Source organism: Pelobates fuscus, chromosome 7 (genome assembly GCF_036172605.1).
Source record: "Pelobates fuscus isolate aPelFus1 chromosome 7, aPelFus1.pri, whole genome shotgun sequence".
In the NCBI taxonomy this organism is placed as follows: Eukaryota; Metazoa; Chordata; class Amphibia; order Anura; family Pelobatidae; genus Pelobates; species Pelobates fuscus.
Window position 1 is genome coordinate 26,159,763 of NC_086323.1, and position 72,089 is coordinate 26,231,851.

At 44.5% G+C, this 72,089-nt stretch overlaps 2 protein-coding genes across 2 annotated transcripts; both read right to left on the bottom strand.

The window, feature by feature from the left end:
* Positions 1-15,009: 15,009 nt before the first annotated feature.
* Positions 15,010-18,239, bottom strand: LOC134569111 (serine/threonine-protein kinase N2-like). Its single transcript, XM_063428014.1, has 4 exons — positions 18,100-18,239; positions 16,828-16,935; positions 16,110-16,190; positions 15,010-15,213 (listed from the first exon to the last, which is right to left on the bottom strand). Exons 1-4 carry the CDS (start codon positions 18,190-18,192, stop codon positions 15,010-15,012), a joined length of 486 nt encoding a protein of 161 aa, XP_063284084.1. The 5' UTR covers positions 18,193-18,239.
* Positions 18,240-20,905: 2,666 nt separating this feature from the next.
* Positions 20,906-35,886, bottom strand: LOC134569112 (serine/threonine-protein kinase N2-like). Its single transcript, XM_063428015.1, has 14 exons — positions 35,836-35,886; positions 35,301-35,355; positions 30,906-31,247; positions 30,365-30,510; positions 30,006-30,108; positions 29,171-29,261; positions 28,221-28,368; positions 27,426-27,635; positions 24,253-24,462; positions 22,769-22,990; positions 22,589-22,680; positions 22,279-22,461; positions 21,194-21,256; positions 20,906-20,990 (listed from the first exon to the last, which is right to left on the bottom strand). The coding sequence occupies exons 1-14, from the start codon at positions 35,884-35,886 to the stop codon at positions 20,906-20,908; spliced, it is 2,001 nt and encodes a 666-aa protein (XP_063284085.1).
* Between the last annotated feature and the right edge of the window lie 36,203 nt (positions 35,887-72,089).

The window sequence follows — 72,089 nt, forward strand, 5'->3', positions numbered from 1 at the left end:
ATGTCACCAAGTCACCCCCTTGCCCAGCGTCTGACAGCTGGCTTGTCCGAACTATTAGCCCGCCAGCTTTTACCATACAATCTGGTTGAGTCTGAGGCGTTCAAAAAATTTGTAGCTATTGGGACACCGCAGTGGAAGGTACCCGGACGGAATTTCTTTTCACAAAAGGCAATCCCCAACTTGTACTCGATTGTGCAAAAGGAAGTCATGGCATGTCTGGCACACAGTGTTGGGGCAAGGGTCCATCTGACCACTGATACCTGGTCTGCAAAGCATGGTCAGGGCAGGTATATCACCTACACTGCGCATTGGGTAAACCTGCTGACGGCTGACAAGCAAGGAATGCGTGGCATTGCAGAGGAGTTGGTGACACCGCCACGAATTGCAGGCAGTCCTGCTGCCACCTCCTCTACTCCTCCTACTCCATCCTCTTCCATAACCTCCTTGGCTGAGTCCTCTTGTGCCGCTGCTTCTTGCTCCACATCAACGGCACCCCCCCAGCTCCCCAGGTACTATTCCACATCCCGGATACGGCAGTGTCACGCCGTCTTGGGTTTGACTTGCTTGAAAGCAGAGAGTCACACCGGACAAGCACTCCTGTCCGCCCTGAACGCACAGGTGGAAAAGTGGTTGACTCCGCAGCAACTGGATATCGGCAAAGTGGTGTGTGACAACGGAAAAAATTTGATAGCGGCATTGAAGTTGGGCAAGTTGACACATGTGCCGTGCATGGCACATGTGTGTAATCTGATCATACAACGCTTTGTGCATAAGTACACAGGCTTACAGGACGTCCTGAAGCAGGCCAGGAAGGTGTGTGGCCATTTCAGGCGTTCCTACACGGCCATGGCTCACTTTGCCGATATCCAGCAGCGAAACAACATGCCAGTGAGGCGCTTGATTTGCGACAGCCCTACACGTTGGAATTCAACACTCCTAATGTTCGACCGCCTGCTCCAACAAGAAAAAGCTGTTGATGATAATGAATATTTGTATGACCGGGGTGCTAGGACAGCCTCTGGGGAGCTGGGATTTTTTTTGCCACGTTACTGGACGCTCATGCGCAATGCCTGTAGGCTCATGCGTCCTTTTGAGGAGGTGACAAACCTAGTCAGTCGCAGTTGTGTGTGTGCGTGTGTATGGCTGTCTGCCTGTGTGTGTGTGACAGGGTGAAGATTTTTTGCACATGGGTGTGACAGGGTGAAGATTTCTTGCACAGGGCGCCCAAAGGCCTAAGGCTGGCCCTGCGCATGGGTCAGTGGCTCTGCACCAGACTTCCCTCCAATTGATCAAAGTTAAAGGATTTCAAGTGGACTGATTACAATTACAGGGCCTCTAAAGATTCCTGTATTGTTATTTGTCGTCACTACCTTCCCGCGTCGGGAAGATTTCTTGCACAGGGCGCCCAAAGGCCTAAGGCTGGCCCTGCGCATGGGTCAGTGGCTCTGCACCAGACTTCCCTCCAATTGATCAAAGTTAAAGGATTTCAAGTGGACTGATTACAATTACAGGGCCTCTAAAGAGTCCTGTATTGTTATTTGTCATCACTACCTTCCCGCGTCGGGAAGATTTCTTGCACAGGGCGCCCAAAGGCCTAAGGCTGGCCCTGCGCATGGGTCAGTGGCTCTGCACCAGACTTCCCTCCAATTGATCAAAGTTAAAGGATTTCAAGTGGACTGATTACAATTACAGGGCCACTAAAGAGTCCTGTATTGTTATTTGTCGTCACTACCTTCCCGCGTCAGGAGTGGGTCATTTGCGCCCCTGCTGCCTTCCTTGCATGTGGTAGCTGTTTGTCAGGGATTTGTCAATCCATATCTGCCAAGTGACCCTATGTAGGGGGAACAGTCTCTATTCTGCTCTGTGTCAGTGTGTATCAGGGATCATTAGGATAGGTGTAAATCCATATCTGCCAAGTGACCCTATGTAGGGGGAACAGTCTCTATTCTGCTCTGTGTCAGTGTGTATCAGGGATCATTAGGATAGGTGTCAATCCATATCTGCCAAGTGACCCTATGTAGGAGGAACAGTCCCTATTCTGCTCTGTGTCACTGTGTATCAGGGATCATTAGGATAGGTGTCAATCCATATCTGCCAAGTGACCCTATGTAGGATGAACAGTCCCTATTCTGCTCTGTGTCACTGTGTATCAGGGATCATTAGGATAGGTGTCAATCCATACCTGCCAAGTGACCCTATGTAGGGGGAACAGTACCTATTCTGCTCTGTGTCACTGTGTATCAGGGATCATTAGGATAGGTGTCAATCCATATCTGCCAAGTGACCCTATGTAGGAGGAACAGTCCCTATTCTGCTCTGTGTCACTGTGTATCAGGGATCATTAGGATAGGTGTCAATCCATATCTGCCAAGTGACCCTATGTAGGAGGAACAGTACCTATTCTGCTCTGTGTCACTGTGTATCAGGGATCATTAGGATAGGTGTCAATCCATATCTGCCAAGTGACCCTATGTAGGGGGAACAGTCCCTATTCTGCTCTGTGTCAGTGTGTATCAGGGGTTTTGAGGACAGGTGTCAATCCATATCTGCCAAGTGACCCTATGTAGGGGGAACAGTCTCTATTCTGCTCTGTGTCAGTGTGTATCAGGGGTTTTGAGGACAGGTGTCAATCCATATCTGCCAAGTGACCCTATGTAGGGGGAACAGTCCCTATTCTGCTCTGTGTCAGTGTGTATCAGGGGTTTTGAGGACAGGTGTCAATCCATATCTGCCAAGTGACCCTATGTAGGGGGAACAGTCTCTATTCTGCTCTGTGTCAGTGTGTATCAGGGCTGGGCTTTGAGGACAGGTGTCAATGTTAGGTGATTTCTGCCCTTTATGGATTAAAAGCAGACTCTGCATCAACTGTGCAATTTTCCATGGGAGTTTTGCCATGGATCCCCCTCTGGCATGCCACAGTCCAGGTGTTAGTCCCCTTGAAACAACGTTTCCATCACTATTGTGGCCAGAAAGAGTCCCTGTTGTTTTTAAAATTCGCCTGCCCATTGAAGTCAATGGCGGTTTGCGCGGTTCGCCGGTTCGCGAACATTTGCGGAAGTTCGCGTTCGCCGTTCGCGAACCGAAAATTCCGGGTTCGCGACAACACTAGTGTGCACACTTCCTTTCAGTCCCGCCGGAAACCGGAACCTGAAATTGAAGTTCCAGTACCGCGGTGCGCGCTGTGAAGCCGGCTTCAAGACAGGTAAGTAATTATGGGACAAGAGGGAAAGTGCACTAGGGGAAACTATGGGAGGGGGGGGACACTATGGGAGGGGGGGGGAGAATACTATGGGAGGGGGGGAAGAATACTATGGGAGGGGGGGGGAGAATACTATGGGAGGGGGGGAAGAATACTATGGAAAGGGGGGAACCCTATGGAAAGGGGGGAACACTATGGAAAGGGGGGGGAACACTATGGGAGGGGGGGAAGAATACTATGGAAAGGGGGGGAACACTATGGGATGAGGGGGGAACACTATGGGAGGGGGGGGGAAGAATACTATGGAAAGGGGGGGAACACTATGGGAGGGGGAAGAATACTATGGAAAGGGTGGAACACTATGGGAGGGGGGGAAGAATACTATGGAAAGGGGGGAACACTATGGGATGAGGGGGGAACACTATGGGGGGGAGAATACTATGGAAAGGGGGGGGACACTATGGGATGAGGGGGGGGAATACTATGGGAGGGGGGGAATTTCCTGGAATTGCCTTCTGAAAATGAGTTGCGTGTTATACGCCGGTGCGTGTTATACGCCGATAAATACGGTACATGTTCCCTGTCGCGGGGAACTGGTGCGACATTTGTGCACCGTGGGGATTGGAAACATTCGTCTCCTGTGGTATGGCCTATGGGCTGAATACTCCCTTAGTGGTAGTAGCTTAAACAGAACTATTATTTATCTTTTTTTTTTTTTTTATGAATGAAATTGAGGATACGGCTAAACCCATCCACATGCTCATAATTGGATTTATTAACGTTTCTAACATTTCTAACGTTACTACATGAGGGCCCATTTAGGTGTCATCTGAAGATGGGTCGCAAGATTGCTGTTGGTTAGTATTTGACCTCTATGGTCTTTTGCGGCACTATCAGGGGCTGAGTGAGCATCAGGACGATATTGCTATGATATATCCCTGCATGCGATGAGTACATGTGATTAGGTATTGAACGCGATCTTTGCATCCCTCTCACCTATTATGCTCCGGATCCAGACCGCGAGGGTACCCCGCGCATCCCCCCCGCCCTCCCCCCAACAGGGGGAACGGCGAGGGGAAGGCCCCCGGGCCCCCCGCCCCCTCCACGGTCCCGTGCAGCACCGCCAGAGGCTGAGTTTCCACTGGGACCCTCCTCCATTTTCAATTTTGTTTGATTGGTCTCTCATTACATGCGTACATCCTAACATTTTCTCCCCCCCTCCTCCCCCCATCCCCCTAGTTTGGGGATTGGGTATACATTCAGTAGGTGCCATTATTGTTCTTGGGTACTGGAATTCTTAATATTCCGAGATCGCCATGTTGGGTCCCCTTGTGTTGTGAATACCTATAATTGGGCACTGTTTGAGATCTCTGCATCCCTCTCATCTACTGTACTCCGATTCTAGACGCAAGGGCACCCCGCGCATCCCCCCGCCCCCTTGCCCACCGACAGGGGGAACGGCGGAGGGAAAGCACCCGGGCCCCCCACTTTCCTCCATAATCTCATGCGGTACTATCATGGGCCAACCTGGCAACTGGGGAGATACTTAGCAGGTACCATTACTTATCTTGGATACTGGTATTCTTAATATTTCAATATGGCCAAGTTAGGTCCCCGTATGCAATGAGTACTTGTGACTGTCACTGAATAAGGTCTCTGCGTCCCTCTCACCCATTTTGCTCCGATTCCCGGTGGCGCGGGCACCCCGCGCATCCACCCCGCCCCCCCACCAATAGGGGGGATGGCGGAGGGAAGGCACCCGGGCCCCCCGCCCCCATCCCGCCAGCTAAGCAACTGTGGCCCACTGAGGCCTCTCATTACCCGGTCTGTAGGCCCCAGGAATCCACCCGCAGTGCACCGGGCCCACACTCCTCCACATACTGCCCCATCTAGAGCCACCCGCTAAATCAGAGAATATACATCAATTGAGTAACCCAGCAGGCTGTCCCGCCATATCCACATGTATGAATTAATCATTATCAGACCCCAATGTCCATTGTCTCTATACACTGTAATAATTAGCCTCCCCATGCAAGTGGCACAAGTACCCACTGTGTCCAAGCCCTGTGTGCATGAGTGAGGTCAGGGAGAGAGAGAGCCTGGAGTCCATCATCCCACCATACCCCTTCAATGGCTGTGTGCCTGATTGTGATCTGTTATAGCTTGCAATACTTGCGGTTTTCCTCATGTAGCTGCCAATTCTTTCTAATGATTGCTCGGAGCTGCCTGCCATTCCAGTCGCATCCTATGCTTTGATGAAACTTGTGCAGGTTCTATTTGAGGGTGGATACCCCACTTTTTCAGCTTTACGGCTCCATCTTCTGGAGTTAATATTGGTGTCATCGCTCCATCTTTCACCACCAACAGTTTCGTTGGATACCCCCATCTATATCGTATGCCTTTATTGCGAAGCGCCGCTGTAATTGGCGAGAATTATTTTCTTTTCCGGAGAGTTGCCGCCGATATGTCAGGGAAAATCTGTACCTTGGCGTAATCTTCTGGCGGTTGAGGCTTATTCCTACTGGCGTGCAGAACATGTTCTTTGACATGAAAGTAGTGGGCACGTAGCAGGATGTCTCTGGGTGTGGAGTCTGGAAGATGGCGCGGGCGAGGCACTCGGTGCACCCTATCCAGTAGCAGCATATCAGTCGGGATTTCTGGAGCGTACGCGTGCAGCATACCTCTCACATACCCCTGCAGATCATCTGGAAGCACTGATTCCGGCACGCCTCGCAGCCTTAGATTGTTTCGCCGCGATCTATCCTCCATGTCCGCTAGCTTGGCCTCGGTGAGTAGTCGTTTTTCTTCCAAGTTTTCAACGTGAGAAGCTAAGTCGTTATGTGCCATCGCGACTTCATCCATTTTGGATTCCATGTGTGAGGTTCTGTTGCCGATGTCTTGAACATCCTTGCGTAGAGCCTCCACAGTAGTCTGCCAGGATCCAATAAGCTTTTGGGAGAGGTTTTCTAGAGCTTTAGCTAAATAGCTTTTTGTTAAGGCCTCTCCGTATTCCGGCCCATTTTGTTGTGTGCTATCGTCTTCAGAGCCGTCGTCGCCATCTTGTGTGGCATTTGGTAGGTCCAAATTCACCTGCTGCATTTTTTGATGAAAAAAAAATCATTTTCTCCGCTTTGGTTGCGTTCTTCTTTCCTTTATTGTGTGACATTTTCATATATGGGTGCTGGATGCTGTTCTGTATAGTTAGATTAAAGTGGATTATCAGCCCATGTGCCGGAGCTAAGGATTATGCATCCATCTTGTCCGGCGGTTAGCCACGCCCCCAGAAAATATGTAATTTTTAAGAGAAAGAAGAAGGGATAAGACGTAATTTTGTTCTTAAACAGTTTTCAGTTATTCAACAACGTTGTTGCTTGGCCACCTAAATATCGTTGACAGCACATATGCAGATATTTCTGATATCAAATATTTAACTAGTTGTACCATAGTTTAACGTGTAGATCTGTAGTGTATGCTCTTCTGGAGAGGAAGATTTTTTAATAATGTACAAAATTTGTCTCAAAGAACAAAATGGCTTTACTCGCCACCTTTGAAGAACTACCAACTGTCAGGTCCCCTGCCCCCGCGCCGCTTGCGGCGACCTTGCTTACCTCATCACAGCGAGCGGCATCATCTGCTCCCTGTCTCCAGACTGGCAGTGTGTCTGACGCTGCCCGCTCCAGAGCAACTTACTTATATGTGTGCTGCCCCTGGTCATGTGACCCGGCACACAGTGATGACCTCAGAGACCACAAGAAACTCCTCCCACGTGTTGTGGTTAACACTAATTGGAGATTAGCCAATCAGACACACCCTGTGTGTAAATAAGCTAACCCCTCCCTTGCCTCAGTGCCCTGTTGTGGTCTTTGATTTATCATTGAGCGTTGCACTTGCTATTTGGATTTCCTGGTTACTGATATTTGGCTTTGTCTCTCGTTATTCCGTCTCTCTGTTTCCCTTGATCTCGGTTCATGTTTTGACTATCCCTTTTTGCATAACCCGACCATTCTAAGGATCGGTATTGCAATTCTCTCTACTCTGTCCTGTCTGCGTGTTAGGGTTCCCTAGTGAACGTTACACCAACATCATTCTTCATTGCTATCAGATGTGATCTTATGGTTTACAATGTGTCCAACACACCAAGCAAAGCTATGGAAAATACTTTAGTTACCATAACTTTTTAAGTAACATAATAATACCATAGTCCCACTATGTTCATGTATTTAATTTGGTAGAAACTGATTAATTCTAGATAATGTTTTCCTAACACACGATTGTAAGGTTATGCCCAGATTGCCGATGTCCCCCATCTGATCAAATTTAAATCAGTAGGATTTAATTTCAATACTTTGAATAAGCATCCAGTTCAGCTCTACTTGGTTCACTAAACTTCAGCCAACGTAGGGGTTTGGATTTTCCACAAAATTAATGGAGCATGAAGATAATGTCACAAGCTTGTGCGCCAACGCTCATCACGGTCATAAGGTCTCTTTCTCTTTGTCAACTTTATTTCCACATAAATATATTCCAGTGGAGTTCAAAAGCTTGGGCCAAGGTCTTTTACTGGAATGTTTTTCAGTAAGTAGTGGTGTCTACTAGCAGGATGAGGACAAAACAAGATAAGACAAAGATTGTTTGTTACCTTTCAACTTAAAACATGAATATCCCTAACACTGTAGAATGATGGGACATAACAGCCACTTGGTCAAACTGGTCAATTTTCTACCTGCCTGTGCTTCAGATTTTGTAAAAAAAAATAAAAAAATGAACTACCTAAAATAGTGAGTGTTAGGTCAATTATGGTTAGACTTGTGACTTAAGTTCTTCTGAAAATAAATGGTCTGAATTGCTAAATTTTGGTCGGGACCTCCAATGTTTTGCTGTGGGCTGCTTTGGTTAGGCCTAAATTCGGTTATGAAACTGAAATTTCTAAGAAAGAGACAGGATTAATTGCGTGACAGTTGGCCAGTTCTTGCTAGCCAAATGCCAAATTAAAGAGTTAAAAAAATAATAATAAGCCCTCACATTAGTAAAGAACAATTCTATACCTCCTCCATGCCCCGAAAGGCAAGGTGAGTCCTACACTGATTGAACCTTACCTCATTCACATTCAATGTCTATTTTTATAACAAAAATTGTACTGTATAGAACTCCAAAGTGTACCTCACTTACACCAATACGATATACAAAAAAACAAGCAAATCTATACAACGTCAAAGAAGTAGGAGTATAGATCAAAAAGGGGGTAGCACACACATATACAGAGATCTTGGAGGAGTCTAGAGAATAAAAAAAAATCACACAATAGTGAAGTATGCAGAGAAAAAGTGACTCAATCCCGGAGGTAGAGAACTTACAAGAGCCACTGATGGTCTGCGCTTATCTCCCCTTTCTTGCGGGGTGTCTGAGGAAGGTGCTTGTCTCTCTTTGAAAGAATCTTGCAAAATAAATAAGGATGCTCTCGATGTGCCAGGCCTTCAAAAAGGGAAGAAAACCATATAGAGCAGTATTGTTAAAAGAAATTACAATTTATTGCACTGATTGCACTTACATTCAAACTGCACTCAGCCAGCATGTCTCCACTAGCAAGTGAAACTGTTTGAAAAAGTCCATAAAAAACGACAAGTGGAATAGTAGTCAGATGGCAGAAGAAAGGAATATGCATAAAATGAAAAACAATTAACAACTGGAAAACAAACATCCAGGTCCTAAATCCAACGCGTTTCATCTTAAGTAGACTTCTTCAGGGATATCAGATGAAACAGAGAATATCTTCCTTATATATTCATAAATGTAGGTGGTCTTCGATTTTGCCGCGAAAATTCTCACTTCCGGGTTTCGTCAATACTTGTTTCCCATTGGGTAGCTGTGGTGACGTCCGCATTCATGACGCGGACATTCAATACTTCCGCGTTCCACCCTGGAACACATATGTTGACGTCTACGCTAGCAATGTAGATTTGTAGAACTTCCGTGTTTCACCCTGGAACGCATATCGGCACTGGCTGAAAGCAACCAAAAAAAAAAACAAGCGTTCCAAACTGGAACGTCTCCAACATCCAAAGACATAAAGAAGAAAGGACTGTCCAGTTCGCATATACTCTTTACACATATAAAGGAAACAATATAAAAATACATAAATACTACACGACTAAAATAATATGAGCATATTCATAGGACCAAAATAAAGGTACCACTAAATGTATATGTATATATCATATGGATAAAAAAAAACATATAAAGTATCTATAAAATAGGGATTAAAAAACAGTACACAAAAATATAAATATAAAATAATATATAAATATAAACCTAAATAAAAATGAGAAAATGCAAAAAGGAAAAAAGGGATAATAATAAAAATGAATCATATAAAAATAAAAGTAAAAATAAAAATAAAAATAAATAAAAGTAATACCAAACAACATCTTAATCCTATGGACCTGCCCATGTACAGATGAACAAAACCTTATACTTATGCCCATTATTCCCAAAAATTCTGTAAAAGAAACAACAATTAGTACAATTTATTCAGTATATAACAATACAAACCTGTATAAAGATGCACAGATATAGTATGAAGTGGTATACATCACAAAAAGAAAAAAAGTAAATTAAAATCAAAATAAATTATAAGCAACCATATGGTCCCCCCAAAAAATGTCCAACACAAGTATTTTGCTTAAATAATGTAAGGTCCAATATTCTCAAAAGGGGACTTAATCCATTAAATAATGAGTTCTAATATTAAAGGAGCCCTGTTAAATCAATATCTTGATTAAGACCTACCCCGAGGGTCTTTAAAGTATAGATCCAATATGCTTCCTTCTTAGCTAAATCATTTATTTTATTTCCTCTCCTCCAATTATTTGTAATTTAGTCTATACCTATAGCAATAAAAGTAGACCAGTTAAACATAGTGCAAGAGTTACAATGCTTAGGTACACCGTGTTCTACTTTATTGGTCCTAATATTATTAAAATGTTCACTTAGTCTAATGTGGAGTTTTCTGATAGTTCGCCCTACATATTGAGCCCCACATCCACATTGTAGTAAATAAATCACATATGTGGATGTGCAATGTATAAACTTTTTTATAGTATATGTCTTATTGGTATAAGATCCTGTAAAGGACTCAGTCCTTCTTTTTTGATGAACACATGTAGAACACGTGCCACATTTATGAAAACCCGGAGTCTTTTGAAATTGTAGAAAACATTTTCTTGGACTTTTTGTCTGTCTAGGTAAGAGACTAGGTGCTAATTGATTTTTTAAATTATCCGCTTTTCTGTATATAACTACAGGTTTTTCAGTTATCACTTTTCCTAAAATTTCGTCTTTTTTTAGGATAGCCCAATATTTATTAAGGATTTTTTCTATCTTTTTGACCTGGGAATTATATTTCGTTATAAAAGCAAATTCAGTATGTGTACTTTTTGCATTATCCTTTTGTCTAGTGTTTTTATTCATTAGAAATTCTGCACAATCTTTGCTTTTTATCTGTGTGATATCTCTTTCTATCTGGTCTGTATTATTACCCTTTTCTAAATATCTATTTTTTATTATTCTGGACTGTTCTTCAAATACCTGAATGTTTGAGCAGTTTCTTCTCATTCGGGTTATTTGTCCCTTAGGGACATTATTAAGCCATGTCTGGTGATGTAAACTGGTCTTTTTTATTGCTGTGTTACAATCCGTTTTCTTGAAAAAAGTCTTAGTATTAAGAATGTCATTCTACACATACAAGGTTAAATCAAAAAAATCTATGGATTCTGTGTGGATATTGGAGGTAAATTTTAAATTATATTGGTTTGAATTTATGGTTTCAATGAAATTTTCAAGGCCCTTAACGTCCCCTTCCCAAATGATGAGTACATCATCTATATAGCGTCGCCAGAGGACGAGGTCCCCCCCAGGGTACGGCCCCAAGTGAATACATGAAGCCTCCCAATGGGACACGTACAGATTTGCAAAACTGGGGGCAAACCTCATCCCCATGGCGACGCCACACAACTGTAAATAAAAAATGGAATCAAACCAAAAAAAATTCTTGGTTAGAACGAAATGAATACAGGTTACTAAAAAATCAATCTGAACAGAACTGAAAGCATGTTGTTGGATTAACACGTCTCTGATAACCTCCAAACCCTTCTCATGGGAAATATTGGAGTACAGGGAGGTGACATCCACGGTAGCTAGTATGTAAGAAGATTTCCAAGTAAAAGACTGTGGGGTCTGAAGGATGTGTTTCGTGTCTTTAATAAAGGATGGACACGAAGGTACAAAAGGTTTTAAAAAGGAATCTACATATTCGGAGAGGTTACAAGACAATGAATTTATCCCACTAATAATTGGGCGACCAGGGGGGGTTAACAGACACTTGTGAATTTTGGGAAGAAAATAAAAAATCGCGATTTTACATGAAGGATTGAAAATGTATTGAAACTCCTGTGTGGAGATAATTTCTCTGTCAAGTCCTGTTTGGAGCAAAAGTCGAAGATCCTCCAGAAAGGACTTTGTCGGATCCTGTTCAAGTACCCTATATGTGGTGTCATCTCTCAAAATTCGGTATGCCTCCTTCATGTAATATTCTCTACTCATAATGACCGTACCCCCTCCTTTATCGTCCTCCTTTATAACCAATTTCGAATTATTTTTAAGTTTATTTAAGGCCTGTCTTTCTTTATTAGTTAGATTATATTTGATTTTATTTTGTTTACATTGAACTTTATCAAGGTCTGTTTGAACCAAATCGTTAAACACTTCTAAATATTTTCCTTTTTCATAAGAGGGGTAGAAATTTGACTTCATTCTTAAGGATGAGTGAACAATGGGAACCTCTTGTGGAAGAGATTCTAAAATATTTTTATTTGTAATATTAGTTTTGCTCCAGAATACTAGCATTTTTTTCCTGGTTTAAATTACGTTTTTCAAAAAAACATTTAACAGTCAATTTCTTAAGGAATTTTTGGTGGTCAATAAAAAGGTCGAAAGGTTTTATTCCTGTAGTGGGGGCGAATTTTAAACCCTTATCCAATAAGGATAATTCATGTGATATACACCTACACCTGATATATTAAAAATGCCAGATGGATCCTTTACTGTTGTTTGTGTGTGGGTGTTGGGGATGATAGAGATAATAGATCGTCTGGCTCTTCTAGTTCTGTGTATGGTCTCTTCTTTTTTGGGGAACTCAGAACCTGGAACCTGTTTGTTATATTTAATGTATTTTCTTTCTTTTGGTTTCGCCCCCTCCCTAAAAAAGCCGGGGACTGATGTGTATGTATGGTATGTGGTCCGTGAGAGGTTTCTGGATCATTACCTTGAAAGGACTTGGTTTGATGTTCTGTATAGTTGCTCCATCTAAAATCTAAAACCCTGTGTCCATGTGGCTCAGGGATAGACTTAGATGAAGGTTTATTGGGGAAACTATTAATGTCCTTTTTAAATTTATTTTTTGACCAATTTCTAATTTTTCCTTCTTTATAATCTATTTGGTCCCTCCTAAATTTGGTCGCTTTTATATTAGATATTTTGTCATCTACTACTTTTCTTTTTTTTTTAAGATCTTGTAATTAATTTCTAAATTTTTAGTATCTCTATGCAAAATTATCTCTTTTTTCATAATGTGGATCTCCTCTTCTATATTTTTTAGTGATCTTTTTTGAAAGTCAACAAGACTTTGAATATATCTTCTTGAACATTCATCACTGGCTTTAAACCACTCTTCCATTAATGTTTTATCTTCTGTACCATAGGCTGGTATTTTTAGAACTCTAAGACCCCTAGGGATGATGTCAGACGCTAGGTATTGTTCTAAAGAAGTTATCTCCCACCATTTTTTGGTTTCTTTCTCTAATAAATATTCACATTTTTCGAATTTTTTAGAAAGAGTATTATCTATTGGAATAGTTTGTTGGTGGAACAATGCGTTAATTCTTTTATTGCGTTCCTGTCGCATTTCATGATAGACATTATTAGATGCCATATGGGTATACAATACAGTAACAAGTGAGGAACAATAAACAAAATATAACAAAACTTGTACTGTATAGAACCCCAGAGAGACCAGAAAATAATGCTAACACCCCAAAGTGTACCTCACTTACACCAATACGATATACAAAAAAACAAACAAATCTATACAGCGTCAAAGAAGTAGGAGTATAGATCAAAAAGGGGGTAGCACACACATATACAGAGAATACAACCTGTATCCAACAGGGAAAGATCTTGGAGGAGTCTATTTTTGTTTGTTTGTTTCCTTGTTTTGTATTTCCCCTAATTGAAAATTCCCCTTAAAGTGGTGGGTTGTCTCTCCCCTCTGAAAGTGCCTGCGATGTGCCAAAAGCTGCTAACGTTTGCTGTCGCAGCTAGTAAATCACAATGGCACTGAAAGTTTGCTTTTTTGAAGTCTTAACACCATAACCACTAGAGCCCACTTTTGTGATTATGGTGCCAGGAGTGCCCTTGCACCCCAAACAATAAGTAGCCGTTAAACAGTTTCACGAGGTACTGAAAGGCACACAGTATTAGTACACTAGGAGAAGGGACCATACCCTTCAGGAGCCCTCCTGGTAAGCATGTATAACGGGACCCCATGCCATGTCGGTGTCAGGGGGGCCCATGCCGTTCGGTGTCAGCGGGGGCCCATTAAGCTGGATATCTTTTTATTTAGAGAGGTTTAGATTGATAATTTTCACTGGTCCTCTCCAAAGATGGCGCACTCTTTAGGACGAGGGTGACTGAAAGACAGACTCCAGCTTTTATAGATCTACAAATGCCATGATGGATATTTCAGGCTAAAAATTGCAATTCCCTTGTCCAGTCTTACTTGTTATAGTGAATAATCCCTATTAGATCTATGCTCTGCACTTTCTTCACAGGTGCTTCCATAATTATTAGACTAGACGCCCATTTATCTGTCAGGCAGTCGTTTTATTTATGTTTCCCTGAATGTAGAATTATCAAGAGCAACATGGGTGTCCCATACTTAGGTCGACAAAGCCATCTTTGTTCTGTTTCAGCTATTGATGCATTGACATTTGCAAGCAACAAGGGCTTTTATTCACCGTATGTAGAATATGTCTCTTTCATGACCTTACTTTTGGTCAGATTAAGTTGTTGCAGTTATAGAGCAGGGATTCGAAAAGTCGCAGGCCGCCATGGTGAATAAAGATTTTGTCCTGGCTCCTGGAATTCATCAGCCCGTTCCCACAGAGTAACATTTTAGTTGGGGCCTTCAACGTTCTGCAGTGGGCTGGCTTGGTAAGGCCTAAATTTTGGTTATGGAACTAAATTCTGGTGAAACCAGACACCAAGGACACCAAGGATTAATCGTGTGGCAGGTGGCCAGTGCTTGCTTGCCAACTGCTAAACTAAATAGTTAAAATAATAATAATAATAATAATAATCTGGATGGAATACGTCGGGATCCCAAGCCTGGCACCATTCCTCCTGCTTCCACTACACAAAGATACACGTGTTAATTTACATATTTTTTATGTAATATTTTATTTGTACATAAATAATAATAATAATAATAATAATAATAATACATGTTTAATCACAATTCAACAATTTGGAGGGTTACTTGCAAAAAATAATCAAAGTGATTTTTTTAATTTAAGGCCAAAGTAGTCAAACTGAAAGTATAGCTGACTTAGAGGATGTTTCTTTTTTGTCTATTTTCACCTTAAATTTGAAATTTAGTTGCAATTCTTACTTTAGTGTTCAATAAATATTTTCGTTGGATAAAAAATATTAATGTTAATTCTCCTTCCAGTAATTCTTATTGTGGATCACAACCAAGACTAACTCCAATCTGCCCTCCAACAAAAATCCTCAAATGTCTGCTTCTCTAATAACGGTGGAACTCTTCGTCTTACTGGTGGAGTTATAATAGGCGCTTCCGAGGTGAATATTGCATCAAAGTTGCTGACGTCTTCGGCTCCGTTGATGGTTGGCACAAATGGAGGTGTCACATTTTGTAATAACAATGCGTTCCAATCTATATGCTGGAAAGGAATGTGTAAGATAATGAGCATCACGTAAAAGCCAGTAAAATAACTATATACAATACAAAATAACAGCTAATATGCCCAAAAGGCTACATTTTGTACAGATCCCAATTGGATTCTCAAAACCGATCTTCAGACTAACTTAAAGGAATAGTCCAAGCATCATAACCACTATATCTTGGTGTAGTAGTTATGGTGACAGGAACTCTGTGGCACCCTACTAGTGTAAGTAGTCAAACTGTTTGTGAATGATGTGACAACTTACCTGGAGTCCGCTGGTTTCCTCCTCCTTTCCAGCCCCTAACCTCCCTGCAGTGAGCTAGCCTTGCAGTGCATGGAGGCACTCATTGGCTGAGAGTGCTCAGGTAACACTCTCAGCCACTGAGTCAACCTGCGACCAGAGCCCAGCGGACCCCAGGTAAGCTGCCAAAGCTTTTACAAATGGCTGCAGTGGTTATGGTTTTTGAAGTGTTTTGTTTTAAATCACCAGGATGGAGGGAGTTGTTTTTTTTAAAGACTAGTGAGACTAACATTAAATATGGGAAATACATCTGTTTTCAACGATACATTTTATTACTTAGAATGTTTATTTAGCTTCCTTCCTAAATGACAATTCTACTTTAAAGTTGCTCTGCCATAATTTACAAACTCCATCAATGGGATCAACCTTACTTGGGATCTGGGAATTGACAGAACTTAACAAGAGAAACTTCTTTGCCAATCTTGGACTTGACCGTAAGACACAGTATTGCCTTGTTTGAATTTCAGTAAAATTTCAAAGCCGCTAATATGAATATCATACAAAGATTTTTTCTTGCCGAAAGTCTCACAATTTTTTTGTGACAAAACCACTTTAAGTGAGAAGACAAAACAAAGAAAACATGGGGACGTACTTGAAAAAAAGGATGGTCTTTCACGTCCTCTGCATCTCTCTCGCTGGATCCCAGACGCTTCACATGGTTTTTACTCAGTAACTGTAAAAGGAATTTTTTTAAATAGGTTTTTTTTTTTTACTACAGAGGGGGAGTGAATTCAAAAGTCAGTCTGCAAATCTGAGGTTAAAATATCAGATATAAAATGTATCTAACTCTAGTTTCCAGACTTGGCTCCTTCAGCCATGATGTCTCTCCTCTTTGCAAAATCAAAAACCCTGGCATTATGCCCACCGGAGACCGGGCTCTGCATCTGCCACGCGGCAACTACCTGCATGCTTACATACAAGCCACTAGTGGGTAATAATGCAGGATTATGGGTATCATAGAATGAGAGAGCAGATATGCCGTGTTTTGTTCTAAAACTCTGTAATAATGAATGTTTCTTTACCTGCATTAACACACACAGCTAGATACATCCAATTCAAGGTGTATATAGTATTGAGAAATTTGCATGGCCAATAAAAGAGCTATTGGGAACACATAAAATAAAAAAAACTGATACATTCCATGTGCCACAGATCACCCGGAACTCCATTCTATTCTACACATGCTACAGAAGTTTATAGAATTCCCCCATCCCAACTCAGGTTTCTAGGGTTGAATCACCACTCATCAATGGCGAATAGACATTCTGAGCTCGGGTCGTATGCTATATTAAATTTGCATGGTGACTTACCCTACTTAGTATTGAAGTGGCTTTACTAGACAATGACGCTGGTATTTTCAGTTTACGTTTGGCAATATTAGCATATAACGTCTCAATATCACGGCCTTCAAAGGGTAACTAGAGAAAAAATAAATTTTAAAAACCACAGGTTAAGTTTTAAAAAGTTGTAAAATTCAGAAGTAGACAGTTGAGCAATGAATGAATACTTTAGGATTTTTATAATGCTAGTAGTACAGATGACACAATGTGTTGTGTGAGTGTATGAAAGTATAATATGTGCAGGAGAACTATAAACTGTCATTATATACATCACCGGGTGTACTGCAGGGGAGTGAAATGCGTCTGGCGAAGCTCTGTGATTGGCTGGAATTTTCAAAAACACTGAACAATTTTCACGTCAGCATGGAATCGCTATTTTTGAGCTGTCAGACAAAGGACTGGAAGATCTATATTCTAATTAATTTTCTCCTGGTATTTTTATTTATTTACTTTTTTAATTGTAATCTAGTATTATTTTGTACAGTTATATTGGGTTATGGTGGCTTTTATTATTTTTGTAAGGAGAGAAAAAAATTGGAATACGAAAGACTTCAATAAGTAACTATGTGGGATGTTTATTAGGGTCAGAAATACTGAGCATCTTCTCACCGTATTTCGGTATTTGTAAAGAAGCAGTATACAGAGGGTTACACACTATGTACGGACACAACGCCAGCCACTGAGCTACTGGACATGGGCCGGAGCAGAAGGCGGGGATGAGTCATTGGTAAGAGATTTTTTTCACTCTCTGGGAAATAAATCACAGAGTGGGGGGTGTTTGGCAGCCAAATGTTTTTCGTGGGAATCAATAGTCAGGGGTAATTTACATGGTATTGACACGAATTGGGAATGTAGCTATGTGGGGATCTATTATGGGAAGGAGAATGTGAGATGTGATTTGGATGAGGATGGACTCATATAGTTAAATGCCAGGCAAACGTGTGATAAATGAGTGGAAAAATAACTGTCAGGGAGTGTGGGGTCTGTGTCTGAAAGGGAGGAGTTAATTCATTGGCAGAGAAATTATGGGGGGTCTCTTTTGGGGTGGGATGGGATGGGATGGGGTGGGGTGGGAGAGTGAAATTATTGGAGGGGAGACCCAAAAAAAGTAATAAAAAAAAAAATAGAGCATCGTTTTCTATAAAGAATGGTGTTATGTTAAAAGCAAATACTTGGCAGAATCTCTTTATATTTTCTAATCAGAAATCTGTCTGTAAATTCTTAATGAAAGATTCTTCTTACGTATCTAGTTAGCATTACGTAAATAACCACTCCGAAGCTCCACCAGTCCACAGATCTTGTATATGCCATGCGCTTGGCCATTTCAGGAGCCATATAATTAGGAGTTCCACAAAGGCCGATGAGTCTATCTCCGTATCCGACTCCTTAGAAATAGAGAAAATAGAATTGTATATTAGCTGAGGATAGATGTTCAGTTTTAGCAATTTACATTTCAAGATGACTTCCAGTTCGGTGTTTTGCTGCCACAACTGCTCATAGAATTTCCCTCCGAATCTGGATTTATACCATTAAAAAGTGGGGGGGGGGGGTGCGGTCTCAACGCTAACGAGAGCAGACGCATGTCGGCTAAGCTCCCACGGCCGGCATACTAAACGGCGGATTTCGGGGCTCCTACCTACCCTTACCCCGCCCGAGATCGAACTAAACAGCTCACCTCACAATGGGGAAGAAAGCAAAGAAGCTCAAAACCCTTACCGGGAACGGCACCCGCGATATCGCCGACCTCCTACAACCGCGGCCTAGGCCCAAAATGGCGCCGCAACTTGACTCATACTACACATCCTCCGAGGATGAAACTCTGGATGCACCGGATGAAATCCCCTGCTCGGTGAGCATGATTAGCCCACGAGTAGAGGAAGACCTGACAGCCCCAGCGACTAAAGGGGATATTAAGACTCTGCTGTCAAATATAAGAGCCTTTTTCAATGCAGACCTGAACGTAATACGGGAGGATGTAACAAAGGTGACTGCCAGAGTACAGGCCAACGAGGACACCATCACCTCCCTAGCCCAAAAGCAAGCAAGTAACACAGAGCTACTGCTGCAGCTCCAAGCATCACACAAGACCATGCAGGTCAGACTGGATGCCCAGGACGATGCGAGGAGACGCAATAACCTTAAAATAAGGGGCATAGCCGAATCAATTACGGAACAAGAGCTGCCCCATTTTTTACGCCGGCTATGGACTACCCTGCTGCCGCAGCGCTCTGCAAAGAGCATACAGATAGACGGCTATTACAGGCTTGCCAAATCAAACAGGGCCCCGGCCGGAGTGCCCCGAGACGTCCTGATACGTTTCCCACTGCTTCGCGACAAGCTGGCCCTACAGGACAGTATAAAATCCAGAACACCCCTCAAGTTTGAGGAGATGCAACTTCAATTCTTACAAGATCTATGCCGCTCTACCCTGGAATGGAGACGATCCTTTCAACAGGTGACAAAGATCCTGCGCTCTGCAAACATCAGCTACAAATGGGGGCCCTCTCGCGCACTAATTGTTCAGAAAGACGGGAACACACATCAGCTTCCAACCGCAGACGACTCCACGGCATTCCTTCAGGGACTGGGCCTCACCATGGCATCTGCCCGCACGACTCGCCCGGGACACAGCTGGGACGTGCATAGGATCGTTCCTTTTACCCCACGCTCCGCAGCTGACACCGGCTGATGCTGAAGAGGAGCCAGCAGCCAATAGAAAAGGGACTGACCCCTACACCAGTCCCCGATGCTTATGCACCATTGCTGTTTAAATGTTTAAAAGTTATTGTTTTAATACCTGTTAACACCCAGAGCTCTGCTCAACACTATTCACACAGCTGATCCCAGGTGCTAGTACACCTTATAAGACATGTCCCAATAGGAGGGCACAGTAACCGGAGATTTCCCTCCACCCCCTCCTCCCCCCCCCCCCCAACACTCTGGGGTAATTGAGTGTAAATTGTTAAACGACTCACACGACTGTCCACCGTAGTACCTATGTGTCCAGCAGGGCTACAGCTTCCTTATATAAGACCCTTGGGGCTGGGTCCCTCTAACAGATCCACGGCCCTAATCAACTTAAAACGCCCTACATTACTTCGCACGACGTACAACTATTAGTAACCCAACACCTATATCTTACTAGTGTATCACGACACTCTGCCGGTGTCCTAGAACCTGACGCCCAAATCAAGGACATAACCTTGTATACCTGCAGAGTGCTTAATGACCTCTACTCAAAAATAAAAAATGTGCATTATTGAATCACACTGTACCAATATTGTTGAAATGTGGCATACGAAAGCTGTTGTGGCACAGTATGCATGCTTGTTAACTCCTTGCACAAAGAAAATAAAGAATTAAAAAAAAAAAAAAAAAAAGTGAAAATTGCCATTATTGCAGTGGCCGCATTCGGGCTGGGTTTAGGTACTCTATACACTTACACTACACTTCAGTCACAAAGACTTTAAAGGAACAGTCTGAGCACCGTAACAACTCTTCATCTAAATGAAGTTGTTATTGTGCCAGCAGGCGCCAGGCACACTCTTACTTCCAAGGGGTTAAACGAACTTTCTGAGAACAGCTGAACACCTTGAGGTACAAATGCACCCAGGGGCCTCATGGCACCATAACCATTTAATTCAGATTAAGATGTTGTGGTGCCTAAACTGTCTTTTTATTCTTAATTAAACATGCTAATGGGTTAACTCATGGCTGATGACTGGTAATATGTTTCTGTATCGAATCACATCTTTCTATAAAAATAATATTGAATAGCATTTGCTGAGCTTGTTGAAATCTTTAAAAAAAAAAATCTATTTTTCTGAGGGACCAAAGCAGTAGCCCAGTCTATTTTTCCTGACTCACAACATAATTTAAATTGGAAAAATCGGGGAACGTTCCTTTAGGTTTATTTTGGAAGAAAGTACACATTTTATAGACATCCTATTATATGTTAAATGGCTGTTTAAATTAAAGATAACTCTGATTTTGAACTCAGTAAGTGTGACCTTTTTTTTTTTTAAATCTGAAATTAGTTTAGAACATTTTAGTTACCTTCTACAGACAGACCGTAGTCAGTAATCTTTGCAAATCCCTTCTCGTCCAGAACAATATTTTCAACCTTCAGATCCCTAGATTAAAATGTAGAAAAGAAAGTTTTATTAATTTTACATAACACTAGAAGCATTCAGGATAGCTTTCAATGCTCAGGCTTTTTAATTGGTTAAAATGAATAACTTCATCTAGATAAACTAACTGGGTTAAACAGACCGGGTGACATAAATAATACAAATATCACCGGCACCCCATGTGTAGTTTGTTTCTATAAGCTTACCTGTGGATGATATTTTGTTCGTGTAAATACTGAAGTCCAAGGACGACACATGCAGAATAGAACCTGGGGGGGGGGAGGGAATAAATAAATCCATTGATTTCTACAAGATGTATGTGCTATTTAATGGTTTTATCCCATATTTTCTAAGTCCCTCTGTATTCTGACATATTCCATTAATTCCCAGGTTCCCTCCTTGTCTTTCACTGCTGGTGGGTTGTTATTTATGAGCTGATACAATGGTGATTGGTCGTTTATCACTTACAGCCGGTTCCATTCACCAAGGCCGATACTTCCCGAATCGTTAGCCATAGTTGGTGCAGACAGCGGTGGATGTGGCCAGAAGTAACTGCACTGATCCAGCAATGGACACATAACAGCAAGCAGATATACAGCAGCTCATGGAATATACATCAGTTTATACAATTTGAAGTCATTGTCAGTACAGAACGTGTTTGTTAATGACTAATCATGTTTATACGCTTTTCTAAAACCTGTGCTGGCATCTTTATCGTTCTCCATTATATTTCATTACTTGTGTAAGGGGCAAATAGCCGTATATGGAGTAAGGATCCAGCATAAGCGTAGGATAGTATAAAGGGAGCAAGTCGGTTGTGGTGTGCCGAGACCGACGATACGGTAGGCCTGTAAATAAAGAGGGCCCACCAAGGAGTAAGAAAGTAAAGTAAATGGAAAGAAAAGAGAAAGTGTTAAAATGAGGAGTGGGTGGGACGGAGGGTCATTCTGATGCTGACCTCAAGCGATATGAGTCAAGTAAGGGGTGTCCCTTCTATAGGGGAGTGAATTAATTTAAGCCCCTCCCACAAAAAAAATGAAATTCTGTTTTTATGATATTGTTACAGTTTTAATGTAATGGGCATTGTTTCCACCCTTTGTTTTATTTTCTTTATCTCCTTCTGTAAATGTACCTCTAACTAAATGAACACAGAATTTAAACCCAGTGTGATATCCCAGGATTCATTATTAATGTGAGAAGATGTGATGGAATGTGAAGCTCAGCCCAAGCCACCATCTGTAGAACATTGGGTGAGATCTCGATATATGAACACAATGCTGCTTATACTCACACTGCTCTGGGTTCTGGAAATGGGCCGTTGTTGTTATCAAGGCATGAGAGAAGGTCGCCCCCGGCTGCATACTCCATAACGAAGCAGGCGTGATCTCGAGTGTGGAAACACCCACACAAGTTAACAAGGAATGGGTGCCGCCTATTGCTCACTGTCTGGAATATCCGCTTCTCACTCAGAAGGCTGGAAAGGAAAAGAAAAGTTAAAAGTTGATTTTCTTTAACTCCAAAACCAAATGTCAAAATAAATGATAGAAACAGGACATTGTCCTTCTCCTAAACACAAGATATTCATTACTGCATTCACTGACTTGTTGAAATGATGTGGTAATTGTAACTTGACTTTCTTTATGAATTTCAAGGCGTACACCTTGGTTGTTTCCTTGTGCTCGGCCAGCAGAACCTGAAATTAAAGAATAAAGTGTTGTGCTGTCCTGAATTTAAGACATCTGTTATATCGAACTAGAACTGGAATTCCACCATAAACGTACTTTCCCAAACTGCCCTTTACCCAGCACAGAGCAAAGCTGGAAGTCCTGCATTCTCAGGGGAAGACTATCCTGAGCACACACAGCAGGTAAGTGTTCTTGTGGTAGGTCCTCAGATTTTTCAGAAACACTATTATCTAGACTGGAACAATTAGGCTCGCTCATTCCATCTGGTGTCATGATGCATATGCTATCACTGCTACGTCCATAGCTGCCTCCAGAATCCTAGAAAAGAAAGTCAGGCACAATAAATGTGGGGTTTTATTGTCACTTCTCTGGAATAGGTGCCATTGAATATAAAGAAATGTGTTAACCTTTTTTCATGGAATGCTCTGTTTTCTTTTTCTTTTCTCTGGCACAGCCAGGGCACACAATGCAAATGAAGAGGAGATATAGAAACATTGTTTCATTTCTCCTCCTCTCTGCATGCTCTCCCTGTGCTGACAGTCAGGTGCAAAAGGCGGAGCTTATAACAATGATTGACAGGGAGCTAAGATGGAGGTGTCAATATGTGATAAATCCTGTTTTAAACTGTTTGATATTATTCTTGTTAAAAAAAAAAAAAAAAAAAGTGCAGCACATCATGACTATGCTAAGCGAAACACTGTCGACCTCTCGTTAAAACCATGTAAAAATGCTGAAACGTATACTTAACTCTGCACTCAAAAATAAAGAATTGAAAAAAAGAAAAAAAGATGGAGGTGTCCAGTTGCAGGATAAGAGGTGTGAATCTCTACATTTAATTTTATTGTTCACATCTCACAAACACATGTTAAATATAGGGATAAGTAAATATAATATTAAAAGTCCCGGGAAGTCATTGTTTTCCTTTGATAAACCATTAGTCTGATTTATTTACTAAACCCAGCAACTCAAATGATCAAGAAATGCAAACACGTGGCACCTTGGAAACAATAAAACTGAAATTAATGCATACGTTAGATCCTTTCTATCATTTTTATATTATTCTTTAGATTTTTTTAAATGTGTATTTATCTAAAATTGACAAGGGAGTAGAGACTATGCATGATGAAAACAATGAAGGCCATATACCTCTCTGCTGTTATAAAGGGATATCAGTAATAATCTCCACTAGAAAGCCGACCTTCGTATGGGGGCTTGTCCGATTGAGTCTCAAACATATTGATCAATAGAAAAAAGGAAGCACGGCGTAGTGAAAATAAAGCTGACAACTGATAGGCCAGAGCCTGTTTTACTCTGGTAGCCTTGAGTGCCTTGCATGGAACACGTGCCATAGGTTACCGACTCCTGGCCTAGAGTGTCCTGGTGCTATTCCCGGTTTAATGTCAAACCAGTTAGACTCTTCCAAGTACCTGGATACCTCCCCCCTCCTCAGCCATGCTTTTTTACATTTCTGTATCAATACCAATTTTATGCAACCTGGATGGCATTGATTGTGTTGTGCTGTCCTGCATTTAAGACATCTGTTATATCGAACAAGAACTGGAATTCCACCTTAAACTTACTTTCACAGATTGCACAGAACGATGCTGGAAGTCCTGCAATTTGAGAAGAAGCTGATCTTGAATCCACATAGCAGGTAAGTGGTCATGCGGTAGGTCCATAGAATGTTTAGGGACGCTTTTATCCAGACTGGAACAATTAGGCTGACTCATTACATCTGGTGTCATGATGTATCTGTTATTAATGCTACGTTCATGGTTATCTTCAGAATCCTATAAAAGAAAGTTATAAATAATGAAATGGTAGAGAAAACTAAAGGAAGCTAGGTTTGCTGTGAGTGAAGCGAGAAGCAGTGAATGTGGGAAAATAATTATTAAATGGGAACTGTAAGCACCATAACGATTCTAGCTCGCCCAGAGTGTCCATGCGTTATCCCTGGTATATTGCCCAGAGTATCCATGCGTTATCCCTGGTTTATTGCCCAGAGTGTCCATGCGTTATCCCTGGTTTATTGTCCGGAGTGTCCATGCGTTATCCCTGGTTTATTGCCCAGAGTGTCCATGCGTTATCCCTGGTTTATTGCCCGGAGTGTCCATGCGTTATCCCTGGTTTATTGCCCAGAGTATCCATGCGTTATCCCTGGTTTATTGCCCAGAGTGTCCATGCATTATCCCTGGTTTATTTTTTTTGTTAATCTTTCTTTTATTGAAGCATATCAGGTGGGGTACAAAACAGAAAGAGGGAAATGCAATATCTGGTTACATTAAATGGTGAATACAGCGGTAGCTTAAACAGTTACATTTCATGGTAGGGGATGCTTCATTTTTTTCTTTTTTAGTGTTAACAAAAGCGTGTTACAGTTAGCAGTAGTGCCCGTCCCGATAGGTCGTTAGAGGGTGACAGTAGGTTATGCAAAACTGAGGCACATAGCTAATTAGTAAAACAATAAGGTTGTATTATTTAAAATAACAGTATGAAATGCCATAAACGAAACATCAATAAGGCAAGGCAGGTACCAGTCAGAGGAGTCATAGCTTATGCTTTACAAATATAACATGGCAGTAGCTTATAATCGTATGCTTATCCAATCATGCTTGTTCTGCTACAAGAAGTGACAGTATATGAATATCTGGTATTATGCCCTCCGAGCAACCACCAAGCAGGGGCCGCCCACGCCAGGCAGCTGGAGACAGAGTAAAATTAAAACGATAAAGTTGCATTTAAGTTAAAGACCTGTGCATAAAAAATAAAATAAAGTACCATACAGTAAGGAAGGAGACATGAGTGGTATCAAGCTTCCAAGCAGTGTCCCCTACAATACCGGCAACTTGACTAACCAGTGCGTGGACCGAAGAGAGTCCTTACGGTGAAGGGTAAAAAATAAAAGGTGTCGTGAGTCCATAAGCCAGTCCCCTTCAACCCATGGTGGTTCCCGGCATGCAGGGTTTGCGGTGCCAGTCTGCAGGTGTGCTTGCGGTGCGTGTCTGTGGCTGGCTTCTGTACCTCTCCGCAGAACGGGTGTTAATGAGAGTGACTCCCTTGTCCCAGGATGGTGTGCAGGCTTGCGGCCTCTTGCCCCCGACTCAGTGGTCGTCTGGGTCTGCACTTTCGAGAGGGATATAGGAGCGGGTCTGATATGATGGTCTTCTAAGTATGTAACTACTGACCAGCTGGTACAGGTGGATAATCGCTGGTGTTTCAGAGCGAAGACAGATTAAGTGATAGGCATGGTCAGGACCTCTGTTCCTTTGGCGGTCACCGTGGGCGGGTGTCACAGCATCCTATTTCCTGCAGTGGCTCCTCTGCGTCCGAGGGCCGCTTGTCTTCGGCCTGAGGCCTGTGTAGGCGCTCGCGCCTTTCGCCATTGGACCCATCAACAAGTCCGTGGGCCCAGGGTTCTGCCGGGACCCAAGCTTCTCCCTGGGTGTATGGCAGGCTGTGGGGGGGGGGATTCCTCCCCGTGAGCGCCAGGCTCAGAAGAAGGGTGTGCGGGCCTCTCGGCAGCGGAGTCCACAGGTGAGGTTAGTGGCGTGTAGCATATGCCAAGTGTTTCTCCGGGCGTGTGAGTCTTAGCTTGGTATAACCCTGTGTGCCCGGGTAAGCGATGGCTGCCGGCAGACCTGTGTTCAAGGTTACATGTTCTGCGCACATGGTCTCCGCCATCTTGCGCGCGGGTCTCAGGCTGCATGTCGGTGGCGTCTCGGATGGCCGTTTGGTCTGGCTTGGTTTAGCTTAGCTTAGCTTGGACCGGGATCACCCCCCCGGTCAAGTGGGGGGGGAACAGGACCAGGCCGGCAGGCTGTCAACGCGTGTCGGGCCCCGTCGGGCAGGATAGCGTTGCGGCGGCTGTCCGCTTCACTCACCGCCAGCATGGGTCCCGCCAGTTGTAGCAGGCCCCATCCTCCGAGGGACTAGAACTTCGGGAGCAAGCCTCTCCCCGGCTCAGGCAGCCCGATTACATCGAGGGTCGCAGTAAGTCGCCAGTATTTCTCGCAAAAAGTCTCAGTTAGTAAGCTGTTTGGGACTCTGTTTGCCGGAGCCGAGCTGTCCTGCGACCGCTCAGCTCGGCGGCCCGGCCCCGCCCCCCTTATCCCTGGTTTATTGCCCAGAGTGTCCATGCGTTATCCCTGGTTTATTGCCCAGAGTGTCCATGCATTATCCCTGGTTTATTGCCCAGGGTGTCCATGCATTATCCCTGGTTTATTGCCCAAAGTGTCCATGCGTTATCCCTGGTTTATTGCCCAAAGTGTCCATGCGTTATCCCTGGTTTATTGTCCAGAGTGTCCATGCGTTATCCCTGGTTTATTGCCCAGAGTGTCCATGTGTTATCCCTGGTTTATTGCCCAGAGTGTCCATGCATTATCCCTGGTTTATTGCCCGGAGTGTCCATGCGTTATCCCTGGTTTATTGCCCGGAGTGTCCATGCATTATCCCTGGTTTATTGCCCAGAGTGTCCATGCGTTATCCCTGGTTTATTGCCCAGAGTGTCCATGCCTTATCCCTGGTTTATTGCACAGAGGGTCCATGCGTTATCCCTGGTTTAATGTCAAACCAATTAGACTCTTCCAAGTACCTGGATACCTCCCAGCTCCTCTGCCATACCAATAGTGAGGAATTAACATTTCTGTATCAATACCAATTTTATACAACCTGATGGTATTGATTGTGTTGTGCTATCCTGCATTTAAGCCATCTGTTATATCGAACAAGAACTGGGATTCCCCCTTAAACTTACTTTCACAGATTGCACAGAGCAATGTTGAATGTCCTGCAATTTGAGAAGAAGCTGATCTTGAATCCACAAAGCAGGTAACTGGTCATGCGGTAGGTCCACAGAATGTTTAGGGACGCTATTATCCAGACTGGAACAATTAGGCTGACTCATTACATCTGGTGTCATGATGTATCTGTTATTAATGCTACGTTCATGGATATCTCCAGAATCCTAGAAAAGAAAGTCAGACACAATAAAAGGATAGTGAATACTAAAGGAAGCTAAGTTTGCTGGGAGTGAAGAGAGAATCATTGAATGTGGGAAAATAATGATTAAAAGGGAACTGTAAGCACCGTAACATTCTAGCTTGCTGTAGTGGTTCTATTGCCCAGAGTGTCCTGGCGCTATCCCTGGTTTAATGTCAAACCAATTAGATTCTTCCAAGAACCTAGATATCCCTCCCACCCCCCTTAGCCATACTGATAGCGAGGAATTAACTTTTCTGGACCAAAATCCAATTTTATGGCTGAGCGCTCCTGGCTAAACCCCCACCCCTCACAGCTGTATAGGTTGGATAGACAACATTTATAGCGCTAAAATTTGAATTCCACATAATTACTGTGGCCAAGGAGGCCATCACTTTATGCCAGAGAAAGTCCAGTGTTTTGTCAAAATACTCCCAAATGGTTTGACAAAAACGTAGGTTAGTAGCCACAGACTCTCTGCACTATAACTACTGCACTGAGCTGTAATGGTTATTCTACATGGAGTGTTTAGAGATAAAGAACAACCAAAATAAAGCCAGCACATCTTTACCTTATCCGGTATATCCGGGATCTCCATATGGAATGAAAACCGACTCGGATCACTATGTAGAAAGGATTGACTTGGAGCAGGAGGCACCTCTAAGTCAAGTTCCACATCCGGTTGGATAATTGGTTTCATATCACATGTTAGAATATCGCTATCAGAAGGAAAAAGAAAACAGTTTATATGGTTGTATCATTAAAATATGATGGCAGATTATCATATCTATATAGTCATTATATTTTAGACATTAAAGGGACACTGTAGGCACCCAGAACACTTCAGCTCATTGAAGTGGTCTAGCTGCAAACTCCCATCACCCTGAACCCTGAGATGGTAATTATTACAGTTTTTCTAATGGTTTTTCTCTATTTATTGCAGTTTTTCCTCTAGTGGCTGCTCCTCTACCAGACAGCCACTAGAGGGACTTCCGGAATTGAAACCGACTTTTAGTCCGTTATCGGATGCTGGACGTCCTCACACTCTGTATGAGGATCTCCAGCGTCAGATTTTCCCCATAGGGAAGCATTGAATAATGCGGGAGGGGGCCTTGACAAAGGTGGAAGCTATAGTGCCAGGAAAACAAGTATTTTTAATGCTGCTGTTTACAGTACGTTATTTAAAGGTCACGCCAAGAATACTTGTTACTAGGGTTGCAGATTTCTGTATTTTTGCACCGTATAGAATTCTACATTCTGTGCTTTCTGTGTTACATCCAAAGCACCATACCTGGCAGAATGCAGAATTCACAGGAGTCCTGCAAAGATAATGAGATCTGGCAACTTGGCACAAGCATGCAACATGTAGACAGCATTATAAAATGTATCTGTGACTGATACGCATGCTAAGAAATGTGTAGACAGCAGTAGGCATATGACAGACTTATATATAAATGGTACTGGAAATTGGTAGGGATTCAGGTTCTAACAGCATTGATGAGAAAGATATAAAGTGAATACCCAGCCGACTCTGGCTCCTGTGTGTCCGTCACCAATAACGAGGGAGCACTGGTTTTAATGTCCGTCTCCGGAACTGGTAACGATGTTTCTTCTGTAAGTAACATAATGTAAGTATTTTCAGTGATCAATGATACTCCAATTATTTTAACCTCAATCCAACAGAGAATAAAACAATAAACACAATCTCCAATCGTAGATCTTTCTGATATTTAATTTTATAAAATAATCAATTTGTTATTCATACTCTTATAATTTTTATATGTAAACTCATAATATGACATATACCTCGTATATGTATAAACTAATAATGTCAGTATTGGAGGGGACACAATAAATGTTCGGTGGATATATACATTATAATGTCTATATACTGTATAGCTCCCTGGCTGTTAGAATTGATGTGCATGCTCCATCTGCCTGGCAACAAACAGAATGTGATGTCCCACAATGCTTAGCGAATGCATATGCAATCCTGGACACATTTGAAATTTCCCTCTCGTAGGAGACTATTGCAATAATAGATGTCAAGGTATATGTTTTATAAATAATATAAAATGTATCTGCGTGTTGGTATAGCTCCATTACTGCCTTTGCTCCTACTTCTAAGAGGACACGCAGCTCTACATTTCCTTTACAAATCCTTGGAGTGTAGAGGTCTATGGGATACATACCTCCCTATCATATCTTCCTGTAAGAGAGTTATATCTTGCAGTAGTGGTTATGGTGCCAGGCGTCCCCTGGACCCCATTATAAGAAGTCAAACCATTTTTGACCAGTTTTATTTGTTACCCATCAATCTTCATTTAAACTACACATGATGTCACTTAACCTTTACCTTTAATAATAGACTTTTCTTCCAGAATTAACTTGCGCAAACTGTCTATTTTTTTCTCGCTGTCTTGTAGTATTTTCTGGGCAGCAGCAAGATGTTTGACATTCTGTAACAGCAATAAGAATAGTCAGATAGATAATTGAGTGAGATGTATGAAGACGTGTTGGCTTGGAAAGTTTGTATAGCCTCTCTTGATTCCAGGAAAAAACTATTAGTAGCCTACTATTGGCTTAAATCAGACAAAATGCCATTGGGTTGAAATAAAACGCATGCATTGTAAAAGGTACCATGTGTTTTCACCACCTCTCCTAAATAAAATATGTTCTGTCTCTTTTAGATCAAATTAAATGTAACTAACTTACTTTGGAACGCCCATCTGAATATGCTTTGACCATAATCTCTGCTCCATGTTTCACCTTCAGCTCAATGTCTAGCTGTTTCTGCAAAGCAGTCAGCTTCGCGTTATCTGCCTGGGAGCTGGTGTCACCTTTAGGAGCAGCTGAGATCTCTGGACATCATGGAAATTAGCAACAAGAAAAGAAATGCAGAATTTAGAAATGTCAACAGACAGTTTCACTTAATAAACAAAAAAGGCAGTAACACGTCAGTGAGATGTCAGTGAGATCGCCATTATTACATCCAGTAACAACATAAATGGGGTCATGCTATAAACCACATTGTAACTCTGTGTTTTCATAAACACCGATAAACGACTCTCACAGGGAATAATGCAATCGCCAGGATTGGGAGAGAGATTTCCCATGTGAACGTAGCTCACTGTAGAAGCTGCAAATCCTGGTGATTTCCTATAAATGTAAAAGCTTCAATAAACTGTAAACAAGCTACAATAAACAAGCACATGCACACACTCATTACAAGGAAACACAAAGTGTCGGAATGTACCTTCAGTTCCTGGCACAACAATATGTGCATTGCGTTCTTGAAGCTTATTGTAAAGCTCGTCTAATTTCTTTTGTGATGTTTTGAGAAAGTTGTTGACATTTGCCAGATATTTTTTCTTGGATGTTAACTTCCCAATGTTTCTGGCTCCTTCTGTAATTTTAAGTTCTTTTCTTATGTCGTTTTTAATCTGCTCCCTAACTTTATCAAAATCCGGCTGAGCTACAGGTTTAGGGATGTGTCTTGGTGATTCACCGTTAACTGCCGATATGATATGACGTTTAGGAGAGTCCAGATCAATTGGCGACTTGCCATTTTTAGGAGAGTTCGGAGTCTTTGGACGCTCTATAAATAATAGGAAAATTGTCAAATCACAGTGTTGACAGACAATATTTTTCAATCAAGGTTAGAAAGACTACACCGACTGCACTGTGTTCCGACTACTGAACAATTCATCGATACACATATGTTTAACTGCCATTGATAAAAGAATGACTCAAAATAAAGATTGTAACAAAAATAAAATAAGAATAAATAAAAAGAAATACTACACAATACAAACAAGGCAAAATGGCAACTGATCTTTTGATACATAGACGTTTCTTCAAACAGACACTTTATGTATCATCACATGTGCTCTCAAATGTTTGGGTGCCAGAAGTTCCCCTTTCCCTGCTTTTGTCTTTCAGATAATTAGAGCTACAACATAATATTATTCCCTGCCTTGACCGACGTCTTTTAACCCGTTAAGGATGGAGGCAATTGTGTGAATGTATCTTTGAACACAGATGTACTTCCGATATTGTTATATATAGAATGTTAGTCTTACTAGTCTTTAAAAAAAATATTGTCTAATCTGGTCATTTAACCCTTTAAGAACAGCGGCAATTGTGCAATTTCTGATAAAAGCAAAATCAAAACAAAACCTGGAATATGACTATATGTCTGTTCAATCATAATTAACTTATTTCATATTAAGTGCACCCAGTGGCGTACTAAAGGAGGGGTGGGGGGGCACTCACTAGGGGGGTGCCATGACTGCCAGTGTCATGAGTCACCCCCCATCAATTCTTATAGTGCGCGCCGCGGCGCCTTTGCGGCCGCATTTGTGGCCAGGCCGCACTATACTGCACTGGCCGGTATGGAGGAGCAGGGGGAGGGGAGGAGTGTTGCGGGGAACTCGCCTGGGTTGTCAGGCAGACCCTCAACTCTCAAAATAATAATGAAATATAAAACTTAATTAGAACTAAATAATAAAGATATATGATTTATCATTTATGTATTATACTGCTGTACTCGTGGGACATCGCTGAACACAAATATGAGTGTTTTGAAAACAGTAAAATGTGTAATTTTGAAATCAGTGAAAGTGCAGTTTTTGTGAGAATGCAAAATGCAAAAATAAATAAATGTGAACACTAACTTTGCCCACGGTTTGTGACTACTAAAAAATACTGGACATACTCAATTTTAAATACTTTTACAAATGGTATACCAAGATGGGAAATATAAGACAGATATCGCACTAACCAACCCTAGAACCAAAAAATCGACCAAGCGGGTCTCAGCAATGAAAATTAAGACGGCAAGAGAAAAGTCAGCCGAGGCGATGTCTGGATTAATTTTTAAATATGTTGCACCTTCAACATCTACCGCAGTAGGAGAAAGTGCTGAAGACATTCAGTCTGGTGAATCCAGAGGTGAAATGCCTGAAGTATCTTCTCAAGAAGCTTCATATGTGAAAGCGCAAGAATTGGAGAAGACCATTTTATCTTCAAGCAGTGAAAGTGATGTAGATGAATGAGATGCCAGCAGAAGCCTGCATCAGCAAGACTCTGATGATGATGATGATGATGATGAAGAGGAGACTGTTTGACTATCAGTTTATTCTGATGTTACTGCTTGGCCAGTTCCAGTTCCAGATGTTTTAAGAGTGGACCTTATTAAGAGGGGAAGTGAACCTTTCGAAAATAGAGATGGGCCATTCAGTCCTGTTGAAAGGCGAGGAGAGAAATCAAAAGGGAAGAGTCGACAGCTGACCACTGCATGGTTCTATAAGGCTCTGCCTAATGGCGAAAAAATTCTTAGAACGTGGATGGTGTACTTTTTGCTGCAGACTTTTTGCTGTTGATGACAAAGTAACAGGGGCATCCATCTTTGTTACTGGGTTTCAATTGTGGTGGAAGCTGAACCCAAAGGTGTCTGATCACGAGGCTTCTGAGCAGCATCTTACATTCTTGGAGAAATGGAAGACCTTGGGAGCAGGATTGAAGCCACAAAATGCCTTTATCATGTCCATCAAACAACAGTGGACAGAGAGAAAAGGAAATGGAGGGATATTTTGCATCGCCTCATGGATGTAACTTTGTTTCTGGCTCACCAGAATCTTCCTTTTCGTGGTCATAGAGAGACCATGTCAAAGACATAAGTCTTTGCCGTGGTCAAGGATATGATAATGCTGCAACTATGGCAGGGATTCATGGTGGTCTTCAGGCAAAAATAAAAGAGATTACTCCCAAGGCTTTGTTTATGCCACTTGCAAACCATTCTCTGAACCTCTGTGGGGTGCACTCATTTGGAAGTGTTAATTCCTGTGTGACCTTTTATGGAACATTGGAGAGAGTGTATTCCTTTTTTTCGGTTTCTACAAATCGTTGGGACCTGCTGATGGAGAATTTAGGTGTGACAGTGAAAACACTTTCCCAAACAAGATGGAGCGCCCATTATAATGCTGTGAAGCCAGTGACGTCAAACTTTGAAAAACGGACTTCATCCCTTGAAAAACTGTGTAATCCCCAAGAAAATGTGGACACAGGGGGATTGGCTCAGATGTTGCTGTCTGCCGTATGTGATTTTCTTTTTTGTGTTACCTTTCTTTCTGGTGTGAAGTTCTAGAAGAAGTTAATATCACACAGAAGTATTTGCAAACAGTGGGACTCACTCTTGAAAAGGGCATTGTGAAACTACAAGGTTTGAAAGCGTTTCTTGCAGATCAGCCCAGTGAAATTGTGGAGAAGGCCATCTGTTATGCAACTACTACGTTTGTAGAAATGGAGATTTCTATGGAAAGAAGAGGGAGAGTAAAGCTCCGGAAAACAATGCCAGGAGAGAAGGCAAAGGACGCTGGTCTCACATTACCAGAGGAAATGAAAAGGGCTATGTTTGAGTGCCTTGATCGTTTTCATCACGAGTTGGACATTCGTTCTAAGGTAATTGAAAAAATCCTTTCAATGTTTGCTGTTATTCAGCCAAACTCTCTGGTTGTTGCAACAGAGAAAGATATTAAAAATTATACTCCAAAATTGACTTGAGATTTTTGACGAATTCTCTAATGAAGACATCTTTATGGAAAAAGAACGTCTTCGGAGGCATTTGGAAGCTGCCAAGATCAGTGTTGAAGAAGCAAAGAAATGGACGGTATTGCAGTTCCTGGAGTTCATTGTTAAATGGGATTTTTGTGAATCTCTGCCAAATTCAAGATTCTGGCCATACTTTCAATTGAGCATGAATATGCAAAGAAGATTAGCTTTGATGAAGTAATCAATCAATTTGCAGAAATGAAGGCTCGAAGGCAGAGGATGTGAATCCTTTCAAATTACCTTGGCCGAATAGACTGAGTGGTCACTTTGGATCTGTGTTCTTTTGTTTATAGAAAGCGTATTAGCTGTTCAGTAAATGTTATTTATTAAACTTGATTTAATTTATTTCTAAGTTAATTTATTTTTCATAGCTTCAGTTTTTTCAAGTTGATATACAGTTTACAAAAAGCCCAGGAATGAGTATTACCCCCATTATGGCATACCAGTTGCAACAGTAGACAACCCAGGGTATTCAAATCTTTTTTAGTAGCCACTTAGTCACAAACTCTGACCAAACTTAGTGTTCCCATTTTCTTTTGCATTCTTCACACAAGGACTACACTTTCACTGGTGATATCATCATTATACGTTTTACTGTTTTAAAAACACTCAAAGTTGTGTTCAGCGAAGTCTCGCGAGTATAAAAGTAGCCCCCCATGTCCAGGTTTTATGGTGTTTTGGAAAGTTACAGGGTTAAATATAGGGATTGCTAATTAGATTCTCTGAACTTTCTGCCCGAGTCGTCAGGCAGGTTCCACAAATTATAATTAATAAAATCACATTATTATGTAAAAAAATAATACATACATATACACGTAGAATTAAATAAATGAAAAAAAATATATATATTAAAAAATATATATATATATATATATCACATGGCCAAGCAGGATTGGGTTAGTTGGACTTGGAACGTGAGTATGGGGAGCTGGGGGGAGTGCAATCTGCTGGGCATACCATGCTGTCCTGCGGGTTAAAGCCCACATTTTTCAGAGAGAGAGAGAGAGAGAACAACCACACACACAATGTTTTAACATACCCGGAAGGTCCTCTCCTTTCTGCTCAACATCATCAGATTTTTTGCGTCTGGCGCCCTGAAATGGCGAGTATATGGGGATTACTACCCATCTAGTGATACATATTAGTAATTATAAATACCCCTATTACTACCCATCTAGTGATACATGTTAGTAATTATAAATACCCCTATTACTGCCCATCTAGCGATACATATTAGTAATTATAAATACCCCTATTACTACCCATCCGGTGATACATATTAGTAATTATAAATACCCCTATTACTACCCATCTAGTGATACATATTAGTAATTATAAATACCCCTATTACTACCCATCCGGTGATACATATTAGTAATTATAAATACCCCTATTACTACCCATCCGGTGATACATATTAGTAATTATAAATACCCCTATTACTACCCATCTAGTGATACATATTAGTAATTATAAATATGGATCCACCCACAACCTTGGAGTTAACATGTTACAGCACCCAGTTAATCGTTTGGTTAATTGGAACCTTAAAGAAAAAAAAGTCATTTACTTACATTTCGAAAGCGCAAACGCTGAATCCACGGGAAAACATTTCTATTTGCCATCGCTAGCAATTCGATCACCACAACAGCTAAGCAGTGTCTACTGTCCAAGCCGTGTCTAGTGACTGCTGCAAACTGTGAGCATCAAGTGTGATGTTACATGATGTCACGATGATGTCACAGTGAGCAGTCACAATGGATCACATGTCCTCACCACCTTGACAGACAGACAGACAGACAGACACACAGACATATTATACACAGTTTTATATTATGTATAATGAGTATTAACACCATGCATACTATCTATCTATCCATCATTCTATCTATCTATCTATCTATCTATCTATCTATCCATCATTCTATCTATCTATCTATCTCTCTATCCATCATTCTATCTATCTATCTATCTATCTATCTATCGATCTATCGATCTATCGATATATCTATCTATCTATCTATCTATCTCTCTATCCATCATTCTATCTATCTATCTATCTATCTATCGATCTATCGATCTATCGATCTATCGATATATCTATCTATCCATCATTCTATCTATCTATCTATCTATCTATCTCTATGGATAAAGAGACAATGAGGTTTGTTCCCTAATTGTAAAACCAATTGCAAACATTTAGGCAAAATTTATGATTATGAAAATCTCTCCATCTTAGCTTTTGTCAGAGATTGCATTCTTTTAATTTAATGCAAATTGTTTCTCCGTTTGTAGCCCTTGTAAAACAGATCCCAGTAAAATTAGAGGGGTGTCTTAATGATGGCTGCTACGGGGCCAGTCAGACTGCAAAATCAGAAATTATTTCATACTATTCAGCAATGTCCGGATTTTTCAATACGGTCCCTGAATGAACCCTGCCACAAATCTGATCCCGATGGCTTCAAATCAGGATTTTAGAAAATCTAGACTATTTGCCGAACTAGCATTCAGTGAGCAAATTGTTAAAACTCAGAACGGCACAATTGTTAATCCTGTGGTTCTGGCCAGTGCTTGGTATCCATCCACCACATTAAATTGTTTCAATTCTCATTAAATTAAATTATCATTAGCATTATCACCCCACCATTGAAAATTGTCAACTACCCCCACTTTCTTTATACTTTATACTTGATATGCACTCAGCACACAGGCAGAGCATCCGACACCTGCCCAATGGCTTCTGATACTCTGCTACACTGCCGGGTGCCTCCTGGGGAGCGATCACTCGGCAGCCCGGCGGTCAGGAGAGTTATTGCAGGATGCCTCGACATGGAGGCATTGCTGCAATACCCTTAGAGCGGCTGGAAGCGATCACGATCACTTCCAGCGCTCATATTTGCCGTGGACGTACTAGGTACGTTTGAGGTACTTAAGGACTGTTGTTTGTCATACCTAGTACTTCCGCGGTCCTTAAGGGGTTAAAAAATTGTGTCAAATACCAACATTTCAAAATAGAGGAAATTTATTATCTCAAAGGCCTTTTAAAACTCAACAAATCTTTTCTTTTAGGTTTATCTTTTTGGCATTTTACCAAGGTGCACAAACCTGTAGTGTCCCTTCTTCACAGAATGGGAGTGAGAATGATAATCTATTTAGACAACATTCTCATTATGTCACATGGACGAGATACACTTCAATTTCATTTTCAATGAGTGTTAAATCTTTCCACAAGTTTTGGTTTCGTAAACAACTTCAAAAAAATAATAATCAATTTTAACACCGTTTTAGGAGGTAGAGTTTCTGGGATTTTTTTTGAATTACAATTTGGCTACTCTCAGTCTTCTATCAAGGAAACTGAAGATGATTCGGAAAGAGATCAGATCAGTTCTAAACAAACCGTTTATCTCCATCAGATCTCCAGCTAGGATCACAGGCCTATTATCGGCTTCCATTCAAGTGATTTTTCCAGCCCCTCTGAACTACCATGCCCTCCAAAAATTAAAAGGGGAGCATCTACGCAATGGTCTTCATATTCAGACGAGAACGCTCTTACTCCAAATAGAAGAGCAAAACTAATTTGGTGGTGAAGACAGAGTTAACTATGCCTTTCCCCCATTTGCAATGATATCTCGAGTTCTTCCTAAAACAATAGTCCAGAAACCCACCCTAGTGTTAGTGACTCCTCTTTGGTCATCACAACCTTGGTACCCTCAGCTACCGCTGATAGTAACACTTATTTTGGATCACACGAATCTCATAGAGAGCTCTCAAATTTAACGAGAATCTTTCTATCAGAAGCATGGGCACCATGTACCCACGCAAATTACGGACCAGCCTGGAAAATTTGGCTTAATTAGTGCATGAGACAGGTTGTGGATCCTGTACATTCTGATGTAGCTAGTGTTCTTAATTTTTTTATCCTTCTCTTTTGATTCGGGTAAACCTTACCACTCTATTAATGTTTATCGCACAGCTGTATCAGCAAATCACGATCCCATTGATTCTTTTCTTGTGGGCAAACTTACTTTATTCTGCAGACTTTAAACACTCTCCATGCCCTATATATTAACACATGTGGGATGTTAGTCTGGTCTTCCAATTAAACGAATCATGGGTACGGCAGGCGTGCTGTGTTGTTCATAAGGAGGTGCCTCTAAACGCTGTCGGGCAGCATAGTACGTCCCTGTCGTCCACCCAGAACTAAGATAAAATTATTATTTTTTCACACTTTTTTTTTTTTTTTTTTTATATTGTTATGTTTCATATATGAATATTTGATGTGAAATGAAAGACATGTTTCTCCTGAACAAAATGTCATATAATAAGTGTGGGTGCATTTTAATATGAAAGAGATGAATTATGGTTGAACAGACATATGGCACAAATTCCAGGTTTTGTTTTGATCAGACGGTGTACAAGAGCCTCCGTCCTTAAGGGGTTAGACACAGGAGGCGAGTATTATCCATCATATTAGCTCACCCCCATCATTCTTTATTGTTCCGTCATTCAGCGTATAGTCTACGTTGGATGCTGATTGGCTATCGAGTGTTCCATTTCCGTTATTGATAGTTTTTTTTCTGTTACCTGTTAAGACTTTATTGTAAATGTCTTTGCTGCTGGAGTTCTGTAAAAAAACTTATAGAAAACGGTACATGCAGTGATAACACCACAAATAAATCAGTAAATGAATAAAAAAGAAGAGTAGCAGCTACACACCCACTCTAGCGACTTGATGAGTTATATACTCAGAAATAGAAAATAGGGTGTGTGCGCTTAAGATTATAAAACTAGATAAATAGTATAAAAATTATCAAAAATAATTTATTAATTAAGTAAAAAATAAATCAGCAAAGGACTAATTCCGATCACCACTGTTATACCTTAACCGGACAATTAAATACAAAAATCTCATAAAACAGAATAACAAAAAAAAAAAAAAAAAAAAAAATTAAATGACACCAAATGTATCCACAAACTAACTGCACTGAATGGCCAAAAAGATGGAATAACCTCAATATAAAGAATATATATATATAGAGGTCCGATCACTAAGTGAAGGTAGGGTGGATACAAAAAAAAAAAAAAAAAAAAGCAAAAAAATTATATACCAATAAACACAATAGTAATAATAAATGGGAAAAAATATATATCTGTCCTCGGTGTGGGCCCCCACCTGAGGTAGATATAACCAGAAGATGAATAAATGAGATATATAAAAATAAAAGACAAGAGACAAGAAACAATAATACTAAGTGAAATAAAATAAAATGAAAAAAACAGTAATTGTCCGGAAGTCCTCCCTGGGTAGGCAGAATAAAGGTGATGTTGGGCGGATCAAAGAGCAACCAGATAAACCCTCGTTATGGGAACTCCAACTCTCTCACACTGCGGTCGGGATCTTCAAAAAAGACCACAGTGGAGGTGAAGCCGTGAAGATGGACAAAGTAGGTGCAGAGTGGTACAGCAACCGCCCAGACAGCAACCAGCAGATAGAAACCGCGGTCGGTATTTTCAAAAAAGACCGCGGTATTCAGCCAAAGATGAAGACAGGACGTCAAACCCAGGGGAAATGGAAAGAAAGGAACAGCCAGCAGCCCACAGATCTATTTTTTTTTTTTTATATTGTTATGTTTCATATATGAATATTTGATGTGAAATGAAAGACATGTTTCTCCTGAACAAAATGTCATATAATAAGTGTGGGTGCATTTTAATATGAAAGAGATGAATTATGGTTGAACAGACATATGGCACAAATTCCAGGTTTTGTTTTGATCAGACGGTGTACAAGAGCCTCCGTCCTTAAGGGGTTAGACACAGGAGGCGAGTATTATCCATCATATTAGCTCACCCCCATCATTCTTTATTGTTCCATCATTCAGCGTATAGTCTACGTTGGATGCTGATTGGCTATCGAGTGTTCCATTTCCGTTATTGATAGTTTTTTTTCTGTTACCTGTTAAGACTTTATTGTAAATGTCTTTGCTGCTGGAGTTCTGTAAGGAAAGTTAAATGCATAATACTCACCTCCTGTCTTTCATAAAATCTATATTTTCTGACGTCAAGACTAGGAAAATCTTGAATTCTACATATAACAGTTGTCTAAAAGAATGCGTCCACTCTGTATATATACCTCCATGAAAATCCCCATACCATGTCTTCCTTTGCACAGGACTGTGAATGGAGTTAATGATGGCAGACACCATATGGCTAATATCAGCTTATAGAGTGGGTGGAGCAGAATTTCGTATCTCGAGGGAGTTTGTGGAACAATAGTCAGACATCAGTATTGAGTCTCTTAATTTGTGGAGGCTCTTTTTGGTCTGTCTAAAAGGAGAAATGTGTTTGGTGAAGACTCTATCTGGTCTGTGAGGAGTTCTCCGCTGCTTCTAAGTTCAGCCTATTAATCTCTGCCATTACAGTTTGATTTTATTTACTTTTTTATTTTAATTTTTTTTGAATATATACTGCATACAGATAAAGATCCCTCAAACTTGGAGAGCCGCCTAGGTGATGAAAAACATACGTACATTTTTTCAGGATAGGGTAACCTCTTCACACAGAATATAGGGGAAAAGTGACCAAAATGTAAATAGACAGAGGGAGATACGTATAGTGGACCTTAGAGTGACTGGGCTTAACGTGTGCCCAAGATAGGCGATCATACAAAGTCAATAGAAAGTCAAGATCAAGGATGCCAGAGGTACTCAGAATACGATATAACAAGCCGGGTCCAGGATATCGAAAATCAGAATAGTTATAAAAAAATGGTTCAGAAACGAGAAAACAACTACTCAGTGCGCACTCTCAGTCTAGAATAAACCACAACAAGGAATGACTCTCAGAAAGAGGGGAGTATATATAGGTACAACCAGTGGCGTCTCCGGGATTCAAACTTAGGGGGGGCACATAAGGGGCCAGGGACAGGCGATCTTCCATGCAGGGGCAGAGCGTGTGTGCCAGGGAAGCTGCTGCACAGTGGCGGTACCAACGTAGAGAGGGCCCTGGTGCAAAAACAGTTTTGGGCCCCTGAAGACACATGCCCATCTGGTGGCCCTAACTGCACAGGCCACTCGATGGGCCCCGGTGTAACCGCAGCACCAGCACTCCCTGTAGTTCCACTGCTGCGCCTTCCTCATTACAGGCAAGACACCTTTTCACGAAAACTGGAAAACCTTTTCAGGAGATGCAAGATCATTTTCCATTGTGTAACTAAGGGCTGTAGTGTAAGCACGTGCTCATTTATAGGAGATTTTGATATTGTGTGTGTGCTGAGAGGGCCTGTAAAGTGTGTGCGTGTGTGTGCATCTAGGGGCTGCATTGTGAGTGTATGTGTATTGGGGTTGCATTGTGTGCTTATCAAGGAGCTGTAGTTATTTTATATATTTATATATTTATATATATATATATATATATATATATATATATTTGATTTGATGTGTAATGGATGGAGCATGTGTGTATGTGTGTGTGGGGGGTGTAGGTATGTGGGGAAGAAGTGTATATGTGGGTGAAGAGATTATGTGTGAGGGGTGCACTGAGTGTGTATGCAAAGGTGTACTCTGTGTTGGTGGGAGTGTACTGTATGTGGGGGTTCACTGTCTGTGATGGTGTACTGTGTGCATGGGGTGTAGAGAGTGGGATAGGAAAGAACTTTACAATTTTGACTTTAATAATTGTTTTTTTAAAAAATTATAATAATATTCCCCTTTTCCTGATCTTACCTTGCAAGGAGGGGGTGGCACAATCAGATCCGTGGTGGTTGAGAAAGCTGCCTATCCATTGGGTACAGGGGAGGTCACGAGATGAGAGGTATCTCTCTTGGAGCTCTAGCATTTACACAGACTGACCCAAACAAACCCACAGACTGAGCCATACACACACACACACACAGATCCATACAAACCCACAGACTGACCCACACACACACACACACACACACAGACTGACCCCCTACACACACAGACTGACCCATACAAATTCACAGACTGACACATACACACAGTCTGCCCCCCATACAGACTGACCCATACACACAGTCTTCCTCCCATACAGACTGACCCATAAACACACACACACACACACACACACACACACACACACACACAGCCATACAAACCCACAGACTGACCCATACACACACACACACAGACTGACCCAGGCAAATCCACAGTCTGCCCCCCATACAGACTGACCCATACTCACACACAGTCTGCCCCCATACAGATTGACCCATACTCACACACAGACTGACCCCCTACACACAGTCTGCCCCCCATACAGACTGACCCCCTACACATAGTCTGCCCCCCTTACAGACTGACCCATACTCACACACAGACTGACCCCCTACACACAGTCTGCCCCCCATACAGACTGACCCCCTACACACAGTCTGCCCCCTATACAGACTGACCCATACTCACACACAGACTGACCCCCTACACACAGTCTGCCCCCCATACAGACTGACCCATACTCACAGTCTGTCCCCCATACAGACTGACCCATAATCAGTCTGCCCCCCATACAGACTGACCCATACTCACACACAGACTGACCCCCCACACAGTCTGCCCCCATACAGACTGATCCATACTCACAGTCTGCCCCCCATACAGACTGACCCATACTCACAGTCTGCCCCCATACAGACTGACCCCCTACACATAGTCTGCCCCCCTTACAGACTGACCCATACTCACACACAGACTGACCCCCTACACACAGTTTGCCCCCATACAGACTGACCCCCTACACACAGTCTGCCCCTATACAGACTGACCCATACTCACACACAGACTGACCCCCTACACACAGTCTGCCCCCCATACAGACTGACCCATACTCACAGTCTGTCCCCCATACAGACTGACCCATACTCAGTCTGCCCCCCAAACAGACTGACCCATACTCACACACAGTCTGCCCCCCATACAGACTGACCCCCTACACACAGTCTGCCCCCCATACAGACTGACCCATACTCACAGTCTGCTCCCCATACAGACTGACCCATACTCACACACAGACTGACCCCCTACACACAGTCTGCCCCCCATACAGACTGACCCATACTCACAGTCTGCCCCCCATACAGACTGACCCCCTACACATAGTCTGCCCCCTTACAGACTGACCCATACTCACACACAGACTGACCCCCTACACACAGTCTGCCCCCCATACAGACTGACCCCCTACACACAGTCTGCCCCCTATACAGACTGACCCATACTCACACACAGACTGACCCCCTACACACAGTCTGCCCCCATACAGACTGACCCATACTCACAGTCTGCCCCCCATACAGACTGACCCATACTCAGTCTGCCCCCATACAGACTGACCCATACAGACTGACCCATACTCAGTCTGCCCCCCATACAGACTGACCCATACTCACACACAGACTGACCCCCCACACAGTCTGCCCCCATACAGACTGATCCATACTCACAGTCTGCCCCCCATACAGACTGACCCCCTACAAGCAGTCTGCCCCCCATACAGACTGACCCCCTACACACAGTCTGCCCCCCATACAGACTGACCCATACTCACACACAGACTGATCCCCCTCACAGACAGAGTGAACTCCCCCCCCCCCTTTGTGCAGAGCTGGGTTTCCTCTCCCTGTCTCTCCCCTATGCTGCTCTCTATGACCCAGGAGGAAGTTCCTTCCAGCACAGTGCCCCCTCTGGCAGCATGTGGGAACACAGCACAGTTCCCCCTCTGGCCGCATGTGGGAACACAGCACAGTGCCCCCTCTGGCCGCATGTGGGAACACAGCACAGTGCCCCCTCTGGCAGCATGTGGGAACACAGCACAGTGCCCCCTCTTGCAGCATGTGGGGATACAGCACAGTGCGCCCTCTGCAGCATGTGGGAACACAGCACAGTGCCCCCTCTGCCAGCATGTGGGAACACAGCACAGTGCCCCCTCTGGCAGCATGTGGGAACACAGCACAGTGCCCCCTCTGGCCGCATGTGGGAACACAGCACAGTGCCCCCTCAGGCAGCATGTGGGAACACAGCACAGTGCCCCCTCTGGCAGCATGTGGGGATACAGCACAGTGCCCCCTCTGGCAGCATGTGGGAACACAGCACAGTGCCCCCTCTGCCAGCATGTGGGAACACAGCACAGTGCCCCCTCTGGCAGCATGTGGGAACACAGCACAGTGCCCCCTCTGGCAGCATGTGGGAACACAGCACAGTGCCCCCTCTGGCAGCATGTGGGAACACAGCACAGTGCCCCCTCTGGCAGCATGTGGGAACACAGCACAGTGCCCCCTCTGGCAGCATGTGGGAACACAGCACAGTGCCCCCTCTGGCCGCATGTGGGAACACAGCACAGTGCCCCCTCTGGCCGCATGTGGGAACACAGCACAGTGCCCCCTCTGGCAGCATGTGGGAACACAACACAGTGCCCCCTCTGGCAGCATGTGGGAACATAGCACAGCGCCCCCTCTGGCAGCATGTGGGAAACACAGCACAGCGCCCCCTCTGGCAGCATGTGGGAACACAGCACAGCGCCCCCTCTGGCAGCATGTGGGAACACAGCACAGTGCCCCCTCTGGCAGCATGTGGGAACACAGCACAGTGCCCCCTCTGGCAGCATGTGGGAACACAGCACAGTGCCCCCTCTGGCAGCATGTGGGAACACAGCACAGCGCCCCCTCTGGCAGCATGTGGGAACACAGCACAGCGCCCCCTCTGGCAGCATGTGGGAACACAGCACAGCGCCCCCTCTGGCAGCATGTGGGAACACTGCACAGCGCCCCCTCTGGCAGCATGTGGGAACACTGCACAGAGCCCCCTCTGGCAGCATGTGGGAACACTGCACAGAGCCCCCTTTGGCAGCAACAGCGCCCCCTCTGGCAGCATGTGGGAAAAGGGTGGAACACAGTTGCATAGTGACAGTGCTGCTGCAGCTTGTGCTCTCAAATTCAATTCCAATTGGTGGGGTGGAGGGGGGGGGGGAATATACCCTCTATTTTATTAATACAAAGTTTGTGCCGTGACAGGTATACTCGAATGTAGCTGTTTTTATTACATCTGGTTATTGGCATAAAATAGGTTTGCATTTCCTAGCCCCTCTTGAAGCCCCTCTTCCTAGCCCCTCTTGGCTTTTCACCCGAAAGCCAAGACATTTTGAATGATGTTATGCACCAGGTCCACAAACAGATTGCAAGCTCTTCTACCTATAAATAAAAAGGAATGTTGTGATAGACAGAAATGCTGCACAAAAGCCCTTCCTTAGTAGGATTTGCTCACGAGCAGCCCTACAGCTGTTGGAGAGATAGCTCAGTGGGCCGATGCACGAACCCCTGGTTGCCTCTCTTGGCAAATTTATTACCTCTTTTGGATTCCACCACCACCCGCAGGGCCGGAGTGGCCCACCGGGATACCGGGAAATTTCCCGGTGGGCCGTCGGCACCTGGGGCCGGGCAGGCAGCTGGCTCACCTGCGGCCGCAGAGGGAGTCCTTCTGGCGGCCGCTGGCTGGGGAAGCTCTTCTGGCGTCCGCTGGGGGAGCAGGCTGTTCTGTCTCTGCTCCCCCTCCCTCGCGCACTAGAAAGAGACCGGGGCAGGAATATGACGTCATATTCCGGCCCCGGTCTCATTAAGCTGCATGCGAGGGAGGGGGAGCAGAGACAGAACAGCCTGCTCCCCCAGCGGCGCCAGAAGAGCTTCCCCAGCCAGCGGCCGCCAGAAGGGCTCCCTCTGCGTCCGCCAGAAGAGCCAGCTCCCCCATGGCCACCATCAGACTGAGCTCCCCCATGCGGCTGCCAGCACACAGGTAGAAATTGTGTGTCAGTGTGAGTGTGTGTGTGTGTCTGTGTCATGGTGTGTGTGTGTGTCTGTCTGTGTCATTGTGTGTGTCTGTCTGTGTCATTGTATGTGTGTGTCTGTCTGTGTCATGGTGTGTGTGTGTCTGTCTGTGTCATGGTGTGTGTCTGTCTGTGTCATGGTGTGTGTGTGTCTGTCTGTGTCATTGTGTGTGTCTGTCTGTGTCATTGTATGTGTGTGTCTGTCTGTGTCATGGTGTGTGTGTGTCTGTCTGTGTCATGGTGTGTGTCTGTCTGTGTCATGGTGTGTGTGTGTCTGTCTGTGTCATGGTGTGTGTCTGTCTGTGTCATGGTGTGTGTGTGTCTGTCTGTGTCATGGTGTGTGTGTGTCTCTGTCTGTCATGGTGTGTGTGTGTCTCTGTGTCATGTTGTGTGTGTGTGTCTGTCTGTCTGTCATGGTGTGTGTGTGTCTCTATCTTTCATGGTGTGTGTGCCTGTTTGTGTCATGCAATGTGTGTCTGTGTCATTGTGTGTGTGTCTGTCTGTGTCACGGTCTGCCTGTGTCATGGTGTGTGTGTGTTTGTCATGGTGTGTGTGTGTGTCTGTTTGTGTCACGGTGTGTGTGTGTCTGTGTCACGGTGCGTGTGTGTGTCTGTGTCACGGTCTCTGTGTCGCGGTGTGTGTGTGTCTGTGTGTCATGGTGTGTGTGTCTTTCTGTGTCATGTAATGTGTGTCTGTGTCACAGTGTGTGTGTGTTTGTGTCACGGTCTGTCTGTGTTATGGTGTGTGTGTGTGTCTTTTTTAAGGTGTGTGTCTGTCATGATGTGTGTGTGTGTCTGTCTGTGTCATGGTGTGTCTGTCTGTCATGGTATGTCTGTGTTTCTGTCTGTGTCACGGTGTGTGTGTGTTTCTGTCTGTGTCATGGTGTGTGTGTGTGTCTGTGTCATGGTGTGTGTGTGTGTGTCTGTGTCACAGTCTGTCTGTGTCATGGTGTGTGTCTGTCATGGTATGTGTGTGTATGTGTGTGTCATGCCTTAACTATGGTATCCTCTTACTTCCTGGTTCCACGGAGCTTAGCCACACCTCTTTATGACACGGTCTCCCTATTTAATTCGACCGCACCAGCTGATCGACGCTGGATTATTGAACTACGTTCCGTACTCACGAACCGGCTGCAACATCGTTGTGAAAGCCCTCTGTTACCGGACCGGACTGGAAGACTTCAAGTTCCCTTCACCTTTCCTCATCCACGACTAAAGCTGAACTCTCTCCATTCAGGATAAACCGCCTCTGAGGAAATCTCGGGAACCAGTGTTCTATGTGCCGGAAGCTAAGTAAAACCTCTGTGATAAGCGTTGCATCTCAAAGCTGTTATTTCCTGTCTCCAAAGTCCTTCGTTAAAACAAACCCGTTACAGCTAACTTCAACTCATACTTTGTCTCAGTTAGCTGCATCTGTCTTGCTTCAGTTAAAGTCTATGGAACAGCTATTGTAACTTCTTATCACCTAATTCATTAATACTACTAAAGGACTCTTTCTGATTCAGTGTCTGCTAATTGCTATCGTTTACTACTTAAAGCTACAGTGCCTATAATTGTGGACTTCAGTTATCGTTTACTACTTAAAGCTACAGTGCCTATAATTGTGGACTTCAGTTATCGTTTACTACTTAAAGCTACAGTGCATATAATTGTGGACTTCAGTTATCGTTTATTACTTAAAGCTACAGTACCTGTAAATTGGAATTAAAGTCAATACCTTTTACTTTTTATAATAAATATTCAAACTATAAGAAATCTGCAGTTGTGTTCCTTCATAACAAATGTTTAGACGTGACAGAATAATCCAGCCATTGTAATGGATCCAGCAGATTTCGATTCTACTATAACTACGCTGAATCAAAGAGTTGATACACTAGCCCAAGGTGTACAAGACCTGCAAGTTGCTAATGAAAGAATTCTCACTTATGTCAGAGATCTACAAACTCATACTCCTCATACTATTCTGCACTCGGCTAGCGATCCTGCTGTATGTAACCCTGAAAAATTATATGGTGATCGTTCCAAATATAAGGAGTTTTTTTTATTCCTGCAAATTATTGATTGCTTTAAAACCTAGATCTTATCCCACAGAAAGATCTAAGGTTTATTCAATTATCTCATTTCTGAGAGGTGAACCTATGTCCTGGGCCCATTCCTTTTTGGACAATGATGACCCCATCTTAGATTCACTGGAGGAATTCCTTAAAGCCATGTCTCTTCTCTATGAAGATCCATACAAACAAAATACTGCTGAATTAACAATTAGAACCTTGCTACAAAACCATAGACCCGTTGAAGATTATATTGCTGAATTTAAAAGATGGGCAGCAGAAACGCAATGGAATGACATCGCATTGCGCAACCAGTTTCGAATCGGCTTATCTGAAGCTGTTAAAGATGAACTATCCAGAATAGAACTCCCTACTACTTTGAATGCTCTGATTCATTTATCGATCAGCATTGACAGAAGGCTTAGAGAAAGAAAGACCGAAAAGGCTCTCTCAACTTCAACTGGGAAAAAATCATTTCATCCTCCAAAGCCTCCTGACAACCCATCCGAACCAATCGAACCTATGGAAATAGGGATAATAAGAAGTCCCCTCACTCCTGAAGAGAAAAATCGAAGACGTACATTAAACCTCTGCATGTATTGTGCCTCTCAAGTTCATTTAGTCTCTGATTGTCCTTCATTGAAACGGATAAAAGGCAGTAGGCAGTCTCATGCCTCTTCCATCCTAAGTGTACTTCCCTCTACAGCAAATACTCAAATGTCCCCTATCGTTCTTGTATTACAGTGGGACAATAAAAGAATTATGACTGAAGCTATCATCGATTCTGGTGCAAATGGAGTATTCATCGACTCAGCCTTTGTAACCAAGAATAAAATTCCTTGTGTTCGTAAAAGAACTTCTGTACCTGTTAAAGTGATTGACGGGTCCCTCATTTCATCGGGACCAATACTTCATGAATCCATCCCTCTAAAAGTAACCATCAATCATACTCATACTGAAAGTCTTATATTTGATGTTGTCTCATCACCATTTTTTCCTATTATATTAGGGATCAACTGGTTAAGGAACCACAACCCTCAAATCTCATGGTTTCCCTTCTCTCTTGCCTTTAATTCAGATTATTGCAAGAAAACATGCTTGCAACGTATTCCAATTCTTCAGTCTACTAAAGAACCAGCTAAAACCTCATGTTGTTCTGACACCGAACTGGAGTTTCCTCCTGCTACAGTCATTGGAATCTTATCTTCTCTTATTGACGACATTAAAGATCTTAGTGAAGATGCTCTTGAACTTCCTAAATCAATGAAATTATCCAAGAAAAACGGTCTCTACTATTTTAAAGACCGGATTTATGTACCTCCCTCTTTCAGAATTAAAGTACTTGAATTTATTCATGATTCTCCTCTGGCAGGTCATCCAGGTATGAAAAAGACCCTTGAATTGTCTAAGAGATACTATTGGTGGCCTCGTCAAGACCGAACTATTGAATCTTATGTCAAATCTTGTTCTATATGCCAAAGATCCAAACATGTCCATCATCGGCCATTCGGTCAATTATTGAAATTACCGATTCCTGAACGGCCTTGGCAATCCATTTCTATGGACTTCTTGGTGGAACAACCTTCACCCTCTTATGAAATCGGTGATCTTGTCTGGCTTTCCTCAAAGAACATCTCTACAAATCGTCCATCAAAGAAGTTAAGTTCCCTTTTTCTTGGTCCTTTTCCAATAATATCGGTTATCAACCGTAATGTTGTTAAATTGAAACTTCCACCAACTTTAAAGCTACATCCTGTTTTTCATGTGTCCTTGTTGAAGCCTCATCATCCTGACCCTTTCCAAAGAAATGTCACTACTTCTCCTGATCCCATATTGGTCCAGGGTGAAGAAGAATACGAAATTCAAAGTATACTGGATTCAAGGATCCATCGTGGCTCTTTACAATACCTCATCAGATGGAAAGGATATGGAATTGATGAAGATACATGGGAAAACTCCTCTGTCGTTCATGCTGACAAATTAATTTCCAAATTTCACAAGCGTTACCCTTCTAAACCAAGTCAATAGCACCCAGAGGTTGCTCATTAAGGAGGGGATACTGTCATGCCTTAACTATGGTATCCTCTTACTTCCTGGTTCCACGGAGCTTAGCCACACCTCTTTATGACACGGTCTCCCTATTTAATCCGACCGCACCAGCTGATCGACGCTGGATTATTGAACTACGTTCCGTACTCACGAACCGGCTGCAACATCGTTGTGAAAGCCCTCTGTTACCGGACCGGACTGGAAGACTTCAAGTTCCCTTCACCTTTCCTCATCCACGACTAAAGCTGAACTCTCTCCATTCAGGATAAACCGCCTCTGAGGAAATCTCAGGAACCAGTGTTCTATGTGCCGGAAGCTAAGTAAAAACTCTGTGATAAGCGTTGCATCTCAAAGCTGTTATTTCCTGTCTCCAAAGTCCTTCGTTAAAACAAACCCGTTACAGCTAACTTCAACTCATACTTTGTCTCAGTTAGCTGCATCTGTCTTGCTTCAGTTAAAGTCTATGGAACAGCTATTGTAACTTCTTATCACCTAATTCATTAATACTACTAAAGGACTCTTTCTGATTCAGTGTCTGCTAATTGCTATCGTTTACTACTTAAAGCTACAGTGCCTATAATTGTGGACTTCAGTTATCGTTTACTACTTAAAGCTACAGTGCCTATAATTGTGGACTTCAGTTATCGTTTACTACTTAAAGCTACAGTGCCTATAATTGTGGACTTCAGTTATCGTTTACTACTTAAAGCTACAGTGCATATAATTGTGGACTTCAGTTATCGTTTATTACTTAAAGCTACAGTACCTGTAAATTGGAATTAAAGTCAATACCTTTTACTTTTTATAATAAATATTCAAACTATAAGAAATCTGCAGTTGTGTTCCTTCATAACAAATGTTTAGACGTGACAGTGTGTTTTTACTCACCTTTTTTTCCCCCACGTCGCGCTGGTCTCCCCTCTATGGCTGAGATAATCAAGCTTGATGATCTCAGCCAATCCGCACTGACACAGGAAGCACCTCTAGTGACCGTCTGAGTGTCTGTCACTAGGAAGCAATGTAAACACTGCCTTTTCTATAAAAAGTCAGTGTTTATATTGAAAAGCCTGCAGGGACAGGCTATAGACACCAGAACAACTACATTAAGCTCTGTGTGTGTGTGCGCGCCTGCTAGTGAGTGGGCTTGCTTGCGTGTGTGTGTGTGTGCCTTCTACTGAATGAGCTTGTGTTTTTATGTTAATTACCTTATGTATGTCAGTGAGATTGTTTGTCTGTGAGGCTGTGTATCAATAAACTTATGTCAGTGAGATTGTCTGTGTCTGGATGTGAGTATGCTTACTGTATAATTAAAAATTTTACTCTGAAAGGACCAATATTTGATATTGGAAAAAGCAACATATATTTTATATATATATATATATATATATATATATATCAATCATCTGGGGTGGCAAGACATAGCCTTACATATTACATGCGACAATATATGGCGCAATGACTTATGGGGCTGGCATAGATTTTTTTTCCAGGGCTGCTTTGGAATCCCCAGTCCGGCCCTGACCACCTGTACGCTAATGACTCCCAGATATCTCTCTCCTCGAGAACTATCCCTATTAAGGTCCCTAAGATTATATTGGATGAATTCCAAAATATATTTCTGCAAGATTTATGGGGGAAAAGGAAACCAAGAATTGCAATGAAATATATAAACAGGAAATGTATTGATGGGGGCATATCCTTTCCTGATATACATAAAATAAATATAGGGATAAAATAACTTCTAACAATAAATACACCCATAGAAATCTTAAATATATACACTCCAGGCACCCAGACCACTTCTGCCCCCCAACTCCCACTACCCTTAACCAGGGCCGGATTAAGAGCCCAGAGGGCCTGGAGCTGACAATTATGATGGGCCTAATTACAGAATCGTATCGACCAAAAACACTAAAACGGTCATACCTCCCAAGCGTCATGTATCTGATGGAGATGGTGCTGGAGGGAAACTCATAGGATGCAGCTATAAGAAAATGCATACTCTATGCTAATCTCTCTCTAATTTATGCTTTCATCTTTCAAGTAAACCTAGAACCCCTAACAGCAGTGTCCAGTGAAGCAGGAAGTCAAAGGGAAGGGTAAAAGGGTGGGCCACTGGTGCAAATCACGTGACCAGACCTGCCAAAAGGGGAGAACATGCCCAAAAAGGGGGCATGTCTGTCCAAAGAATTGGAAGGCCAGCCTGGCATGAATGCTGTCCAACTAAGGGCATACTATGCAGGCAGCACCCAGAGCTTGACATAAATGCGTCTAATGATGCGCCTACCCCACGCTTTCTAAGGACTGTCCCCTAGCACTCACATGTCCACTTGTCTCCTTATCTTACTAGCAGGCAGACACTCCTGGTATATAGTCTGGGACAGAGTAAAGGTGTATATAGTGAGTGTAGAAGAAAGAGGAGGACATGTCACAGTGTTAGAGAAACCAAAGTCTGCATTACCTAATTACCTAATTTTATTGTAAGCCAGTCTACACAAGTTTTGTTGCCATACATCCCTCTTAAACAAACCTAAAGGGACACTATAGTCACCAGAACAACTACAGATTATTGTATTTGTTCTGGTAAGTAGAATCATTCCCTTTAGGCTTTTTGCAGTAAACAATGTCTTTTCATAGAAAATAACTCCACTGGCCACTCCTTAGATGGCGGCTAGAGGTTCTTCCTGGGGCAGTACTGCCTAGTGTGCAGCACTGCCATTCATGGGCGTAGGAACCCCAAAAAATCTGGGGGGGATAGCATTTTTACTCGCCGGGTATATTCTTATTCCGTAAACTAGGAGTTGTTTATCCCATTGTACAGCGCTACGGAATTTGCAGTCGCTATATAAATGATTAAATAATAACATTAAAGGGTCACTACAAGGAAGGGGTTTTACTTACCCAGATACAGCGCCGGGATCCTCCTGATTAGAACCACCCCTACCCTTCCCATGAATATTAGAACCACCCCTACCCCTTCCATGCACAAAAGAACCCCACCTACCCCTTCCACGCATATTAACCCCCTACCCCTTCCATGCATATTAGTACCCCCCTAACCACTTCCATGCATATTAGTACCCCCTAACCCCTTCCATGCATATTAGAACCCACCCTACCTCTTCCATTCATATTAGTACTCCCCTAACCCCTTCCAATAATTTTTCTACCTCCCCCCTCCTCCCATCCATATTAGTAGCCCCCCTAAACCCTTCCAATTATTTTTCTACCTACCCCTCTCCCCCTATCCTTATTAGTAGCCCCCCTAACCCTTTCCAATTATTTTTCTGCCATGTTAACTAACGCCGGTGCTGGAGTGCCGCCGTGGTTACATTAAAAGGCCTGCAGGGACAGGCTAAAGACACCAGAACCACTACATTAAGCTGCAGTGCTTCTGGGGACTATAGTGTTTCTTTAATGTGAGGTAAATTAGAGATTAGTGCCACGAATAATATGCTAGATTGCCGACTTACAACCAGATGAGGATGATGATGGGCTCTAGCTGCAGTCTGGCTCCACTGGTCTGGTGTAGAACAGGCTCTCTGGAGGCTGTTTGAAACTGGTCCCAAAAATAAATGTTCTGTGAGAACGGGAAGCAGCTCCATTTTTGGGGGGCCCTTTACACAGCTCAAGGTCTGGGTCCCAGGGTCCACCTTCACGTTCCACCAATGAGTTTGTTCACAGGGGGTGGAGTGTGTAGGGGATGTCCTGATATGTGTGTAAGGAATGCATTGTGTGAATCTGTGTTTGCATGTGTAAGGGCTGCAAGGTGTGATTCTGTGTATGTACGGGATGCAGTGTGTGCGTCTGTAAGGGGTGCATTGAGTGTGTGTACGGGGTGCATTGAGTGTGTGTAAGGAATGCATTGTGTGTTTCTGTGTGTGTAAGGATTGCATGATTGTGTGATTGTGTGTGTGTGTGCACGGGGTGCATTGAGTGTGTGTAAGGATGAATTGTGTGTTTCTGTGTGTGTAAGGGTGGCATGATTGTGTGAGTGTGTGATGGATGTCAATCTCTCTCCCTCGTCACTCTCTTTCTCCCCCTCCCTCCCTCCCTTGTCACTCTCTCTCCCCCTCCCTTGTCACTCTCTCTCCCCCTCCCTTGTCACTCTTTCTCCCCCTCTCTCCCCCCTCCCTGTTTCTTTCCCCCCTCCCTGTTTCTTTCCCCCCCTCCCTGTTTCTTCCCCCCCTGTTTCTTTCCCCACCCCCTCCCTGTTTCTTCCCCCCTCCCTGTTTCTTTATCCCCCCTCCCTCCCTGTTTCTTTATCCCCCCTCCCTGTTTCTTTATCCCCCCTCCCTCCCTGTTTCTTTATCCCCCCTCCCTCCCTGTTTCTTTATCCCCCCCTCCCTGTTTCTTTATCCCCCCTCCTCCCTGTTTCTTTATCCCCCCTCCCTGTTTCTTTATCCCCCCTCCTCCCTGTTTCTTTCTCCCCCCCCTCCCTGTTTCTTTATCCCCTCCTCCCTGTTTCTTTCTCCCCCCTCCCTGTTTCTTTATCCCCCCCTCCCTGTTTCTTTATCCCCCCCGTTTCTTTATCCCCCTACCTGTTTCTTTCTTCCCCCCTCCCTCCCTGTTTCTTTATCCCCCCTCCCTCCCTGTTTCTTTATCCCCCCTCCCTGTTTCTTTCTTCCCCCCTCCCTCCCTCCCTGTTTCTTTATCCCCCCTCCCTGTTTCTTTCTTCCCCCTCCCTCCCTGTTTCTTTATCCCCCCTCCCTCCCTCTTTATTTATCCCCCACTCCCTCCCTGTTTCTTTATCCCCCCCTCCCTCCCTGTTTCTTTATCCCCCCTCCCTCCCTGTTTCTTTATCCCCCCTCCCTCCCTGTTTCTTTATCCCCCCTCCCTCCCTGTTTCTTTATCCCCCCTCCCTCCCTGTTTCTTTACCCCCTCCTCCCTGTTTCTTTATCCCCCCTCCCTCCCTGTTTCTTTATCCCCCCCTCCCTCCCTGTTTCTTTATCCCCCCTCCCTGTTTCTTTATCCCTCCTCCCTCCCTGTTTCTTTATCCCCCCTCCCTCCCTGTTTCTTTATCCCCCCTCCCTCCCTGTTTCTTTATCCCCCCTCCCTCCCTGTTTCTTTATCCCCCCTCCCTGTTTCTTTCTTCCCCCCCTCCCTGTTTCTTTCTCCCCCCCTCCCTGTTTCTTTCTTCCCCCCTCCCTGTTTCTTTCTTCCCCCCCTCCCTGTTTCTTTATCCCCCCCTCCCTCCCTGTTTCTTTATCCCCCCCCTCCCTCCCTCCCTGTTTCTTTATCCCCCCTCCCTCCCTGTTTCTTTATCCCCCCCCTCCCTCCCTGTTTCTTTCTTCCCCCCCTCCCTCCCTGTTTCTTTATCCCCCCCTCCCTCCCTGTTTCTTTCTTCCCCCCTCTCCTACCTGTGTTGTAGCGTGGCCGAGCTCTGTACTGTCCGCAGGTACAGGGAGCTTTTGTTTCCTGTACCTGGTGGACTAACAGGAAGTGCACACTCAGTGTTCACTTCCTTTTAGTCCGGCCGGGTACAGGAGACAGATGCTCCCTGTACCGGCGGACTATACCGCGCTCGGCCACGCTACATTGAGGGAGTGACAGGAGGGAGCGCTGAGCGCTTCCCTCCTGTCAGCCCCTCTCCTCTGGCTGCGCCCGGGCGGTGCGCCCTCATGGACGCACCAGCCCGGGCAGAGCTGCAGCCGCCTGAGGCTCTCTGCAGAGCGCTCGGGCGGCTGCAGCAAAAGGGGGGCCAGCGGAGCTGGGGGGGATTTCCCCATTACCTGTCCCCCCTGCATGATTTGCTGGGGGGGATGCGTCCCCCCATCCCCCCCGGTTCCTACGCCCATGCTGCCATTCAGTGTCTCCACCCTCTGCATGCAGACACTGAACTTTCCTCATAGAGATGCATTGATTCAATTTATCTTTATGAGGAGATGCTGATTGGCCAGGGCTATGTTTGACTTGTGCTGGCTCTGCCCCTGATCTGCCTAGTTGACAGTCTCAGCCAATCCTACAGGGAAGCATTGCAATTTGCTCAGACCACCACTTCTGATGATGTCAGCAGACAGAGTCAGTTCAGTGGCAGAGCCAGCAGCTGCAGACTACAGAATACAAGTAAGATTTTACTATATTTAGGGAGGCAAGAAGGGGCCAGGGGGGCTAGATGGTGTTTTTTACATTATAGGGTCAGAAATACATGATTGTGTTCCTGACCCTATAGTGTTCCTTTAAGCAAGAGTATGTGAAGAGTAGTTAGGGTTTCCACCTTTCTTGGAAAAAAAATACCAGCCTTAATCATTTGTATAATTAATTAGTTATGCGTGACATCACATGATGTAAATCACAAGGAGTGACATAAGAGAAAATTCTGTAAAATCACCAACAAACTACTCACAGTTTGATTCTGCTGTATAGAGGAATTGCTCCCAGTGTCTCCCTGTCTCCCAGTCTCGCAAGTCACCCAGTGTCTCAGTGTCCCTATGTATCACAGTGTCAGTGTCCCCATGTAGCCCAGTCCCCTAGTCTCCCAGTGTCTGTGTCCCCATTTCTCCCATTGTCCCCATGTCTCAGTGTGTCACTAGGATACTAGGGGACACAGTGAGACATGGGGACACAGTCACCTGGGGACACAGAGACCTGGGGACACATGGGGGCACATGTGAATACAGACATGGGGTCAAAGACATGGGGACACAGAGACATGGGGACACTGAAACATTTGGGGAAATTAAGACACTAGGGACACTGAGAGACATGGGAACACAGACAGTGGGAGACTTGTAGACACTGGGAGACATGGGGACACTGAGGACACTGGCTGGGAGACATGGGGACACTGGGAGACATAGGGACTCTGAGTCATAGGGACACAGACACTGGGAGACTAGGGGAAACTGAGAGCCATGGGGACACTGGCTGGGGGACATGGGGACACTGTGTCCCTAGAATCTCCGTGTCCCAATGTCTCAGCTTCTCCCAATATCCCTATGTCTCATATTGTCCCCATGTGTCTCAGCATCCCTATGTCTCACAGTGCCCCCTAGTGTCTCAGTGTCACCATGTTTTCCAGTGTCCCCAAGTATCTCAGTGTCCTCAGGTCTCCCAGTGTCCCCTAGTGTATGTGTCCCCATGTGTCCTCTAGTGTCTCAGTGTCCCCATGTCTCCCTGCAGCCTTTCACCCTATCCCTCACTTACCTGAGCTGTAGAGCTGCTGTCTGGACTCTCTGTTCTGTGTAGCTGCTCCCCCACGGATCAGTGAGTAGTAGAGAGAGGCAGGGATATGCTGTAACTTCCTATCCCTGCCTCTCTCCACACACAGTGACCCCTACTGGCCGGTGCTGGTATTGCAGAGTAATGTCCGTTTTTTACTAAGAAAATGACCTGCATTTGTATTGCCGGTATTACTGCAATACCGGCTGTGCCAGGCAGCCTCAAATACCGGCTGTGCCATTAAAATACCAGCCAGGTGGCAAACCTAAGAGTAGTGTGTAAAAAAAAAAAAAAAAAAAAAAGTAAAAAAAAAAACATTTTTTTTTTTTTTAAATGGGCCTATTCCATGGGCCTGGGCCTGGAGCTGCAGCTCCATCAGCCCCTATGTTAATCCGGCCCTGACACACACACATACACACACTGCATTCACACACACACACTGCACTCATACACACACACACTGCATTCATGCACACACACTGCATTCATGCACACACACTGCATTCATACACACACACAGCACTCATACACACACACAGCACTCATACACACAGCATTCTCATACACACACACTGCACTCATACACATCATTCATACACACACAGCATTCATACACACACACTGCATTCATACACACACACTGCACTCATACACACACACACTGCATTCATACACACACACTGCACTCATACACACAGCATTCTCATACACACACACTGCACTCATACACACATCATTCATACACACACTGCATCCATGCACACACACTGCATTCATGCACACACACTGCATTCATACACACACAGCATTCTCATACACACACACTGCATTCATACACACACACTGCACTCATACACACACACACACACTGCATTCATACACACACACTGTATTCATACACACACACTGCACTCATACACACAGCATTCTCATACACACACTGCACTCATACACACAGCATTCATACACACACACTGAACTCATACACAGCATTCTCATACACACACACTGCACTCATACACACAGCATTATCATACACACACACTGCATTCATATACACACTGCACTCATATACACACTGCACTCATACACACACTGCATTCTCATACACACACACTGCATTCTCATACACACACACTGCATTCTCATACACACTGCATTCATTATATACACACACTGTAAATAAATATTCAATTAATATAATTTTTTAAGGATCTAATTTTATTTAGAAATTTACCAGTAGCTGCTGCATTTCCCACCATAGTCTTATACTCGAGTCAATAAGTTTTCCCAGTTTTTTGGGGTAAAATTAGGGGCCTCGGCTTATATTCGGGTCGGCTTATACTCGAGTATATACGGTATTTATTCTTTAATCAGTCCTTTCAGTCCTTTCACTGCCTTTATTCTCTTTTTCCCTTTATACCTTAATACCTAGTTTGTCTTATTTTAATTTGGTTATATTATTTATCCATTGTCTGTTTCTCCTTTTCTCTCCTCTTCCTCTCTTCCTCTCTCGGTTCTCTCTCGGTTTCTAGCCCAGCTTAAAAATTTGTATAGAAAAAGGGAAGTACTTAGCTTATCTTCATTTTGTGTCATATAAGCTGTATTATTAGTTTTCTCGGCGTCCTTTACAACTTAAATTTTTATCATCAGTTCGTGCCTCGTGTAGATCTGTCGGACGCCGCGTTCCTCCTCCATTCCGATCTCAGCCTCCCCGCCTCAGGATACGTGCGTGCGTACCTCTGTCCTCCTCTACGTCATCACGCAAACGTCTGTCCACATCATCCTGGGATAAAATAACTTCTAACAATAAATACACCCATAGAAATCTTAAATATATACATTAAGGATCTTAATTTAAAAAAATGGAAGGAGGAGGGTCTGATTAAATTGGGGAATATTATAATACAGAATATCATTTAAAACCCTTCCAGTTGCTCCTGCCAAACAGAAAAGGGTTTGAAAAAGAACACTACTCTTATCTTCAAATAAAACATTTTCTTCAAACTAATGTAATCTCTAAAGGTTCTGAATTAGATCCCTTGCTAGAATTGGAACATAGAAAGAATATAATATAGAAATAAATAAAGTGGGACTTCCGGTTGACTGCAGCAGCGAACAGACGTACACTAAGAGGGCTCCGAGTCCAACACGAGAGAAAACGTGAAATATTCCCTCCCTCCACACCCCAATCGACAAGCACCCATCCTAAACTTTAATGGGGAGAAAGGGGAAAAAAGTGATGCCTCACAAGCCCACATCGGGACTTACAATCGGAGACTTATGGAGGCAGACACGCGGAGCCTCAGACTCCATCATGGCGGCCCAGCACGGCGGGTGCTCAGATTTCTCTGACGACTTGTCAGACGAGGAGGAGAGGGGACTATTGCAGCCTACTAACCCGTCACAAAGGGCTCAGCAAGGCGACAAGGAGAAAGACACTGAACCGCTCACATTGACGGTCATGAAGACATTACTGGCGGACCTGAAGCAGAGCTTTCACGAGGACATTACAGCGCTCCGCACAGATCTGACAGGCCTGACAGGCCGCATTTCCAAATTAGAGAGCTCCTCACAATCTCAGGCCCAAGAGGCTGCCGCACTGCAACACGCAGTACAGACCCTGGAACGGCAAAACAGGCAATTCGAACATCGCCTTGCGGCACTCGAAGACGCCAGGCGGGCCGCTAATATTAAAATCAGAGGGGTCCGGGAGGACGTTGCAGAGACTGAACTGCCTTCTCTAATGCAGCGCATGATACAAACAATCTTACCTCGTGGCCAGCAGCAAACAATCGCCCCGGAGCGGGTCTTCAGAGTCCCAAAACCGGCAAACGCCCCAACTACTGCGACGAGAGATGTCGTCCTGATATTACGCAACAGCGGTCATAAGGCAGCGATCTTATCAGCCCTCCGGGGCAAGACCCCCTTCCGCCTGGACAATATGGAACTCACGATTTACCCAGACCTGTCCAATGGCACCCTGGCCTGGCGTAGGTCGTTACGGCCACTTACCTCCATCCTACGCACCCACAAAATCGATTACCGCTGGCGGGCATCCAGGACATTGACGGTCCAACGAGGATCAACCACACACAGCATCCAAGACGTCAGGGATGCCCCGACCCTCCTCCGGCTCCTGGAACTACCTCACGACCTGCTGCCTCCGAATGGAGAGACCACCGGGGACAACAACAGCTCCCCCAACCGCACCCACACATGGGACAGAGTTGCCCCAGAGTTGCACCATTCATCCCTCAAAACTCCACACCGGACGCATACTCAGCAGTCACGACATAGAGGCGCAGGGAAACCCGCCAGACCGGGCCATGGGTCCACTACACGACCTTGCATGAGATTGCCTAGTCCCACGGGGATTATACTATTGCCACCCAGAAAAGAACCCTCGAGGCCCACAAGAGCCTTTGAACGTATTATTTCTCCTTCGCCACAAAGGACACGTGAATATTTTATTCCCTTTTTTTTTTTGTTATGCTACATGTTAAAATGTTATAATTTGAAAGGTGTTCTGTAGGTGCTCTGTTCTGGACAACGCCTTTTAATTACTGCATGTGCCCAATGTGGCAATCAAGGCCTTGTTAAATCGCAGTTTTTTACTAGGGACAACACATAGAACCATGCAATGCCGCTACAGTTCTAGAAGTAGCCATATTTTGTAGCCATGTTATCGGCTTTTACACCTACTTGCTGGGGCCCCACACACCGCATTTAAGGCAACTATCTGGTGCCATCTAGATGACTACACTAGACGTTAATCATTTCTTGGTAAATAGCCAAGTTCTAAACTTACGCCGAGTAAGCTCTCAAAACTACATGTTTATATAGCTTTCCTTATATGTCCATAATGCTCAGCGAAATGCTCATACTTCACTTGCTCCGACTATGGGGGCATAGTGAAAAAGCCCGTGCCCATGTGGGGCGTCAATCATAAATGTAGTCACCCCGCCACTTTGCATGACCCCGCAAAGCAATCTGGCCTCCAGGCTAAACCTCTCGACTGTCCAACCTTTTGGCCATACATAGCCAGCCATGCGGAACATTACCGCTGTCATATAGCACCTAGTCAGAATGGCGTGGAACAAGCATGCCCCCGCCATCCCGCTAATATGGGCTTATCTGGAGTATGTGCAACATCATTAGGCTCTCACAGACCAGTCATAACCTGCATTAACCCACTTACCCATCTTCAAAAGTTACATATACCCATCTTGGACCTACATGTACCACTTCCAGGTACCCGCAGGCCGACATTAGCCTACGGAGCTTTGTCAATGTCTCTTACATGGTCATAAAGCAACATTTTTATTTATAATATATTGAACCAGACCAGTATTCTGGTGCACATCTGACTAGCACCTGACATGCATGATAGCTTAGTACTCTAAAAGCAAGAAGCGATGCAGTTACAAGTTTATGTCTTTGAATTGTCTGAACAACGTTATTTTTGTTTATTTCCTTGCTCATACCTATAACAGTAGAACGGCCTGCCTTATGTGTATTCACTAGTGCAGGCCAGAGTACCGTTGCCCCGGTGGTTCTGAAGCGACAGAATATCCTAGATAACTTACAGGAATAGATATTATATATGTATAGAGCTTAGTTAAGCAATGGAGGAACACCACAGTCCCAATTACTCATCCCACATTACCTGTCCTCCGTAAAGCTACATCTACCTACGCTTGTTACGCTCTATATATTAGACTCTCCCACCGGCCCTAATGCAATGTTTAGGCCATTACAGGGCTTTGAGCCAGGCATTTACAGGGGAAAGTAATTACTCTGATCTGGCTGACTGATCGCTCCATTTAGCAACCCACCATGAGAGGGCGCTGAAGTACACCGCTCATCGAGGCGTCTCCAGCACAGTCCACATCCATGCGTATGAATGTCTCGATAAAGCCTTAACCATTTAAATCTTAACAGATCTTGACTTTGTTCTACATCTTTATTGAATGTGCATTGTTTTTTTTTTGTTTTTTTTCAGGAGGCACTTAAAACAAAAATTGGGCATTGTATTTATATGGCTTGTCATACAGCAATGATGTTTACTGTTATGTAATGGGTGCCGACTGTTGTGGCATGGCACAAGTAAATGTGAATGTTAATCCTCCAGATGCACTCAAAAATACAGAATTTCAAAAATATGCAGCTGACAACACTGTTGGGCTGGAATGTGCCTACATATTTAGATTTACATACTTTTCATAACTAGTCCAGCAACGACAAGCGCAGATGGTTTTTCATTTGTTTTACATTTGTTTAATTCATTTCACTCTTGATGATACAACCGTTTAGTTAAAACTACCTTTATAACTGATACTTTATGCGTGCTATCAACCTGTTGGAAAGTTTGTTTAATATAAAATATAAAATGAGGCTGTCATTCGAAGGAGATGTACTACTGTGTTAAAGCGATCCCACTCTGTACAAATACTGTGCATCCCCTCTTCTTTATTCTGTACCCCATTTAACTCCTGCCTCAATAAAAGAAAGATTGACAAAAAAAAAAAAAATAAATAAATAAATAAAGTAATATATAAACAAAAACATAAAGATAAAATCAAATCAATGCTTAAATGGGATATCGAATTAGGAAGGGAGTTCTCTCTGGAACAGTGGTTGGAGACATTCTCAATGCTTAAAGGACCACTATAGGCACCCAGACCACTTCAGCTTAATGAAGTGGTCTGGGTGCCTGGTCCAGCTATGTTTAACCATTTTTTTTATAAACATAGCAGTTTCAGAGAAACTGCTATGTTTATATTAGGGTTAATCCAGCCTCTAGTGGCTGTCTCATTGACAGCCGCAAGAGGGCTTCCGCGCTTCTCACTGTGAAAATCACAGTGAGAAGACGCCAGCGTCCATAGGAAATGCTTTCCTATGAGACTGGCTGAATGCGCGCGCGGCTCTTGCCGCGCATGCGCATTCAGCCGAAGAGAAGGAGAGGAGGCGGAGAGGTGGAGGAGAGCTCCCCGCCCAGTGCTGGAGAAAGAAGTTTAACTCCTTCCTCTCCATCCAGCCCGGCAGGAGGGGATCCCTCAGGGCACTATAGTGCCAGGAAAATAAGTATGTTTTCCTGGCACTGTAGTGGTCCTTTAAGAAGGTGATACATTGCATTGATATTTGTGAATTGTAGATTAAATTAGTACATAGGTGGTATATGATACCAGCCAAAATGTTATTCTTCCACCAATGACTACTGCTGGAGATGTTTAAGAGAAGAAGGCACACAAAAACACACATGGTGGGACTGCTGTAAAATTAACCAGTTAAAACAAATCTTATCAAGTAAAACTGGTAAAATTTTAAAATATACCATTTAGGATTTCTCCCCAACTCTTCCTACTCCATATAGAATTTCCCCACTACCAATAAAACTCAAAAATGACTACTTCTAAATATGTCTATCGCAACTAAAATCTGTATAGCACGATACCGGTGGTCTATTAATATTCCATCATGGAAAGAGGTTGAATACCAGATAGTGTAACAGCAAAAAAAATGCAAAAAACTATTTATAGTAACCTTGAATCAATATAAATCTATAAGAAAATTTGGGAACCCTGGACACTGAGCCTAGAGAGTGAGACCAATTAACAAGCTGATCAGCCATACAGATTGATAAGTTATATGTAGAAAATGATCATCCTTCCCTCCCTAGCTCTATCCCGGATGAATGTCTGTCTTTGGTGTTATATGTATATATTTATAGAAATAAAATAAATTTACCTGGGGCAGGGCCTGACTCGCAAGCAGGCCAGACGTGTTTCTATGAGCTCCTGCAAATTCTTGCAAAAACAAGCTCTAAAATCGAGCAGAAAACTCTGCATCGGCACAACAAGCAACTCATGTGACAGGGAATCCAAGGATCCCACTATTCTGGATCACAGAGACCTGGCCTGCCTACCAGGACGGCGGACTCTACAGCGGGTGGAGGCGGCCGATCCCCCGTGGGCGAATACGCTGTCCGATGTGCAGCTACAATCACCCTGCTACCCCCCCCTTTCGACCGGTGGGGGTTATCCCGGTCCCCACTGGGCACAGCACCAACCTAAACAGCCCGCAGCCACTCGAGTCATAAACCGCGTGACGGTCCTAAGATGGCCGCCATTCAGAAGCCCTCCCTGCAGCACACAGACAAAGAGACCCTGAACTGGATGCGGGACTTTGAGGTCAGATTTAACAAGATCTGCCGTGACTTCTGGACCCGCATGACCAGCAGCCCCAAGATCAGCGTCTCATCTAACCAAGACCGTTGCAGACAGCAGAGGCCGGCCACAGCATCACTGCCCCAGCCCTACACACCGAGAGGCAAAGCCACAAGACCCGCTGGGAACCCTAACACAAAGGCACCAGAGGGTAAATGGAGGCAGAGACCGGGGTCGCGGAGGGCGCAGACTCCACAACGCTTCCACAAAGACTCCACAAAGCTTCCGCCCAGCGCATGGGAAGGTTCCCGGCACGAGAGAGACCTGCAGGAGGCCCACAAGCGACACCATACCACGGAGCACCTACCTTACCTCCTCGTGGCACTCACCCAGCGTGGCGAAGAGGGGGGAGTCGAGCCCATGCCCGCGGATCATCGGGTCGCCAGGCAGGCACCTGCTCTTTGAGAAACCCAGGCCTGAAACACGGAACATGCCCTTGCAACGCCAGAAGGGCATGGGAACGCAAATACACTGGAGACAGGTGGCCCCTTCACAGACAGGTCGGTGGACACGCATCCTCCAGAGCAGGCAGTCTGCGGCTGCCATTAAAGAGATTTATTTTAGCCTTCATGAAGTCTAGGCTCATGTTTGGGGGATTGGAGAGCTATATTAACTCTGGGGATTGCTATAATCATTATACTCCCTTGGCTTGCAACAATTGCTCTTGTAAGAGCAGCCTGCTTTGCTCTCTGGACTCTGAGAGGTCTACCCACTGGAATCTGGATCCTGGTCTTGGATCCAGGGTGGGTGGAGGAAAGCATGACCCCAACCAAGCTGCGGCGGTTTGTGGGGTTTACGGTGGTTATGGTGTTCCAGTGCATAGCAATCGACTCAATGCATCTCTATTGGGAATGTTTGTCGTCGAAGCTCCTCTAGTGGCCGTCTATGTGACAACCAATAGAGGTAACATAAGCCAGCATGTAAACACTGCCTTTTCTCCAAAATGGCAATGTTTACATGACTGAGACTGCAGAGGAAGTATTCTTTTTAATCTAAGAACCAGTACTTTATAAAGTTATAAAACTACAGCTTCCATGATTATTTTCTCATTCCATAGCATTCTAAAGGCAGGCTAAGCATCATTGAGTTGTAGTTCTACAACAACTGGGGATCTACCTTCTAGGCACCCCTGCTGTAGTGGTTCTGGTGCTTAGATTGTCCCTTTAAGGAAGAAGTGCATGTAGCGTCTACCTGACATTTGCACTGTCGTTATTCGGCATGTGCTATACTTTGACTTTAAATAATGCACGGACACGTTTAATTACTGTTGGAGTATAACGTCCACAGCTTTATTAATATTCATAAATTAACATATTTAGGGTCATTGTCAAACTGACATTATTTACTATCCCCCCTCACAATACCCCTGACAATGACCCTACCACATGAACAATAATTAACATAAATTACCAATAAACTTGCAAACACCCGGCCTACCAACGAGGCCCCATATCATGATGATAACTGTAGGGGTGTACCCAGACACCCCTACACCCCCAGGTTCGTCACCACCGAAGAGCTAGAACCTACCAACACATGACACCGTCTGGCCTACTCCAGCCTAGACCCTGGCCTGTACAGTTCTAATTCCCCGATAACTTCCAACTTAACCATGCCCTGTTCCCACCGCTGTGACAAAATGGGAAAATCACCTCAAAAACAGGGAGGGTGGGTGGGACAATTAACAGGTAAGTAAAGCTCTGATTAGAATGGCCACTCTCTAAGATGGCCGCTATTTTAACCCCCTTAACCCCACCCCCAAGCTCCATTAGCTTAAACCAACCTCTAACTGACTGCACCTGCCACCTCCTGGCTCTGTCAAGGCCCACTCCCCTTACTTCGTTGTTCCATGGGCTTCATGACATTTGCACTGTCGTTATTCGGCATGTGCTATACTTTGACTTTAAATAATATACGGACACGTTTAATTACTGTTGGAGTATAACGTCCACAGCTTTATTAATATTAATAAATTAACATATTTAGGGTAATTGTCAAACTGACATTATTTACTATCCCCCCGCACAATACCCCTGACAATGACCCTACCACATGAACAATAATTAACATAAATTACCAATAAACTTGCAAACACCCGGCCTACCAACGAGGCCCCATATCATGATGATAACTGTAGGGGTGTACCCAGACACCCCTACACACCCAGGTTCGTCACCACCGAAGAGCTAGAACCTACCAACACATGACACCGTCTGGCCTACTCCAGCCTAGACCCTGGCCTGTACAGTTCTAATTCCCCTAAACTTCCAAATTAACCAAGCCCTGTTCCGCCACAGCACTTGTCTTGACCCCTTTAAGACCGTGTGCGACCCCCACCACACTAAAACAGGGCTCGGGCTATGCCCTCCTGAAACCCCAAGTTCGCCAAGTCACACCCTACATCCGACAGATGTACTCCGTCCCTCCTAAAGTAACCTGGCAACATGCCCTCCACCACTACAGTGCCTCACCACTACTCCCCCCATCCGGCTAACAAAAACTGCCATTGTCCTATTGACCTTACCCCTGCATCGTGCCACCGTAGCTGGATCCCTGGCGTGCCGCCATGTAAAACGAGGCACCATCTCCGACCATACCACCACCACACCAGGGACCAGCTCCCGCAGCCGATCCAAGTCTCTCTTCATTCTTCGCAACAATTCACGTTGGGGAATCAGCCCTAAGTCGTTCCCCCCACCATGTACCACAACTACATCTGGGACTGGACCACTTGCCACTTTCCTAAACAATACATTACTTAAGCTCTGCCAACTAAAACCTCGAAAACCAAACCAGGATAAGGCCACCCGCTCCAGAGGAAAGCCCAGCTGTGCTCCTTGCTTCCAAACTGCAGCCCTCTTCTGTGCCCAATAAACGTACGAGTGGCCCATCAACCAAACTTTCCAACCTGAAAAGAGACAAAATTAGTTATACAGCCGTGCCACTGCCCACATGTCCCGGCCTTTTGTCCCCTCCCAGTTCCACCATCCCGTCGGGCCTCACGTACGAGCGGAACCGCACGGATTCCCACCTCCCAATTCTCTTAATCCGCTCGTCCCCGAGGCCCAAACGTGCCGCCTCCGTAGCCACCCCAATCTGGAACGAGTGCGACCCAAACTGCATGGGCTGCAGGCCCAGCCTCACTAAACCTAAACGAAAAATCCGAATGAACTGAAACCGTGACAACGCCGTGCCGTCGGCGTGTAAGAAAAAACAACCGCCGACGTTTGGACGGATGCCTATGTATCTTGCGCCGCAAGCCACCGGGCACATCCCTGACCCCGGCAACTCGAACAGCATCACTGAGCAGCCTTTGCCGAAAACATCAGTCTTCGATCGGCCCAGCCTAATCCGTATGCGATCGCTCCTTACCTCCACATCATCGCGCTGTAAGCCACCAACTCCTGCCTTGTTAGCACTGACTAACTCACCAATCCAAAATGCCCCAACGAACGCCCAAACAAACGCTCCAGAAAACAGTACAACTTCATATGGTAATGAACACAACCCAGGCAATGTTTCCACTAATCCTTGTAAGACCGCAAAGGACACCGGCCTCCTAATGTCCGTCGACTTCTTCCCCCTCCAAAAACCCCGTACCGCCTGATGAACCAAGAAGTGTTTTGTCAAATCCTCCCACCCTTGGAATTTAAACCAAAAAGCCAAGGCAGACATATGCCTGTCTACCATGGCCGGCAAAGCCCTCTTCGCAAATAAACGGCACAGCAACCATAAAAAGACATCCAACCTATGGCCTTCCGAAAAGTCCCCACCTACCTCCTCCACTGTTTCCTACCATTCCTTCCAAACCTTAGCATAAGATGACAACGTGCTCGGCGCCAACGATTTCTTTATATATTCCCCAAGCACGATGTCCCGAGTCGCCACATCTCATCCGGGCAGGCCTGCCCGTGTTCCCGTGCCTCTGGCGCTGCTCCCCGAAAACGATCCCACTGAAAACGAGAGAGTGCATCAGCCACCACATATGAGAATCCCGGAATGTGCCTAGCCCTGAATACTAAATTGAAGGACATGCATAGGAGCACCAATTGCCGCAGTAAGCATAAGACCGGGAGCGAAGATGCCGACAAACTGTTGATTGCCTGCACCACAGCCATGTTGTCCGAATAAACACGACTCGCTTGTTCGCTAACTCCGATCCCCACAATGCTACCGCAACCACAACAGGGAAGAGTTCCAAGAATGCCAGATTTTTGATCAATGGGCTCGCCTTCCATGCTTCGGACCACTCCTCGGCACACCATTGTCCCGAAAAATATGCCCCGAACCCGACGCTGCCAGAAGCATCCGTAAACAGACCTACGGCTTCCGAGGACACCGCCTGTTCCCGGAAAAACACCCTGCCATTGAAATCCCTGAGAAACCGAGCCCACACCACTAAGTCTGCCCTCATGTCCGTGGAAACCCTGATGTAATGTGACGGTACCTGTATCCCACTCGTCGCTCGCGCCAACCGTCTACCATGGGTATGACTCTGCACGCAAAGTTCAGGCTCCCCACCAGAGACTGCAACCCCCGTAGTGTCCCTTTCTTCGCCTTCCCGATTGTGTACACTAAATCCTTCAATTTTTGTAATTTATCTGGCAGTAATCTACATTCCCCGATCTCTGAATCGATTTCTAAACCCAGAAAACTGAGGCACGTGGTGGGCCCCACGGTCTTGTCCTCAGCCAAAGGAACCCCCACAGTCTGCGCCACCCATTGAAAACCCCTAGTATCTGCCTGCACCGGTCTGAGCCGCGTGGGCCAACGCATAAGAAATCATCTAGGTAGTGCACAACCGTGCCCCCGGCCGATTCCCGCCGCGTTACCCATTCCAGAAAAGTGCTAAACTTCTCGAAATAGGCACACGATATAGAACAACCCATTGGCAAGCACAAATCCACAAAGAAACCCCCTTCAAAACAACACCCCAAGAGGTGATGACACTTCGGGTGTATGGGCAGCAGCCGGAACGCTGCTTCTACGTCCGCCTTTGCCATTAACGCTCCATGACCAGATCTCCGTACCAACTCGACGGCTCTGTCGAATGATGTGTAAGATACTGAGCAGAGTGCCGCGTCGATATCATTATTTACCGATGCCCTCTTAGGATACGATAAGTGGTGAATCAACCTGAATTTGCCCGCCTCTTTCTTGGGGACCACTCCAAGTGGGGATATCCGCAAATCCGCTAGCGGCGGGTACGGGAACGGCCCCGCCATCCTCCCCAATCGGACCTCATTAGTAAGCTTGTCCCGCACTACCTCCGGGTGTTCCCGTACCGACTTCAGGTTAGCGCAAAACACCCCCGGCTCCTTGTCTGTGAAGGGGATCATGAAGCCCTCCCTAAACCCCCGCCACAAGAATGCCGCATCCTCTTGGTTAGCGTATTGCCTTAGCCAAGACAACATCGCGCCTAACCTCACTGGGGACGCCCCCAGAGGCAGCCGCGGTGGCCGCCACCCCTGCGGTTCCCCCTCCAGCATTAGGCTTACCTTTCTTGAAGCATCTGCTGGTGCCGTGATTCCCTCCACAGCCCGAACACTCGTGCCTGAACCGGCATGAAGTACCCCACTTGCATTGGCCTTCGTTATATGTCCAACAGAGGCCCTTCTTTTGTCCCGCCGGCACAGCCCCGCCTGAGGCTGTCCCGGTTGCCCCAGGAAAGGGCGCAGCTTTCTGCGCCATCATGATCCTCATCCATAGCGGCAGATCCATCTGGTCCCACCGCATGCTAGGGTTAGCCGCTATGCGTTGACGAAACTGCTCGTCATACTTCCACCATGCCAAGCCCCCATACGTCCGATATGCCTCACCTATCCCATCTAAGTATCAGAAAAGCTGCAAACAGCTCCCTGGTCTTTTTTCCCCTAACACGCTAGCCAGGATGCAGAATGCCCTCAGCCAATTCCCGAAGGTCTTCGGGATCTTACGATACCTCCGCCTTTTCTCTTCTTCCTCCTTCTTGGCGTCCTTTTTATCCTCTTCCTTCAAGTCTAAGAATTCCTCCAAAGGAAGCAGGGAAAAGATTTCCATGAACTCCCCCTTCCAATTTTTTTCCTTTACGTCTAACTTCAGATGACAACCCAGGGGACCCGCAAAGGACACGTGTACGTTTTGCCGCGCTGCGTCCGTAACGTCACCACACCCGACCGCTGGCTCGACCCCCCCCTCGGCCGCACCGGACGCCACCGCCGCCTCGCCTGTCTCGCCACCACTCGCCCTTTGGCACACCGCCCCCATCGCTTTCACCGCCGTGTCCGGAGACCATACTTTCCCAAACTGTAATGCTGACTCACCCCCGCCTGACCATGCCTCTAAGAGTGTTTTCAAATAGCTCAATAACTGTCCAGAGTGTTGTGCAGACATAGACTCACCGCTGGAGACCCCGGCCATGCCAGGCCCCGGGGATGCCGACCTTCCGTCCACCTTTTCAGGCCCCGGAATATCTGGATGACGCCGACTCCTATCCGCCTGATCCCTCCTCAGGACCGTAGGGGTAGTGCTCCGCGACCTGTAAGGAGAAGACAACTTGGGTAGACTGTACCGCTGGGACCCTACCCGTCCTTCCTCCCTACACACCTTTTCACTGTCCCAAGCTTCGCACCTCCTCACCGGCGTAACTTCCCTGCTCTTGGCGACCCTCCGCCGTCCCTGTGCACTGCAGCCCGAGGAACCAGATGCGCTGCGCCGCCTCCTCCCCCGACTGTCCCTGGAACTGGACCTCCTTCTCCTCACCCTGCAGCTGGACTTGGAACCACTGCGCCTGCTGTGTGATGGGCTCCTGTCCCTGCTCCACTGCCGACCCGCTGACCTCCTTCCGCTGCTGGGCCTGGCGCTAACTCTGCGCCGCTCCCTTCTGTAATCCCTCCTATCCGTGTCCCTGCCGCGGTGCCCCCCGTGAGAGCAGCCTGAGGGGCCCATCCTCCCGTTGCAGCAGCTCCTGTCATCCCTATCCTGTGCTGCACCCCGTGTTTCCCCCTTGTCCGCTGCACCTGGCCTACCGCTGGCCGCCACGCCTGGCTCTGGGGCACCCTGCCCCACCTGGCAACCTGAGGGTACACCTGCCGCTCCAGCCCTGGCCACCTCACAGGCCGTCTCAGAACTGATCCTGCTGATCGGGCCACCCCTGAGTGGCTGGGGGGACGCCTGTGCGGAGTTGTCACTTGTCCCACCAGTCCCCTGCCCCACAGTGATAAGAACAGACTCACCGGGACGCCTCAGCGAATTGCCGCCATCCATGCGCTCTTCCGTCATACCGGCCGCCATTCCTGCCGTGCCGGAGCCCTCCTCCCGCGTTATCTTGCCGCCAGCCGCCATCTTATGTGGGGCGCTTTTTGCTGCAGGCCCGCGCTTTGCGGTCGTCCTCGCCTGACCGTCTGACAGTGCCTAGATGCGTATTTAGGCAAAATGCAAAAACTGCGATTTCTCAAAAATTTGTTTACATTGCCAGACAAATGGTGTATAGAACTTCCACCTAATCACCTGTGAAAAATATCAA

Bases quoted from the DNA above. Each gene is read 5' to 3' on its own strand.
- LOC134569111 (XM_063428014.1), bottom strand. From the start codon at position 18,192: ATGGCTCCTGAAATGGCCAAGCGCATGGCATATACAAGATCTGTGGAC. The intron at 16,936-18,099 runs GTAAGAAGAATC...TTTTTTCTCTAG, and splicing joins ACGTAATGCTAACTAGATAC to TTACCCTTTGAAGGCCGTGA. The intron at 16,191-16,827 runs GTAAGTCACCAT...TTCCTTTTACAG, and splicing joins CCACTTCAATACTAAGTAGG to TTACTGAGTAAAAACCATGT.
- LOC134569112 (XM_063428015.1), bottom strand. From the start codon at position 35,886: ATGGCAAATAGAAATGTTTTCCCGTGGATTCAGCGTTTGCGCTTTCGA. The intron at 22,462-22,588 runs GTCAGTGAATGC...TTTCCTTTCCAG, and splicing joins TTACCACATCATTTCAACAA to CCTTCTGAGTGAGAAGCGGA. The intron at 20,991-21,193 runs GTAAGCTTATAG...ATTTTAATCTAG, and splicing joins GAACAAAATATCATCCACAG to GGATCTGAAGGTTGAAAATA.